Raw genomic sequence first — 72,089 nt, 5'->3', positions numbered from 1 at the left:
CTTCCATTTGGGCTCATCCATCAATAAAAAGATGAAAACAGCCCCATCAGCCCACACAAACTCTAGAACAAGAAAGAACATCTTTCTAATACATTTGTATCAATCAATCAATGAACCTTTATTGGCACAATTACACAGTAGCAGATACAATAAACCCCTTCATGCGCCATTGTTGATGACTAAACATAAAAATTTGGCTACTGGCTCTAGGATCTCCTTACAATCTCCTTTCAAAAGGAATATAAGTATTTGGTTATCAGCTTGCTCTTCAAGACCCATCAATAAAAGTTCTAAATATTTGCTCCTAGGCCTGCCTGCTGTAAATAAAGGTTCTAAATACTTGCTCCTAGACCTGTTGAATACCTTTGTATTCAGGCCAATCAAAATAACACAAAATATTGTAGAAACTTTTCCCAACTGAGATGTAGATTTGTATTTTATTAATTGGGGTGGGCTAAAGCTCTTTGGAGTGCTTTGGAGTTTTCCCAGTTCTTTCTCAGTGATACCTCAACCTGGTTCAGTATCCACGTGTTGTAGACCAGGAGCTAAGGATGAAAGAACAGTGACCTTGTCAAATGCAAGGCTGAGGTAAGAGTCAACTCAGGGACCATCCAAATCATCTGCTTCACTGCCGTGCTTCATTTATAACGGGAATGATGGCATCTACCCTTAAACAAACAAAAACTGTGCTAGACGAGCTATCATACTGTCAGTCATTGCGAGATCTGTCCTCTGTGAATTTGTCTAAGGCCCAAAGTAAAATAAAAGCATCGAAGCCTAGCAGCCATTACCACATCTTGCGGTAATGAATTCCTCCCAATGTTGTGAGATATAGTTGTACTTAAAAAAAATTAAAAGCCCAAATATCTTCTCTGAAGTTGCTCCAAATCCTTAATCATTTTGGTTGCCTATTCTGTGTACGATATTCCTGTTGGGTGTCTGTAGGCATAAATACTCTAATGATGGTTTCCCTAGAAGTCATAAATCCCTCTTCTTTAAACACCAAAGCTAACACACTGCACATTATTTTGCTCATAGGGTTCTTGGCGTCATGGCTCTTTCCACTGGAAGAAATGAGATTTGCTCGTCGGTTATCCAGCGACATTTTCAGCCAGGCATGGAAGAACTCGTGGGCTTTGCTCAGTGTCTGGTAGAAGCCGGGACGGACCTGAGCACGTGTCGCAACATGAAGAGGCACATAGTCAGAGCATCGCAAGAAATGGCTGAGGCTCTGATAGAGCTCCAGGACGGCCTGAGTAGTATTGATGCCAAATCTGTCCAGTTGGTGGCACAGAAGCAATTATTGGAGCGGGAGAGGCAAACTCAGGCTGAGTAGAAACTCCAGTGACCCTAAGACACCAAAATGGATTTAGAGCAACAGCCGTGGAAAGAAGAAGGGCCAAAGGGATGCTAGAAGCGGCTCAGAGGCATCTTGAAGAAATGCACAGCAGAAAGGTCTCCCGAATGGAAGCTGAAGCCCACCATAATATGAGCTGATAAGAAACATTGGCATCGCCCGAAAGCATTCTTCACCCCTGGTTTGGGATTGATAAGCTGGTGAGTGGCTTCTTATGGCTGAGTTTTTTCTTGACAGGTTTGGCGTGGGATTCTTAAGCTCCCACAGCAGAGGATAGGCTAGAAGAAGAAGAAGAAGTTGAAGAAGAAGAAGAAGAAGAAGAAGAAGAAGAAGAAGAAGAAGAAGAAGAAGAAGAAGAAGAAGAAGAAGAAGAAGAAGAAGAAGAAGAAGAAGAAGAAGAAGAAGAAGAGTTTGGATTTATATCCCCCCTTTCTCTCCTGTAGGAGACCCAAAGGGGCTTACAATCTCCTTGCCCTTCCCCCCTCACAACAAACACCCTGTGAGGTAGGTGGGGCTGAGAGAGCTCCGAGAAGCTGTGACTAGCCCAAGGTCACCCAGCTGGCGTGTGTGGGAGTGTACAGGCTAATCTGAATTCCCCAGATAAGCCTCCACAGCTCAGCACGGGGCTTCGTACCAGAACCAATGAAATTCTGGATTATGAAAAGATGATGCAATGCCCACCCTTATTTCCTTAAATAAACACAATAGGTGCGAAATAATGTTTATTTCTTTCTGTATATATATTTTGCTGCTACCAGGAATTTCATTCCAAACCCCTTCATATTTTCTCCTGAAATAGTGTGTCTGAGCTTTAAAGCACTTTAATAGCGTGTCTGAGCTTTAAAGCACTACCTCACAGGGTGTTTGTTGTGAGGGGGGAAGGGCAAGGAGATTGTAAGCCCCTTTGAGTCTCCTGCAGGAGAGAAAGGGGAGATATAAATCCAAACTCCTCCTCCTCCCTCCTCCTCCTCCTCCTCCTCCTCCTCCTCCTCCTCCTCCTCTTCTTCTTCTTCTTCTTCTTCTTCTTCTTCTTCTTCTTCTTCTTCTTCTTCTTCTTCTTCTTCTTCTTCTTCTTCTTCTTCTTTAAGGGATATGTGGTCCTGAGGAGGTTGCTAAGTGTGGGATTCCAGGTTACATTTAACCAATTCAAATTTTATTTATTTTCTTAAGTTTAAAGGTATGTGTGCAGTTCCTAGAAGTGTTGCTTTCTGCAGCACGCAGACCAGTTGTGGGATCCAAAAATTTTAATAACAGGTTCCAATGATGGGGGGTTCAAACAGTGGCGCCGCTGCACACATGCACCTCAGTCCCTATTGGGCAGGGAGGTTGCTTTAGTAACCCCTTCTCGGCACTCAGAAAAAATTAGTAACCGCTTCTAGAGAAGTGGTGAGAACTGGTTGGATCCCATCTCTGATGTAGACTGATGTTCTGTCCAAGTTATTATTATGGTAGATTTCACAGCTGCCAGTTCTTTAGCTGGTTGTTGGCCTTCATTACAATTCAAGCCTCACCCAGAGGCCTAGGAAGTTGTAGCGTATCGGCGTAGTATTCGTGCGGATCCCAGCAGGGCTGCCTTCTGAAATTGACAGATGTTAATTTTGTCAATTCGAAGATGTTTCAAGTGCTGCCCTAGTGTTTTTGGGGTGCCGATTACCACTGGAACAACTTCAGCTGGTTTGTGCCATTAGACACTGAAGCTCAATTTTCAAATCATGGTATCTAGTGACCTTCTCGTGTTCTTTTTCAATGACCCTGCTGTCACCGGGGACTGCTATGTCGATGATGCTCACTTTCTTGTCCTCGATCACGGTGATGTCTGGTGTATTGTGTTTCAACACTTTATCCGTTTGGATTCGAAAGCCCCACAGGATCTTGACCTTTTCATTTTCCATTACTTTCTCTGGACAATGTTCCCACCAGTTCGACCGCTCAACCTCCAAAGGGCTCTGAGCAGTGTACAGGGCAAAACAAGGCCAATAAAACAATAATATAAATATAGACATCAACATTAAAACCCTTAAAATTACAAAGCAGCGTCATCACAAAATTCAATAAAATTACACTATTTATGGCGTCCAATCCCAAGGTTGGGAGGGGGCCAGCACTGCCGGAGATGATACTACAATACCGGCATGCTGGGGGTGACACAAATATGATGCAGGGGCATCAGGAGAGGGCAGGCAATCCACAGCCGACCTCCCCAAAGGCATGGTGGAACAACTCCATTTTAGAGGCCCTATGGAACTCACCAAGGTCCCGCAGGGCCCTGACAGCTGGTGGAAGAGTGTTCCACCAGGCACGGCCCAGGATTGTAAAGGCCCAGGCCCGAGTTGAGGCCAGCCACATCATTGAGGGGCAAGGCCCGAGTTGAGGCCAGCCACATCATTGAGTTGAGGCCAGCCACATCATTGAGGGGCAAGGGACCACCAGCAATTTGGCCTCTGCTGAATGGAGAGGCCTAGTAGGGACATATTATCAAACTCAGAAGGGGAATTAGTTTAAAAAAAATCCACACCCCTCCCCAGTCTGGTATTGCTGTAATGTCTGTGGCTTGAATCTATTCTCAGGTTTCATTTCCCCTGCATGTTAAGGGAAAGCAAAGAGTTATCAAACACGTTGCATGCAGACAAATACCCTACTGATTAATTGGCTGCCTGATGGTCACAGGTCAGCAGGCTAAATAAGTGGGCTTTCAACCATCTCTTACTGAAACTGCCACAAAAGTTGGGTTCACTTTGATACTGAATGATACAAACGGGGCCTATTCCAACCTGGTCAAAAAAGCAACAGTTCTAGACCTCTATCATACATTATGTTTCTTCAGGTAGCGTCATGGTTGGTTGTGGCCAAGTGGCCCTCGATGCTGCCCAGAACGCTAAGAGAGAAGCTGAAGTTGAAGTGAATCGCCATTCCGCAGAGGTTGACCGGCGCTCGGCTGAAATCGACAGGTACCAAGCTCAGATAAGAGAAGATGAAGTCAAATTTTGGACAAATGAAAAGAGACTCTCTTCAATTGAAACGGAAAAACAGCGGCTGACTTCACAGCAAGCAGAAGTGGTGACACTTCAGAACACCCTGAGAAAATGTGTGACCTTCCTAGCCGTTCTGTCAGGGAAAGTAGACACGGCCGAACTCTTCACTCATGATGTTGTGATCTACCGTGAGCTCGAGTGGGTTCTTGAAGATATTGTCAATTATGTGTTCCCCTTGATGGGGCAGGGAAATCCAACAGATGAGACAGCTCTCTCCACTTCTAAAATACGAGACCTTGTTGAGAGGTTAAAATCTGCTAGAGAACATCTCAGTTTAGAAGGGCCAAGGTCAGGATGGGGAAATGTTGACATAGGCTTCTAGCCAGCCAGTCTCGGCCAGCACAAAGTCCTGAGATCTGGCAATTCAGGCAAGCATGCTAAAGTACCATAACCACATAGGCGTGGATGTCACACTACGCTTCTAGCAAAAGCAGATGAAATACAAAACAACCTATAGATAATAGCTGTTAATTTACTTCAACCTTGTACTTTAAGCAATCATTAGAGTTATACTGCCTCTCTTTCCTCTTTGCTTTGGTTTTGAAAAATAGGCAATGAAGAAGAAGAAGAAGAAGAAGAGGAGGAGGAGTTTGGATTTATATCCCCCCTTTCTCTCCTGTAGGAGACTCAAAGGGGCTTACAATCTCCTTGCCCTTCCCCCCTCACAACAAACACCCTGTGAGGTAGGTGGGGCTGAGAGAGCTCCGAGAAGCTGTGACTAGCCCAAGGTCACCCAGCTGGCGTGTGTGGGAGTGTACAGGCTAATCTGAATTCTCCAGATAAGCCTCCACAGCTCAGGCGGCAGAGCGGGGAATCAAACCCGGTTCCTCCAGATTAGATACACGAGCTCTTAACCTCCTACGCCACTGCTGCTCAATGGTGAGAAGAAAGTTTCTACAGTATTTATGTAAAGGCACTATTTGATACTATGCCAGCTCACTGCCCAAGCAGAGGAGGTTGCTCTAGCACTCAAAAGAGTTTTATTCTCCACCATGATATCTGCAAAGGTGAGTTGCCAAGAGGGGCCTGAAAATCTGCTACAGTTACGACTGATCTCCAAACGCCAAAGATCCGTTTTCTTGGAGAAAATGGCTGCCTTGGGGGGTGGAGCCTCTGACATTATCTTCTGACTGGTGTCCCTCTCCTCCCCAGACCTACCCCTCCCCAGGCTCCACCCCTAATTTCCAGGACAAATGGGAGTTCTGGTTATTTTTGCAGTCCAGAAATGGGGGTGCCTCTCTTACTGACTAGGTATAAGAGAAAGAGAAATACTAGGCACACGCAGGGCCCTTCCGCACACACAAGGCGACTCAGGTTTGACTCGTGTCCTCGGAAATCGTTACCTGAGCTCGACTCCTCCGTTTCTCCACACAGCAGCTGACTCGTGTCTCCGGAGCCAAGTTCAGAGGGCGGGATTACCTCCTCGCGTATTCCGCTCCTCATTTCCGATTGGCTGCCGTTCTGTTGAGGGAAACGTGAGTGCACATCCCTATTTTTCATTTACCGATGTAGGAGCTACATAGGAGGATTTTTTAAAAGGCGCGCTTCTCGCTGCCGCCACGAGTCTCCTGTTCTGCGCATGGCCGAAAATACTGCACTGTGATTGGCTGGCTGGCAGAGTCGAGGCGAGGGAGATTCCACGCTCCGCCGGCTTCAGCTTGAGTGCAACCCGAGTTTGCCAGGAAGTTCTCCCAGTCGAGCTCAAAAATTTAACAGTGAGAGGGGGGTGAGTTGAGTCAGACACAAGTCCAATGCTATGGCTGTGCGGAGTACCCGGGTCGGACCTACGTCGAACTAAGGTCGACTCCTACAGTGCGGAGTGTCCCACAGAATTCCCAATCCCCAATGGCCTGCCAAGGGTTGCCAACTCTGCGCTGGGAAATTCCTGGAGATTTTAGGAGTAGGACTTGAGACATGTGGGGTTGGGGAGGAGAGAGACCTTAACAGGGTATAATGCCATAGAGCCTGCCCTCCAAAGCAGCCATTATCTCCAGGGGAATGGATCTCTATAGCCTGGAGACCAGTTATAACTCCAGAAGATCTCCAGGTCTCATCTGGACATTGACAACTCCAGGCCCGGCATACAGCTGAAATTGGGGTGAAGGAGAACAGGGCTCCATGAAAAAAGATTTATCTAAAATAAGGCCAGCCAATGTCTTTGCTTCCACTTTGGCTTCTTCCCCAAATAATCGTTTCCTGCTAGCAAAGAGCCAGTTCTGGCTTGTCTCCACTCTCCACCTCACTGGAACCGGAAGTGTTTTGGAGGTTCTTAGAAGGCATTATAGCAACCATTTTCAAAGGATTGACTGGGAACCTCCTAACATTTAATGACTGATCACAATCCCCATGTCAGCAAGCTTCTGATTGGCTATGCACTCCTTCCCGGCAGCCATTTTGTGGTGAAAGCCATAACCCGTTCTCAAAATGGTGCCCAAAAACTCAGCACGAGTGGGGACCTCCTTTTCTTTACAATAAGCCCTTGAAATGCAGGTGTTGCACCTGGAAGGGATTAGATTGTCCCGTTATCTATTCACCTTCCCTCTTTCCTCGATGCCATTTTGGGGGGCTCAAGCAATGTCAGCCAGGGCTGATCTCCCCTCTCACTCTGTAGTACTATGTGGCTTCTTCCTCCTTTCCTGATCAGGAACTTTGGAGGCAATAGCTTCACAGAATCTAAACAATGTATGAGAGAATACTACAATGGTCTACTCACACATTGAGCTGCAAGGCCATATCACTGAAAATGACTGATAGTTCAGTTAACATTGGCCCCTTCCACACATGCAAAATAATGCATTTTCAAACCACTTTCACAACTGTTTGCAAGTGGATTTTGCTATTCCACACAGCTTCAAAGAGCACTGAAAGCATTTTGAAAGTGCATTATTCTGCATGTGCGGAATGAACCATTATTACAAGGGGCAGGGCTTTAAACCAACGATATCAAATGACTCCTCCATTGCAGTGACTTCTTTTTGATGCTGGTGGAAATTATTTTCAGGCGTTTTATTAGGCTTTTGCTTTATATCCATTTTTTTTAATCTTTGTAGTTCTCTCATAATACATCTGAGTGATGGGCTGGAAAATTGGCATGTATGCATTTTAGTAAACAACCAAACACATGTAGTACACTGGCTGGCAAATACTATACACAAAACTTCAAGTTCCCAAATGCTTCTATTCAAAATTCATACAAATTATAATTGTCATATTATATTTGTCATATTATAATTGTCATATTATAATAATGTCATATTATAATTGTCATACAAATTATAATTGCACTGATTGTAATGATAAATTGTACACATGTGGATATTGTTGTGTACCGCCCAGAGCCCTTCGGGGATGGGGCAGTCTACAAATCCAATCAATCAATCAATCAATCAATCAATCAATCAATCAATCAATCAATCAATCAATCAATCAATCAATCAATCAATCAATCAATATGTTCTTTCTTATTATAATCACAATATATTCATGCATGTAAACTTAATAATTGCCCAATGTCGGGTACATAATGAACCAATGTTTTCAAATATTTTCAAAAAGATGCCCCTCCCAGGGTCTTAACATTTCTACTGGGGACTATGGAGGCGTGAGCACCTTCCGAACTCCCGATAATGCCTCGGAGAACAGGTCAGGATATATGCCCACTGGCTGCAAACAGAATAATGTAATCCAAAAAATACATAAATCCAAAAATATAAAGAGAACAGCTTCTTCTAGTTTTATAAAGCAAATTGATTGTCTAATCGTTGGCTTCACAGTTTCAAGCCGCTGTAAGGAAACATAGCTCCGCGTCTTGTGGTAAGCTCTCCGTTTGTGAAATACTCTCAGTTTATGGAAGAATACTGCTAGCCATAGTGTACAGCACAGGTGTCAAACTCGCGGCCCTCCAGATGTTATGGACTGCAGTTCCCATCATCCCCTGCATCATCCCTTGCTGGCAGGGGATGATGGGAACTGTAGTCCATAACATCTGGAGGGCCGCGAGTTTGACACCTCTGTACAGGCAGCATCTTATAGTAGGCTCATCGTTTATAAATGAATTCATGCAAACGCATTCGCGTATATGCGTTTTCGAACTGTCTGTGGAAGTTGCCTCGCCGCCCATTAGTTGAAGAACGCATAATTATAATGTATCCCATGACTTTGTGGAATGTTTGCACTACAATGAAGGACAAAAGTAAAGGATGCCCAGTGCCCTGGTGAAAGTAACCGGATAACCAACTAATATGCAGAAGACCCAGAACCACTGGGGGACGCATGCCTACAGCAGGGTGCCCAAAGGCTCAGAGTCAAAAGGAGTGCTTTGAGAAAAATGCAGTGTGTAGCTTACCCCAAATGATGTTCATTGGCTCTTTGTCAGAAGGAAGGGGGGGGGAACAAATCTGGACATCCCCAAAGGTTGAAATATACACCAGAAACCCAGCTTATTTTATGGTGTCACCTGTAGGCATATAAAAATGCCAGAAACGACAGCTGTGGAAGCTAGGGGGGGGGGAAAGCTAACCAACTTGGAAGAATAAGGACTGGGTAAAGATGGAGAAAGACCAAACTCAATCTGTAGCATTAAAAGAGTTGACCAGGAAAAGATCAACAACTAACCATCAACAGAGCAGGTTGCGACAGGGGTTGCAACATCTCTGCAGATCTCAGAAGCTTCCTCAGAATGGACACGAGTGTGATAGAAAACAGGAAAGTAGACATCTATTCTCAAAGATTATCTTATATTGTGTAATAAAATTTGTCAAGTCACAGCTGATTTGTGGTGACCCCCCCACCCCAAGGAGGTTTCAAGGCAAGTGGGAAACAGATCTGATTTACCATTGGTTTCCTCTGCAGAGTTCCCCTTGGTGGTCTCCCAAGGCTTTATAGGATGACATACAGAAAAGCATTTCTGATCTGTCTGTGTTCCCTTCTCCATGATGTTGACCATTAATGAACCAGCAATTACGTTGGAGGTTGATCTGCATGGCCAATGAATCCTTTCATTAGACTTTCAAGTTAGGAAAGGAGATGGCATTCAGGGTGATTCTGCAGAGGCCAAGTAAAACGGGTTGAGGTCCTTTTAAAAAGATTTTGGAGGTGGGGGGAGGTTTCCTCAGTTCTCACTCCCAAAACAAGTGGATAAGAACTGTAGTGAAACAGAGCTGTCCTGGAGGGCACCTTTATAATGGAATAGGATTGTAGTCTACAGTGATGATTATGGCTATCATCATACTTCCCCTGCATTACCTTTTATCTTTATGATTCCACTTTATGCATTGTTTATAGTATAGCTTGCATTGGGCACGTGGCTGTTCTCATTTGTTTCTACCACTGCAATCCTAGGCTGTTTCCGCACGGAGGCGGAAGGGGTCGGGTCAGCGTAGTCCATGCCGACCCGACCCCTCTGGGACCGTTCGCATGGACAGTCCCAGAATCGGCCAAGACGATGGTGCAGAGCTGCGCCGTCGTCAGAGCGACTTACCGGTCCTGCAGCCCTCCGGCACATTGCCGAGGCCAGGGGACACCCCCCTGCCTTGCGCGACCGCTCCGGAGTCGCAGGACAAAGGGGGCGTGTCCCCAGGCCTCAGCGACGCACCGGAGGGCCGCAGGACAGGTAAGTCGCCCGGTCGTGGGGGGAGGGAAGGCGCCGTGGAGCTGCTGCCGTTTGCATGGCAGCGGCTCCAAGCCGCCGTTTCCCAAAAACCTCACTTGCCAAGCGAGGTTGGGAAACGGCGGCTTCGTGCCGGTCGGGCGGCGCGAGGGCGGCGCGGCTGCAAAGCAGCTGCGCCCCCTGTTCGAATGGCTCCCTGGGGATGGCGTTTTTGCCATCCCCAGGGCGCCATAATCCGCCCGTGCGGAAAGGGCCCTAGTCTTATGGCATTGGTACTTAGTTGCCTTATACTTCCTTGTTGCGTTGTTCAAGTTCCAAAATCCACCTTGAGTCTTGGTGAGACCGACGGGCTATAAATAGACAGAAAACAGTAGAAAGGAGACACGACTGTGTTCTCCAAATAACTTTAAGGATGTCACATAGAAGGTGGCAAAGAATTGCTATTCCACAAAAGACTAGATCCTGTGGGAAGGTTTTGGTTGAACATTAAAACTTCCTTCGTTTGACAATAGAACCCATTCTCAGGAGGAAAATGGGTCTCCTTTGTTGCAGGTCTTTGGGCACAAACTGGAGTCTCATTTGTCAGGATTTCCATCACTATTGTTCCATTTTGCTCAGCACTGGGCGATCCCCCACTGGCGATTAATCCTGGGATAGTCACCTGAAATATCCAGGTTTCCTCGTGATCTCCCCACTGCCAAACCGCGGAACACAGATCAGCCCCATTTCTGGTGCTCCCCACCCCCCACCCCCCTTATCATGGGATTTTCCTGGACCTGCTTGTATATGCACCTTTTTGAAAAAACGCTCCAATGGGAGCTGGCGGAGATGGGGGCTACACATTTGAGGGTCCATAACTTTGGCCCCCATGAACCAAACTTCACCAAACCTGGGTGGTATCATCAGGAGGGTTTCCTAAAGATACTCTGAAATGTTGGTGCTGCTAGCTTAACAATTGCACCCCTGACAGCAGGCACCCCCCCCCCCCGGAAGCAGGCCTAGAAGTCTTCCCTAGAACCATGCTGCAGTGAGGATGTTGGAACCTGGACGAAAAGGTGCTGATTCTTTTGAAACTTGGTTGTATCTAGATTAAATTTTCAGTGGGGATTCGGCCACTACTGTTTATTTGACTGGCAGCGAGCCTCCAGAGCCTCAGGTAGAGAAGAGCATTCTTATAAAGCGATTAGAATGACAATACAATGGATCAGCTCCAGAGGTTGCTTCTATCAATGACCGCATTAAAATACATGAGACTGCTCCAGTAGGCAGGGATATGGAGTATGTTGCTGTGTTCATTGTATGGATCATCACCAGCCCTACCTCTTTTACTGTAATCCACTTCCATTGTCATCTTCTCTCTCGTGTGGTATGTGTAACTTCAGACAGATCTTTGCTTTTCTTTATCTGGCCCCTCACCAAATTCTTCTCTGTTTGTGGGACAGAGTGCCAAAAGTCTCTTGTTTTGTCCAGCAGCCCATTTATTTCTACCATAGCGCAAGATTTCTCTAAAGTTTGGCAATATTGAGCATGAGCTGGGTGGGAAATCTCCAGCCTCACCTTTCCTACCAAAGTCATCAGCCCACTAACCCTAATCCAAATATGCACCATAATCATGAAAGTAGTGAAGCAGACCTGATGGGACCAAAGAAAGGATGCAACCTGATGGGACCAAAGATGGGACCAAAGAAAGGATGCAACCTGATGGGACCAAAGAAAGGATGCAACCTGATGGGACCAAAGAAAGGATGCAACCTGATGGGACCAAAGATGGGACCAAAGAAAGGATGGAACCAAAGAAAGGATGCAACCTGATGGGACCAAAGAAAGGATGGGTCCAAAGAAAGGATCCAACCTGATGAGACCAAAGATGGGACAAAAGAAAGGATGGGACCAAAGAAGGGACCAAAGAAAGGATGGGACCAAAGAAAGGATGTAACCTGGTGCAACCTGCACAGCAAAAAAAAAAAGGCTAGGGGGAAATTATAAAAACAGATTACTCTGCCGAGGGATTAGAAGGGCAAGAAAAGGACAGGCTCCACCATAATGGTGGATGAAAAGGGTCAGAGATTGAATGCTCCTTCTTGCCATAGTTGACCCAGGCAAGCAGGAAGAATTTGCAGCCTGGGTTAGAGGGAAAAAGTTATTAATTTAGCAATTTTCTTTCAACCCAGGTTCTGGCCCCCAAAACAGGTTAGCAGCATCGTTTGGGGAGGGAGAACTGAGGGAACCTCACCCCACCTCCAAAATCTTTTTAAAAGGACCACAACCCGTTTTACTTGGCCTATGCAGTATCACCCTGAATGCCATCTCCTTTCCTAACTTGAAAGTCTAATGAAAGGATTCACTGGCCATGCAGATCAACCTCCAACTTAATTGCTGGTTCATTAATGGTCAACATCATGGAGAAGGGAACACAGACAGATCAGAAATGCTTTTCTGTAGGTCATCCTATAAAGCCTTCAATTGAAAAGCCATGGCATTTTGTAAATTGGCATTTAATTCAGGAAATGTCCTGTTTATTTCCGGAGAGAAGACAGCATGGTATAGGCCTCTCTTGTCAGGTTTTGGAAACGAAGCAGGGTCTATACTTGGATGGGAAACCACCAAGGGGGACTCTGCAGAGGAAAGCAATGGTAAATCAGATCTGTTTCCCACTTGCCTTGAAACCCCTTGGGGGAGGGGGGGGTCACCACAAATCAGCTGTGACTTGACTTGACAAACTGTTTATTACACAATAATCTTTGAGAACAGACATCTATTTTCCTGTTTTCTATCACACTCATGTCCATTGTGAGGAAGCTTCTGAGATCTGCAGAGATGTTGCAACCCCTGTCGCAACCTGCTCTGTTGATGGTTCATTGTTGACCTTTTCCTGGTCAACTCTTTTAATGCTATAGATTGAGTTTGGCCTTTCTCCATCTTTGCCCAGTCCTTATTCTTCCAAGCTGGTTAGCTTTTCCACAGCTGTAGTTTCTGGCATTTTTATATGCCTACAGGTGACACCATAAAATAAGTTGGGTTTCTGGTGTATATTTCAACCTTTGGGGTTGTCCGGATTTGTTTCCCACCCCCCACCCCCTTTCCTTCTGACAAAGAGCTAATGAACATCCTTCTGACAAAGATCTAATGAACACTCCATTTTTCTCAAGGCACTCCTTTAGACTCTGAACCTTTGGAAGTTAGTGCCCTCTCAGATGCCTCAGTCCTTATAATGCGGGCACCCTGCTGTAGGCATGCGTCTCCCAGTGGTTCTGGGTCTTCTGCATATTAGTTGGTTATCCTGTTACTTTCACCAGGGCACTGGGCATGCCTTACTTTTGTCCTTCATTGTAGTGCAAATGTAACCTCTATCTATGGGTTCTGTGGGGCAGAACTTGGAATGAGTTTGCAACAACAAATTTTAAAAAAACAAAATGGTTTACTTTCTTAACATATAACATCAACATTTAACATCACACTTCAAGGTCCTGTTCAGGTTTCATTTCAAGTCCTTCTAGTTACAGTTTTGTAATGCCAAGTCCATTTCTTCCTGCAAGTGGGTTGACTCCTGAAGACTCCAAGGGCTTGGTGAACAGGATTCAACATGATGAAGGTTTCCAGGAGAACTCTCAGCCATTACAAACATAAAAAACCCTTACCAAGCCTTAAGGGCTTATACAAATCAAGGTCCGAGTCTGGTAGCCTTGTCTCCTCCAAACTACTCTGCAGCCTCCTGCTGCTTTGAGTCTCCACCCCTTTCTGGGTCAACCCATTCTGAGCATGGAGGTTACACAAACATTCCACAAAGTCATGGGATACATTATAATTATGCGTTCTTCAACTAATGGGCAGGGAGGCAACTTCCAGAGACTGTGGCTGATTCCGCACGGGCCAAAAACAGCAGTGTGAAAACGGTGTGAAAACGGTGTAAAAGGGTTTAAAATGGTGTAAAAGGTTATATACTATTTTCAAACCGTTTTCACACCACTGTTTTTGGCCCATGCGGAATCAGCCTGCGATCGGAAGCCCTGGCTGTTTGGCCTTGCCCAACAATGGGACATCCTGTATCCTGTCCTTTTCTTGACTGGGACCCCCATCAGTGGGGAATGTCCTGCTAATCACCCAAGAGTGCCCCTCCTCTTGGTCATGTGATTGTTTTGGCAGGAAAGCGCCAGAAACAGGAGAGGCACTCCAATCTGCTAGAAAGCTTTGGAAATCATTTCTCTGGCTGGCCTGCACACACGTTGTCCCCCAATGTGTGCCTGCACAGGAGACCACTCGATGAATAACAATTACAGGTAAAAGATGAAGGGGAACAAATATGACTGTAAGAGCCAGGATTGCCAGAACTGGCTCAATGTCAGGTCTTGGACCAACCATCAATAAGTGGACTCTAGATACAGGATCAGTACCTTTACTGGGTTGGCATCAAGGACTCGTCTTCAGGAGGCCAGTTCTGGCGATCTTGGTTTTGACAGTCATATCTCCCTTTGTCTCCCCTGAACTCCCACCTCCCAGCTTCCCAGAGAATGTGAGAAAACAAGGTGTGAAAGACGTTGTTTTCAAAGACAAGTATCCTAAGGCCAGGACAGCTATAGTCTCCTGCTGGGCTGTACCCACAACCTCCTATCCAGTGGTGGGATCCAAAAATTTTAGTAACAGGTTCCCATGGTGGTGGGATTCAAACAGTGGCGTAGCGCCAATGGGGCTGGGCAGGGCATTCCAGGGGCGTGGCCGGGCATTCCAGGGGTGGGGCATTAATAATTTCTCTGTTACTGTAAAGAAACTCTTACTGTAAAAAAAAGTTCCTAATTCCCAGCTGCAATCTTTCTGTCTGTAATTCAAACTCATTATAGCAAGTCCTATCGTCTACTGCCAACAGAAACAACTACTTCTCTAATTGACTGCCTGTCAAATACTTAATATTTTCAAATACTTAATTTTGTTTCTAGAAATCAAAAGGAGGGTACTTTCCTTAAACAAGGAACTTTACCATATTACCAAAACATGTTTTTAAAACAGCCCAACAGGGAGAATTATCCCGTTTTCTAGCTTCGCTAACCAGCCACATAGGAAACAACAGGACTTTATGATTTTTGGACCTAATGGAATTTCTAACGGAAAAGCAGACCCAATTAGTAACCCCCTCTCGGCACACACCAATAATTAGTCACCCACTCTCGGGAACTGGTGAGAACCTGCTGGATCCCACCTCTGCTCCTATCCAGAAAACCAAAAAAAACTCCCTTGGAGTTTTTGCTCAACAACCACAAGGTTGAAGTTGGTAAAGGATATCATCAGGAAGCTCTCTGAGGCTGATTCCGCAAAGGCAGCCTGGTTCACGGAACCCATTTCTGCTGCCTCTGCTACCGTTGGCAAGGCATGTGCAGGGGCGAGTCGAGATTGCTGGCGTTCCCGAGGCAGGAATAGCCAAGTTTGCAAGGAACCACGCAACCGAGGAGACCCTCCCAACCCACAAATCCACCCCCGAGAATCCCCCCACCTATACGGCGTGACAGCTGCCTATTAGAGTATCCGCGCATGTCCACAGCAGGGTGCCCACATTATAAGAAATGAGGCATCTGAGGTGGCACTAACTTCCAAAGGCTCAGAGTCAAAAGGAGCGCTTTGGGAACTACCAAAACTTCCTACTGATTAAAACGACGAAAGTCATCAGCAGAGGAGCAAATAAGCTCCAAATAATGCACCATAATCATGAAAGTAGTGAAGCTGACCTGATGGGGCCAAAGAAAGGACACACAGCATAAATGAACCTGGTGCAACCTTAGCAATCTGCCCAGCAAAAAAAAAAAAAGGCTAGGGGGAAAATTGTAAAAACAGATTACTCTGCCGAGGGATCAGAAGGGCATTCCCCAGTGATGGGGGTCTCTCTCAACCAATAGCAATTACAAGAAAGGCGGGAAAAATTGACAGGGAGTCCCATCATTAGCTCTGTGTCAGAAGAAAGAATAAAACAAATCTGGACATTCCCAAAGATCGAAATATACATCAAAAAACACAACTTATTTTATGGGCCTTTGGAGAGACCAGCCGCTGAGTGTGCCCCCCCCCCCCCCAATTGTTCCATATGGGTCTTTGTTCCATGTGAGACCTAATATCATCGGGTGTTATCTCCCCTCTCTCCTCTTTTTCTGGGAGAGATTTAGTTATGGTAAGCACCGACTTTTGTGGGATGCCTAGGTTAGGAAGTAATCGCTGTTTTTAATTGATATTTATGATAATTATGTTTTAATGATTTTATGTACACTGTTTGTGTTGTTCACCGCCCAGAGCCCCTCTGGGGATGGGGCGGTATATCAAGTCGAAAAAATAGACAGACAGACAGACAGACAGGCAGGCAGGCAGGCAGGCAGGTAGGTGTAGGCATATAAAAATGACAAACTACAGCTGTGGAAGCTAGAGGGGGAAAGCTAACCAACTTGGAAGAATAAGGACTGGGATAAGGTGGAGAAAGGCAAAACTCAATCTGTAGCATTGAGTTGACCAGGAAAGGATCAACAACTAACCATCAACAGAGCAGTTGCCACAGGGGTTGCAACATCTCTGCAGATCTCAGAAGCTTCCTCACAATGGACATGAGTGTGATAGAAAACAGGAAAATAGATGTCTGTTCTCAAAGAGTATCTTACATTGTGTAATAAATGGCTTGTGTGTGGGTAATGATGGGAGTCCCTCTCAATTTCCCCCTCCTTTCTTGCAGGTTCTTCCAATGTTCAGACCTGCTTCATTCTGTGTTCTCAGAAAAGGGCTGAGCTCAGCCCTGTAGCCTGGGCTGCAAAACATCACGTTGGTCTGTACTCTGGCCAGCCTTGTTCTTTCAGACAATGTGAAATTTTCCCTATTAAAAATTGTGTCTCATTTTCCCACGCCAGAAATATTCGAGCCCAATGTTTATTAGTGTTGGAAAATGATAACTTTTTTTTATTCTGAGACTTTTAAGGAAACAACAACTGAATGGAAAACTCCTGGTGTCCTTTTACCGCTGTGCTATAGAGAAGTGTCTTAACCTACTGCATCTGTGTATGGTTCTCCAGTTGCACAGTGGCAGATAGGAAGGCGCTCCAAAGGGTGATCACTACTGCACAGAGGATTATCGGCTGCCCTCCTTGGAAGAACTCTATAATTCCCGAAGCCTAAAAAAAGCCCAAAATTGATTCCTTGGAGAGACCCGTTCTCATCCAGCACACTCTCTTTTTGAACTGTTACCATCCGGCAGACGATACAGGTCTATCAAAACGAGGACAAAGAGGCTTAGAGACAGCTTCTACTCTAGAGCTGTGGCTATGCTGAACTCTGCGGCTTCGTGTTGATGTGTTTGGGGCTGTGTAGGAATGGGTGGAGGAAGGGGAAAGTGAGGATGGGGTATGAGTCTGAAATTGTGTGCATCGAGGAATGCTGCTGTAAATTTCGTTGTGCGTGCACAATGACAATAAATGCTTATGCTTTAGCGTCAGTGACAACATGGCTATCCACACAGATTAGTGAATACTGAGTACTTTAAAAAGTCTGAATGAAATTAATTCCAGCGTGTTTTTGTGGATGACAGCCTGCGTCTTTAGATGTGCGAGTGAGGTGGATTCTCCCGAGGAAACACTATGGGAGCAATACTAAGCAGGTCTACTTAGAAGTAAGCTCCGTGTTAATCAGGGAATTCTTTCTGTCTTTCAAAATGTGCCTTTTAAAATGAGGTTGTTAAGTTTTGTGTTTATGCTTGTATTGTTGATTCTCCGACGAAGCATACATGATGAAAGGATTGGGGGGGGTCTTGCTGTTAAATTAAAATTAATTCTTCCACTGCTCCAGTTGTCCTTTGGAGTTTTGGTGGGGTGTTTTTTTGGTTTTGGTTTTGCTTTGTGTTTGGTGCAGTCCTCCTTTTATTACAGCAACCAGCAGCAGCAGCAACAGTGTCCTACAGCCAGGATTGCCAGCTCTGAGTTGGGAGATTCCTGGAGACTTGGCAAGAGGAAGAAGAGAAGAAGAAGAGTTTGGATTTGTATCCCCCCTTTCTCTCCTGTAGGAGACTGTCGGTATTTGGCAAGTGCCAGTCACACAATCCAGTAATGAAGGAGTTAATTTAGTGCATGCTAATTAGTTAGTGAGGTCAGAAGTAATTAGTGAGGCCCAGGTAATTGATCCCTATTGGTCAAGCAAACCTGGCATGGGCTACATGCACATCTGTACCTAGGCCTGTGGTGGCGAACCTTTGGCACTCCAGATGTTATGGACTACAATTCCTATCAGCCCCGGCCAGCTGATGGGAATTGATGGGGCTGATGGGAATTGTAGTCCATAACATCTGGAGTGCCAAAGGTTCGCCACCCCTGACCTAGGCTATAGGTTTATATTCTTTGTTACTCTCTGCACATGCTCTCTAGTAGCTTGTTAGCCATGTAATAGCCAAGTGGAAGCTAGCTGAAGGAACTAGCTATTTAGAAAAATATGTCTTGCTTTCTCCCAAGCTACCCTACCTTTCTTTTATAGTAAGTAAACTTTATTTCAGTAAACAGCTGACTCTGCCTCATTATTGTGCTAACTCAGCTTTACAAACATCCCAACAGAGACTCAAAGGGGCTTACAATCTCCTTGCCCTTCCCCCCTCACAACAAACACCCTGTGAGGTGGGTGCGGCTGAGAGAGTTCCGAAAAGCTGTGACTAGCCCAAGGTCACCCAGCTGGCGTGTGTGGGAGTGCACAGGCTAATCTGAATTCCCTGATAAGCCTCCACAGCTCAAGCGGAAGAGCGGGAAACCAAACCCGGTTCCTCCAGATTAGAATGCACCTGCTCTTAACCACTACGCCACTGCTGCTCCTTGGGTGGGACAGGGTTTGTGGAGAGGAGGGATCTTAGCAGCATAGAAATGCCATCGAATCCATCCTCAAAAGCAGCCGCTTTCTCCAGGGAAACTGATGTGTGTCATCTGGAGTTTAGTTGTGATTCTGGGAGATCTTCAGGGCTCACCTGGAGGTTGGCAACTTCAGCTGCACTTGGTCTACACATATACAAAAGTATGCTTGTGGAATGGACTGTTCCGCTTCAGAGCTAAATGATGGGATCAAATTTTTAAATAATCTTCCTGCAAGTGTAACCCCCATGCCAGAATGGGTTGACCCAGAAAGGGGTGGAGACTCAAAGCAGCAGGAGGCTGCAGAGCTCATGTAATTTGGAGGAGACAAGGCTACCAGACTGGGACCTTGATTTGTATAAGCCCTTAACACCCTGTTAAGGGGTTTTTAAATGTTTGTAATGGAAACCTTCATCATGTTGAATCCTGTTCACCAAGCCCTTGGAGTCATCAGGAGCCAACCCACTTGCAGGAAGAATTGGACTTGGCAATATCAGTAGACTGTAAATATAAGGACTTGAAAATGCAACCTGAACAGGACCTTGAAGTGTGATGTTAAATGTTGATGTTTGATGTTATATGTTAAGAAAGTAAACCATTTTGTTTTTAAAATTTGTTGTTGCAAACTCATTCCAAGTTCTGCCCCACAGAACCCACAGATAGAGGTTACACGATCAGAAACGCAGCCAAGGAAAAAAAAGAAGGAAGTTTGCCATGATGAGTGCCATACTGCAGTCATTGCTACCGTCCACCCAGATGGACACCCTGGCTTCCCTGAACATGCCTTCACAGAGTTTCTGCCTAAAGAAGCTATCCCCCAAACCCCTTATAAGCTTGACAGAAGCCTGTAAGGCAGAGATATTCCAGTGCACCTATGGTTGAGGCGGCAATGGCTCTCCAACTAGCTGAATGTCAGGATGCTCCTGATGGGAGGAGAGAAATGTCTGGGAGTGCTTTCGCTTTTGCAGGTGCATTGCTATCAACGGTTCTGGCCTTGGAGTTCCGCGGCTGGGAAGGGCCCCCAAGCTGGACACTTGTGACTGTTCCCATGTGGGGGTGGGGATTATGCTACCCATATTATTGTTACAACGAAGTAACGAATTAAAATAAAGAAGCTCAAAGAAGCTCAAGCCGATACAGAATAAAATCAGAGAGATCTTCATTCAGCCAACTGCGGGCAAGACAATATCAGGGGAGCCACACCTAAAATGGCGGGGTGTTTTCACTTTTATAGTATTAATGACAAGCTATATCAAAATGGCAGCAAAGAATACACCCCAAAATGCCCACATCATCAATCAATCACACAAAAGGTGGAGATTTCCCCGGTTCCCACAGCCCTTTGGGGTTGTCCAAGATCCTCATTGGAAGATGTCAGTATTTCACGCTTTGACGTTATGTGAATCAAAAGCCCTTGTTTCTCTTATCATGTATGTTTCAAGTTGCTCTCTTCCTTAGACAAAGAGCCTGAGCTTTCTCATAGGCCTTCTTATTGTTCTCAGGAAAAGAGCAGCTTTTGAGGTATCTCTTGGGTACAACAGGATCTTAAAAACAGTTTAGCTTGCACATTTTGTATAATTGTGAACAATGGGACATTTTTGGAGTTATTAGGCTAAGCTAACAATAGAAAAGAATAGGTTTAAGGCCTGCATGATTTCTTTGGTCAGCAGCTTTATGGTTGCCATCTTTCCATTATAGAAAAAATAATGGAAGGAAGGAAGACATAATCTTTCTGGTTGAATCTAAAACTCTCTTTCTCTTTCTCTGACTTTCTGCTACTTGCTCTGACTTTCTACTACTTGCTCTGACTTTCTCTTTCCTCTGCGCCTACATTATCAACTGCTTGGCGCCTTTTCGCCAGAACTGTCTTCGTCTGTCTCTCCTATGTCTTCAATAAAATCCTTGAAAACCTACAAGTGTTTTATTGTCTGAGCAGGGGACTGTCTGACACAGGGTATCCCAATCCACTGGTTTCCTCTCTTTCTCTGATATTATTTAAAATGGTTTAGTGGTGGAATGGAGCGATTTTTAAGGTACCGTATATACTCGCGTATAAGTCGACCCGCATATAAGTCGAGGCACCTAATTTTACCACAAAAAACTGGGAAAACTTACTGACTCGCGTATGAGGGTGGGAAATGCAGCAGCTGCTGGTAAATTTCAAAAATAAAAATAGATGCCAATAAAATTACATCAATTGAGGCATCAGTTGGTTAAATGTTTTTGAATATTTATTTCAAAGAAAAATAGTAAACTGGCTCTGTAAGTGGAAAAGAGGGTCAACAAGAACAATATGGTATCAACAATAACTTTAACAGTACACAAAACCTTTAGCTCAATCCAGCAACCAAGCTAAAACACAAGAGTTAAAATCCTCCAAAACTGGATTCCCTCATCATCATCTGTATGTCCAAATGTGAACTCCAAGTAACTTAGATTTTAAGAGGGATATTTATCAGAAATGGAAAATCTTACTATTAGCTTTCCTTCCATTGGTGTAAAACAATGGGGGGGGATGGGGCATCCCTTTGGGGGTCAATAACTTTGGGATCTCCTGACCCAAAACTTCACCTCAAACCTTGGCTGCTGTATCATAAAGAGACTCTCCTGATGAGACCAGCCAGGCTTGGTGAAGTTTGGGTCAGAGGGTCCAAAGTTATGGACCCTCAAAAGGGTAGCCCCATCTACTAATAGCTCCCATTGAAAACAATGGGGAATGGGGGCACCTCCTTTGGGGGTTCATAACTTTGGACCCCCTGAAGCAAACTTTACCAAACTTGGCTGGCGTCATCAGGAGTGTCTTCTGAGGGTACCCTGAAATTTTGGTGCCGCTAGCATAAAAACTGCGCCCCCTGCTGGCCGGCAAAGTAAAAACACACAAAAAATTTTAATGACCCGCATATAAGTCGAGGGGAGCTTTTTCAGCATTAAAAATGTGCTGAAAAATTCGACTTATACATGAGTATATACGGTAAGTAAAATTTAAACTTTTTAATTGGGAATGACATTTTAGTGGAACATATATTGGTGCCATAGAAATTTATAGAAATTTTAGATGATCATCACTGAATTTTTATTATTAAGCATTTTGAAATGTCGCTTGGTAGATGTTTTACAGATATTTTCATTATATATTTCAGTTTATGTTGTTTTTTGAATACTGTTATTTGCCCAAAGCCTCGTGTTTGGGCCAGGAAAGGGCAGAATTCTTTTTTTAAAATAACATTAAGTGAACATTAACAGCATCCTTAGGTGGGAAAGAAAAGCGTTGGAATGTATCATCCAGATATTGGTGACACCACAGCTGAAACCTTCTGATCTCCTACACACACACAAGCCTTTATTGGCATACAACCTTCTGATTTCCATTCCCAGGAGCTTCATGATTAAGTCATATAGGCAGGTTCTCACAGGTTCCCGAGAGTAGGTTACTAATGATTTGTGTGTGCCGAGAGGGGGTTACTAATTGGTGATTTTGCCACGTGATTTTGGCCTTAGTTACGCCTCCTCCTCTCAGCAAAGTAGCGGCGCAAAACTTGAAGCGAGTCTAGCAGGAGAGTGCGCAACCGGTGATGGCGTGGCAGCCTCGCGCCTTGGCGTGTATTTTGGTGAGCCTCTTCAGCCCAAAGGACCGGCCTTGGCGCGTGTCCTTGCCACAGCCCCGCCCAGGAATGCCCTGCCCCCAGAATGACCGGCCATGCCCCCGTCATGCCCCGCCCAGCCCCATTGGCGCTACGCCACAGTTTGAATCCCACCACCATGGGAACCTGTTACTAAAATTTTTGAACGCCACCAGTGCATATAGGGTATCGTTAGATCCCCGGGGAACTCCACAAGCCAGCTGCCATGGGGCAGATCTGCAATCCCCCCACTTTTGACCCGAGTTTCCCTTTTGGTTTTTTTTTTTTTTTGGGTGTAAATTAGATCACTTTTTGAATCCATCCTGTCTTTCTGCCACAAACATTTCCTGGCAGGAAGTACATAGACTGTGTCACTTAATCTTGCACAAGACAATCTCACCTTATGAACTATTTAAGCAGATAAAGGCAGACTGACCTTCAATTAACAGACGGCTTGAGCAAGAGGGTGAGTGTTGTGTATTCTTTAACTTGACACAGACAGGATTCTAATTGTTGCTGTGCACCAACGCTGGCTTTCTTAGGTGGCTTGACCGGATTCCTTATTTTTCTGGCACTCTACAAGTGTTGTTACTTTGGGACCAGTTTTTTGGATCCCTCCTGGGATCCAAAGCTTTCTAGAACGTGCTTATAAGATGTAAAATGTTTTGTCTGTTTTGTGACTATGAGATAAAATGATAATTTGACATAACTGCATACATTACAGTGAATCTTCCTAGCAAGCCTGGTACTGTCATTTTGTGTGAGGGATCTAATTCCTTTAGTCTGGAGAGGAATTGTAGTTTTGGGAGAGCTCCAGGCTCCACCTGGAGGATGGCAACCCTACTGAAATGCTTGCGTTCCGGGGGAGTGCCGTTAAGCTCTGATACCCAAGTAAGTAATAGTCAGACCATGAGGCCATTCCCAAATGCCCTACCAGTTATAATCTTGATGGCATAGACCCATGGTGGTGAACCTTTGGCACTCCAGATGTTATGGACTACAATTCCCATCAGCCCCTGCCAGCATGGCCAATTGGGAGTGACTTGGCCATGCTGGTAGGGACTGATGGGAATTGTAGTCCATAACTTTATCTTCGAGTATAGAAGGTTCGCTTACCACTGGGCCTATAGACGAATCCAGATGCATGGAGAAGAGTAACCATAAGATGGACGCCAATCTTAATTCAAGGGCTTTGATATCAAGAGAGTTTGGCTGTGACATATCACATGGGTCTTTCTCCTGGCAAATTAAGTACGCACAGCTTCAGACAAGACCCTTGGACTTCTCTCCTTGTGCTCAATTTCATTTCCCATGAGCAGCGCTGGTTGCTGTCTCCCACTGTCCTTGGACCTCTTCTGGATCAGTAAAGGAGCAGCAGTGGCGTAGGAGGTTAAGAGCTCGTGTATCTAATCTGGAGGAACCGGGTTTGATTCCCAGCTCTGCCGCTTGAGCTGTGGAGGCTTATCTGGGGAATTCAGATTAGCCTGTACACTCCCACACTCCAGCTGGGTGACCTTGGGCTAGTCACAGCTTCTCAGAGCTCTCTCAGCCCCACCTACCTCACAGGGTGTTTGTTGTGAGGGGGGAAAGGGCAAGGAGATTGTAAGCCCCTTTGAGTCTCCTGCAGGAGAGAAAGGGGGGAATATAAATCCAAACTCCTCCTCCTACTCTTCTTCTTCTTCTTCTTCTTCTTCTTCTTCTTCTTCTTCTTCTTCTATAAAGCCTTCCCCTCAAGACCATCTTCTATTGATCATCCCTCTGTATATCCTAATATTCTCAATACTCTGGCCCTTTCTGCACATGCAGAATGATGCACTTTCAATCCACTTTCACAATGGTTTGCAAATGGAATTTTGCTATTCCGCACAATAAAATCCAGCTGCCAAGTGCATTGAAGATAGATTGAAAGTGTATTATTCTGTATGTGCGCAAGGTTTGAGTGTGTTTGCAACTTGCCCGTGAGTTTTTGTTTTTAATCCCTCAATAAAATTGTAACCCTTCTCCTTTAATTCTGGTTTTTGAGATTATTTTTTCCCAGCCTTTGTATAAATTGGGGGAGGTTCCCTACACGCTTTTGACATAGCCGATCTGTCTCAGAAAATCCCCCCAACCTAAAAGGGAACAGACCGGGCCAGTTTGGGTAACATCTCCTTAGGTATCCGCACGCTGGAGCTGCACATTCATCCACAACTGTGGGGATTTGGAGGGGTCTTAAATATTATTAAATGCTTTATTGAACGGATAAGTACATAAACGTTCACATTGGTAATGTATAAAGAAGTGAAACTTCAAAGAAAGGAGAGCTCTCCTTTGTTACATAGATTTCTAGGTAACCAGATTTAGTCAAGAGTGGGTGCTTTCTTTTTCCACCAGAAAAGATAGTTGAATTGCTTCAATTTCAGAATATAAGAGGATTGTCAGTTCCCTGCCTTAATCAATTACAACATGTGCACATACTATGAATATATCTACTCGTGAAAAAGGAAAGAAAGAGGAGAGGCAGCATAATAGAATTCATATATTATTCCATGTTTCTTACGTTACTAATATTGTCTTATTAGTTGGATCAATGTTGTACAAATACTTTATCAGAGGTTCCCAGACAGATCTGTAAGAATCCAAGTTTTCCTTGTTAGAGCAGAGTTGCTAATCTGTCTTCTGCTCTATATTCTTGGATTTTTTGTAACCATCCATTATAGATAGTAAATCTTGGGCCCCTTCCGCACGGAGGCGGAAGGGGTTGGGTCGGCGTAATTCACGCCGACCCGGCGACGCTGGGACCGTCCGCATGGACAGTCCTAGAACCAGCTGGGACGACGGCGCCACGGAGCGGCATCGCCCGGCCGACCTGGCTTGTCCCCGGTCCTCCGGTACGTTGCCGAGGCCTGGAGACACGCCCCCCGGCCCTGCGCACCAGCTTGAGCGTCACAGGGCAGGGGGGCATGTCCCCAGGCCTCGGCGACGCGCTGAAGGGCCGGGGACCAGGTAAGTGATGGGAGGGAGTGGGGGGGGGAGGGCGCCTTGGAGCCACTGCTACTGGTGTTTTAGGGCATGGTGCAGCGGAAAGCTCTCAAGCCGACTCCCAACAACCTCGCTCCCCGAGCTTGGTAGTTGAAATGCCAGCTTCAGCGCCCGGTTAGCAGGCGGCGCCAGAGGCGTAGCGGTTTTAAGCAGCTTCATGCCTAATGCCGAATGGCTCCCTGCGTTTTTGCCGTCCCCAGGGCGCCATAAAATACCAGTGCAGAAAGGGCCTTGGTTTTTCCACTGCCGGGCAATGACAATTCTCACGACCATTAACAAATAGCATAGCAATGTTCTATGTATTTGCAGATTTTTATCATTGTAGTCCCAGATCCCCAAGTAGTAAGTTTCTGGTAATTTTTTGAATTTATAATTTATTATATTTTCAATGGTTTTGTGTACTTTTCCCCAAAAAAATTCTAATCTCTTACAGGTCAACTAACAGTGAAAGAAGGATCTCTCTTTCTCTTTGCATTTCCAACAGAAAGGTGAGCTTGTTTTATAAATTTTAGACAGTAATGGTGTTAAATACCACCCATAAAACATTTTATTCTCCTTAATCTCTGTAGATAACATTAATTCCATGTTATTTTTCCAAAATGATTCCCATGTTTTTAAATAGATATTTTTGTTCAGGGTTCTGTGCCCATTGGATCATGTTTTTCTTCACTAGTTCTGTTTTGGTTTTTTTTAATTCTAAAATTATTTTGTAGATTTACATGATAGCCATTTTGTTAGATGAATTGTAAATTTGATGTAGGAAAGTGGTTGTTTCCATAAAGCTCCTTAGTTTCTTGTCTTCTAGTAGGTTTTCTGATGATCATATCTATATAGGAGTGAGCGAGACAGGTGCCTTGCTGAGAAAACCGTATACTCTCTAGATTTCCCTTCCTTATTTCTCCATATAGCTTTAATATTTAATAAGTTGGTCAGATTGTTAAATGAATATTTCAATATGCCAGAATCTTTATTTTCCCTTTTTCAGTTTAGTTAATGTTTTTCTATCCAGTTCTGGGTTTGTGACTCCTTTGAAGACTCCTAGAATGATAGTTGAATGATCTACAACTTCATCCAACATTTTTTGAAAGAAAAGGCTTCTATTGGTGCTTGGGGCATACTGTATATTCCTAAACTAATATTTCCCCCCCATTGTTTTGAATTTCAACCATCAATTGTCGAGCTTTGGTGTTTTTAAAAATCAATTTTAGTTTCAGAGATTCTTTAATGTACATAGCTATGGTTCTTTTTTTCTTTTTATGTGATGTTGTGAATAACTGCCCAAGGGGGTTACATAGCAATAAGTTTTCCTCCCCAAATCTAATGTGAATCTCCTGTAAAAGACAATATCCATCTTTTCCTTCTTTAAACTGCTAAAGACTTTTCTTCTTTTACAAAGATTGTTTAAACCGTTAATGTTACATGACAATACTTTCTGAAAGGCAATGTCACTCATTACTGTTGTTATTGACAGAAATAAATTTAAATCCAGGAGAGAAGGAAGAGAGAAGGAAAGAGAAGAATAGAAGTGTAAAAAGGAAGTGTCAGTAGAGTAGGAGAAAAAGCAGAAAAAGGGAGAAGAGAGAGAGGGGGGGAACTCTTCATCACTTAAGTAGATTTATTAGTGGTCTGGGATCTGCAGATATTTTATGTTTCTCTTCAAGAAGTCTTGAAGCAGTGGGGAGCAGTAGTGGCGTGAGGTTAAGAACAGGTGCATTCTAATCTGGAGGAACCAGGTTTGATGTCCCGCTCTCCCGCTTTTGCTGAGGCGGCTTATTTGGGAAATTCAGATTAGCCTGTGCGCTCCAATGAATGCCAGTTGGGTGACCTTGGGCTAGTCACAGCTTTCTGGAGCTCTCTCAGCCCCACCTACCTCACAGGGTGTTTGTTGTGAGGGGGGAAGGGCAAGGAGATTGTAAGCCCCTTTGAGTCTCCTGCAGGAGAGAAAGGGGGGATATAAATCCAAACTCCTCCTCCTCCTCCTCCCCCTCCTCCTCCTCCTCCTCCTCCTCCTCCCTCCTCCTCCTCCTCCTCCCTCCTCCTCCTCCTCCTCCTCCTCCTCCTCCTCCTCCTCCTCCTCTTTCCTCCTCCTCTTTCTCTTCTTCTTTTTCTTCTTCTTCTTCTTCTTCTTCTTCTTCTTCTTCTTCTTCTTCTTCCTTTTCTCTCTTCTCTCTTCTTCTTCTTCTTCTTCTTCTTCTTCTTCTTCTTCTTCTTCTCTCCTCCTCTTTCTCTTCTTCTTCTCTTCTTCTTCTTCTAATCTTCTTCTATCTTCTTCTGGATAAGCTTCTCCCTTTCCACCCTTTAGCATTGCACTTGACAAACAAAAAAACATCAATCTGTTCCAGTGGCTATGCATGTAGAACAAAGGTTAACGCACCCAGTTAAGGCACTGGGTTGTTATTATTACTAAGAACATAAGAACATAAGAACAAGCCAGCTGGATCAGACCAGAGTCCATCTAGTCCGGCTCTCTGCTACTCGCACTGGCCCACCAGGTGCCTTTGGGAGCTCACATGCAGGATGTGAAAGCAACGGCCTTCTGCGGCTGTTGCTCCCAAGCACCTGGACTGTTGAGGCATTTGCAATCTCAGATCAAAGAGGATCAGGATTGGTAGCCATAAATCGACTTCTCCTCCATAAATCTGTCCAAGCCCCTTTTAAAGCTATCTAGGTTAGTGGCCATCACCACCTCCTGTGGCAGCATATTCCAAACACCAATCACACGTTGTGTGAAGAAGTGTTTCCTTTTATTAGTCCTAATTCTTCCCCCCAGCATTTTCAATGTATGCCCCCTGGTTCTAGTATTGTGAGAAAGAGAGAAACATTTCTCTCTGTCAACATTTTCTACCCCATGCATAATTTTATAGACTTCAATCATATCCCCCCTCAGACGTCTCCTCTCCAAACTAAAGAGTCCCAAACGCTGCAGCCTTTCCTCATAAGGAAGGTGCTCCAGTCCCTCAATCATCCTCATTGCCCTTCTCTGCACTTTTTCTATCTCTTCAATATCCTTTTTGAGATGTGGCGACCAGAACTGAACACAGTACTCCAAGTGCCGTCGCACCACTGCTTTATATTACTGTGTTGGTGGAAGCTCTAATAGCCTTCTAGGAATTATCAGGAAGTCTGTGGTCAGAACTTCTGGTAAGTAGGTGAGGCCTTTCAGTTTCTCATCAGGACGATCACTCCAACTTGGCCCAGATTGGCCCCATTCATTTGAGCATCAATGCGCAAGGATAGCTGGAAGTCTCCCGCCTAAGTGAGCAAATGGGAACCTCTACTGCAGGCCTATTGTAACATGGGGCAGCCCCATCCAAACCTGGAGGTGACAGGCAGGGCCGGTGCTATCCTGCTCTGCTGCCTGCATAAACTCTTTCTGGTAGTGCGAGGAACAGGGGAAAGCTATGAAACCTTCCCGTCACCAAAAAGCCAAATAGGGTAAAATGGCATATGGCACAGAAAGGGTAGCGTACATCGAAGGGTTGGTGTGCTGCACTACAGGCCTTCAATCTTGGAGGGAGCTGACTAAAGTCCCACCCACCCACCCCGGAAAGCCCTGGCCCACCCAGTGGTGGGATTCAGCCTATTCACACCAATTCGGTAGAACAGGTAGCTAAATTTTTTGTCTAGTTTGGACAACCAGTTGTAATCCCACCACTGAGCCCCAACACCAGAAGTTCAGAACCAGTTGTTAACCTATTTGAACTGCCAGAATATGTAATAACATACTTTTTGGAATGAATACCAGCTGAACTTTCATAATTTTTTGTGTTTCATCATGAATCTTAATCCATTTTTTTTGCTTTTTTACATGTCCACCACATGTGAAAAAAGTTGCATTTCGACATTCCCAACATTTACCAATACAATCCTTCTTAACTGGCCATTCTGAGTTTTCCGGGGTGCGAGGGCGTGCTCTGCTAGTTTTTGCTCCTAATGTTTCATCAGCATCTGTGGTTGGCATCTTCAGAGGCATGTCTTGCCACTGTGACATGCCTCTGAAGTTGTCAGCTCAGTCATAAACGTGGGCAAAATGTTAGGAGCCAAAATTACAAGACCACAACCACACAGCCCGGAAATCCCAACACAGCCAGTTGATTCCTGCCAGGAAAGCTGTTGATAATCCTTATTTAGCAATAACTTTAGGTGTAATGTATCATCTAAAAAAATTTATTCCAATTTTCACTTAAGATTTGAAATTAACTGAATTAAATTTCTATAGTCCAAAGACACTCCCATTTAATTTCTTTTCTCCAAAAACTGCTCAAAGAACAATGAGCTTTTTACCAATTCATTCATCCATCCATCCATCATCCATCCGCCCCCATCCATCCATCCATCATCCATCCATCCATCCATCCAGAGGGGCCGCATCACACCTTTCTATTTTCTGACCATATAAATGTCGTTTCCCTGAATGTAAGACATTCGGAAAATAAGGCATCAGTAGAGGTTTAGCACGAAGTGCAAAATATATAAGGCATCCCCAAAAGTAAGAGGTAGCAAAGGTTTTTTGTTTGGAGCATGTCAATGAACAGAACACAGAAAAAATAAGAAATCCCCTAAAGAAAATAAGACATAAGCATCTTTGGGAGCAAAATTTATATAAGACACTGTCTTATATTGACTCTAGTAGCACCTGCTCTATGGTTGTCGAGCAGGTAAGCAAGGTGCGATATTATCATTATTTAGAAAATTTAAAATAGTCCAATGTCAACCTTTCAAGGCATTTGTGTTTTTTATTGCAAACATATTTCAATCAACGTTGGGTTTCTTGTTTTTCTACGCTATTAAGAATGATGTCAATGTGTTCTTCATTTGAATGTCCATTTTAGCATAGATCAGGGGTCTGCCTCGGCTCTCAGATGTTCATCAGCTTCTAATTCCCCAAAAAAACTACAATTCCATCAGCCCCTGCCAGCATGGCAAATTGGCCCATGCTGACAGGGCTAATAAGAGCCAGATCATGAAACATCTAGAGAGTCTGAGTTGCAGAGCCCTGGCATAGATGCTCCTGGGTTCTTACAGTAGCCCTGGAAGGGTGCTTTGAAATATATCGTGTTCTTCCAAGTAATCAATTTGAAATATATTTGGGCCTACAGGTCAGCAGCATAGCAGGTAGAGATGAGAAATACCAAGCTGTAGTCCAAGGCTGAGATGAGTCTACAAAGCTTCAAGATATGAGAGAGACAGAGTTAATCATGAAGCCCTCAGCCAGCTGGGAAGAGTACCTGATGCCAGCCCCCTTTCCATTGCTTATCTTGGGAGAACTCATCTTCATTTCTGCAGGCCAAGGAGACTTCTCCATCAACAAGAACCCACCTCCCAAAGGCTTCAAGATACATCAGGTGCCCAGAGTCCTTCAGGGCCTGCCTAGGTCAAGTGAGCAATGGAGGCTGGCATGCAGCCTAAGCCCATGTCAACATGGACCAGATCCGACTGCTCATAGCAGCCATTACAGAAGAATGAAGCTCCATAGTCCACTTGCTCCTGGAGATGGCAGCCATGAACCTGGACAACTAGACAGCATGAAATTGATAGGCAAACTACTCAACACTTGCACTACGGTGTGAAGGAGGTGAGATGTGTCTTCCTGACCAAGAAACTTTTGGAGAGCCTGTACAAATGCCAAGACAGGTTATGAAAAGAGCTGGAAAGAAGTGAAGGTTGCCCAACCTAAAACAGGCACAAATTCGAGGAAGCAGCAAAGATATGGCAGCTGGTGAAGGAATACCGACACAATGAAGAAGCAAGTGAGGAGTCATTTAATGCGATATAAGAAAGCCATGGACGGAATCCCTTCAGGATGGGAAGCTATAGGGATGATGGTTGTGGAGGGTTTAGGAATTCAGTTGTCAGCACAGTCAATTTGATTCCTACAACCTACTGCGAAATAAAGTTGGGGAATCAGAAAAGGTCCTGATCAAAATGGATCTGACATACCAAAGGGATGACATACCAAACTCACAACGGTTTTCTGCCATAGCAATCTGTAACTTTTCATCACAATATTGACCTATGCCTCCAGGAATCAAAAGAGGAGAAAGTGGTTAAGGAGAATGGAATCAACTTTGAAGAAGTTTCACGACAAAGACGAGCAGGTCAAAATCAACTGGAGTGAAGAAAGGATTCTTAGATGTAAAGAATGACATAAACAAGGAAGAAAACTGCCAACCCCAAAGAAGCTCTAAAATTGTTCAGGATGGTGTAAAATCTGCGAGCAGCTGGAGCACATGGCAAAATCAGCCAAAACAGAAGAAGAGAAGAAAGAAAGAGCTATTGTTGAAAATTAATGATCTTTACCAGCAAAATAGAAACACATTAGGATTCCTACAGCAAAGAGACCACTTGGAACCTCTGGTTTTACACCAAAAGGCACCCAATATGACTCAATGTCAACAAGAATTAACAGGAGGATCACTAGAATGAAATGATGCATCGAAGGTGGAGCAGAGCAGGGGAAATGTACAAGGAGACCCAAAGAGGAGTACCAGAAGGCTTTTGAAATTCCAGGAGCAAAACAAAGAACTAGCAGACATCTTGAGTCAGATGGAGAACAGCAAGATTGAAGGAAATTGATTTTTGAAGCTGCTCTCAAGATGCTAACAGGCGAAGGCCATGGGAAGGGATCAAGAGCAATGGGAGAAGATGATCCAGTTCTTGAAATGATAAGTAGATGGTGATGCCAGCAGATCAAAGTATCAGTGACCCTCCTGCAATTTGTGTCCGGATGTCCAGCAAATCAAAGGAGTATTCATCAAATCCTTTGTAATAGACACCATCTACAATCAGGTCTTCGTGCTTCAGCCGTAGCTGACCTGGTATACATGATTACTGACACCTATATAGGTGTCTACCAAATATAATGGATGAGGGTCAGCAGACTGGGAGGCTCCTCACCCTGAAGTACAGATCGAATTTAATTCTGAGCGGGGAGGCATTGAGCCAAAGTTGCGGTAGAGGCCATAAGGCCATTTTACAATCTAGTGGTAAGAAGAAAAAAAGAATTTGACGAGTTTATTGGCTAGAATGCGGGCCGTCGAGAGAGAAGGGAAGTTGAAGGCTGTTCTCCCCAATTGAAGATGCGGAGGAGAAAAAAAGATTGAACAAGCAGTGTGATGGGAAAACAATTGACAGCATCGGAGGAGGAGCAGTTTGTCTAAAATAGCCCAGCCCAGCAAACAGTGCACAGTTTGAATATTCAATATCCTGTAAGAATACCACAGAAGCAAAGGCCTAGGAGGACTTGCAAGTGAAGGACTTCCATCTTCCATTGACCATCTCCTCTTGCCGCGATTTTCCTTGCCATTTTTTCTTTTGCATCCCACTTCCTGCTGGCTGCATTTCCTTTCCTTTGCCTTGACTTCTGTCTCACCCGTGGCCTACTCTGAGGTCTGCGTCTCTCTTGTTGGAAGCCCCTACAATGTCAGGCACTAGTTTGAGTTCTTAGAGCAACCCCAAAGCGCCACTGCACAATATCCCTCCCCAAGGCTTGTGCAAACATCTGCACTATCTCTGGAATTTGGCCTCCACTGTGGAAAAAAGGTTTTTTTTGTTAATTAAGATATTGTTATTCCTCGTTTGCTTCTTAATTCTCAGTCAATTCTGCCCAGACTAAAATTGATTAACAAAACAGGAAATCCACATGGACTAAGAAGAAGAGAGAAATGTTTCGAACTATGGAAATTGACAGACAGGAGTAGCTTAGCAATGAAGTAGATCCTTTTTTCACCGGCGATGTGCGAAGACAACAGAGGACACACTCCCAAAAAACACGACATCCTTTGAAACCTTCCATTATAGCCAGGGCACAGCTATAATTTATCTGAGCACAATTTATCTGAGCCTGATACTGATTTTCTAACCTGCCGCCCAAAGTGGTTGTTGTTTTTTTGTTTCTGTAGTCAGACAAGTTGACCATATCTGTAGTCAGACAAGTTGGACCCCAGAGCAGTCGCCCAACCACCACTGCCGTCATGTTGTGAAAGTGCATCTGTAACAACTCTATCTTGAAAAGGCAAGCTGTATTGTGAGGAGTTGTGTTCTTTTTGAAAGGCTCATTTCTTCAGGTCTGGGAACTGCTTTCAGATAAATCCTCCAAAAAAGCTTCTCTGCTGCCCAGGTTTTTTCCTTGTATGCACACATTCTTGATCTCCCACCATCATTAAACTCCTTCAGTCAAATTGAACGTGTCATTTAGAACGTATATTCTGTTGTTGTGCTGTCCAGGAATACTACAAGTGTTTATTAAAGATGAGGAATGGGGAGACGTGGCTTCAAATCCATACACAGTCATGATACTCATGGGCAGCGGTGGGATTCAAATAATTTAACAACCAGTTCTGGTGGTGGGATTCAACTAATTTTAACAACTGGTTGTTTGCAAGCACCATTTTAACAACCAGTTCTGCCGAAGTGGTGCGAACCTGCTGAATCCCACCACTGCTCATGGGACAACCATCTTTGCCTCACTTAACCGGTCTCTCTTAAACACGTGTGCTTCCCTGAAGGATATGCTCCCCCCCTTCCACCTAGCCAGGTAGGGAGACTTCCTCCAAAGTGCAAAGAGCTTTCCACTTGAAGGGCCTCTTCCATCAGATGGAAGTCTCCTGAGGTTGTGGAAAGCTCTGCTCTTTGCATGCTGCAGCAAGCCATCGCCTTTAATCTGCCTGCGCCATTAAAGCAATCCAGCCTGCGATCAGGACCGAGGTTCAGGTGTGGCTTCCTCTGAAACAGAATGTCATAACCTACTGAAGAAGAGCCTGCTTCGGCAACCTTAGCTCAGATACCTGCTGCCTGAAATTTACCGAGATACCTGCTGCCTGAAATTTACCGAGTCACCTCTGCTGCTCCTGAGAAATGAGCCAAAGCTGGGATCCTTCTGGGTTTTTAGCATTCTCCTCTTCAAAATGATTACTTGACCCTAGGAGAGGGTCAATCAGTATTGCATTCTAACCACTGTTTGCTCGACTTCAATTGGGGATGTGCTTGGCAAGAAAATCACAGCTCTGTGTAGAAAAGCTAGCATATGATCTACAAACTAGACTCCATGTTCCTGGGCAGGAATTGCGTACTTTTCTGTTATTGCACTATTAATTGCTAGCTAACAATGCAACCTTTGAAGTGTTGTCAGTAATTAAATTCAGTTGTTAGATTTCACTGTAATGTAGCTTTGCTTAATTTGTGTGTGCCTCAATTGCATCAGTCATTAGGCCTGTGATATATACAACTATTCTTATAGACAACCATACTACTGTGTATTCTCATTTGTCAAATGTAACTTTCGTGCTTTGAATATTCAGTAAAAATTGTTGAACTTCTAAACTGGCATGGCTCTATGACTTCTGTAGATTAATATAGTGTGGGTCTTGAAAATTCCATATCAATAGTTAAAAGACATGGTGAGAGATATGGGAAGTTGTATTTCTGCTCAGTTTGTAGTTATCACAGACACATTTGGCCCAACAGATGTAAATTGGGATGCATGATTTTTGTGTGGGTGTGCAAATTTTGTCTCAATCAACCTCTTTGCCCTTCTCTGCACTTCTTCTATCTCTTCGATATTCTTTTTGAGACGTGGCGACCAGAACTGAACACAGTACTCCAAGTCGCGATTAAGCACCCGCGTGTCTTCATATAAGAGAGCATGACAATCTTTGCAGTTTTATTATCAATTCCTTTCCTAATTATCCCCAGCACAGAGTTTGCCTTTTTCACAGCTGCCATGCATTGAGTTGACATTCCCGTGGAACTATCAACTAAGAGCGTAAATCCCTTTCCCTGGTCTGTGACTGATAGCACTGACCCTTGTGATCTTGTATATGAAGTTGGATTTTTTTGCCCTATGTGCATGCTTGCTTTTTTGATACACTGAACTGCGTTGCCATTTTCTTAGCCCACTCACCTAATTTATCAAGGTCGCTTGGAGCTCTTCCATAAATCCTTTCGCGGTTTTCACCACCCTACATGAGTTGGTATCATCACCAAACTTGGCCACCATGCTACCCACCCTACTTCCAGGTCATTTATGAATAGGTTAAGAGCACCGGTCAAAATGGATCCTTAAGGGAACACCACTCCCTTCTATCTCTCTCCATTAAATTTCCCATTTACCTCTCTGCTTCCTGTTCCTCAACCAGTTTTTTTAATCCATAGGAGGACTTCCCCTCTTATTCCTTCATTGCTGAGTTTTCTCCAATTAGTCTCTGGTGAAGGAACTTTGTCAAAGAAGTCTTTGGAAATCTGGTAGACAATGTCACTGGTTCCACATATCACATGCCTGTTTATTCCTAAAAAGAACTCCTAGTAAGTTTGTAAGACCAAGGACTTGCCTCTGCAAAGCCATGCTGACTCTTCCTCAGCAGGTCTTGCTTTTCAACATGTTTTATAATTCTATCTTTAATGATAGATTCTAATTTACCAGGAACAGATGTCAAACTGACTGGCCTGTAATTTCCTGGGTCTCCCTAGACCCTTTCTTAAAGATTGGTGTGACATTGGCCATCTTCAGTCTTCAGGGATGGAGGCAGATTTCAGGGATAAGTTGCATATTAATGTGAGAACATCAGCAATTTCATGCTTGAGCTCTTTAAGAACTCTTGGATGAATGCAATCTGGGCCAGGGGATTTGGTAGCATTTGTTTTATCAATGGCTGCCAGAACTGTCTTCCTTGTCTATCACTATCTTCGCTAGTTCCTCGGATTCACCTCCTAAGAAGCTTGGTTCAGGTGCAGGAATTTTCCTCACCTCCTCTTGGGTGAAGACAGATGCAAATAATTCATTCAGCTTCTCTGCAATCTCCCAAAATTTGGTTTGAATGACCCAGAAATTGAGTAATGGCTCATGAACAGGTAGTGTCTGCAAGCAAGAGGCTAAAAGCCAGAGTTTGGCTCACAACCAGGGAAGACTCACACAAGATTTGGGGTAGATGTAAGAAGAGGAGGGCAAACCTAGACCAAAGGGAACTCGGCTGAAGTTGAATTTTGAATGCAGCCTAGCAGCACTTTGGGAGCGCAGCACAATCTATCCCCCACCCCCAACATCTTTCTCATTAGTAACCTTTTCCCCATAACTATGCTCACTTGCACAACAGGCAAATAAAGGGGACCAAGATGCTACAGCTAATAAATTCAATGAGCAACTCACACACCACCAGTGAAGACAGACCACAGCCAAAAAGTATTGGATCACCTGTCAAAAATATGAAAAATTGATAAAACTGGCCTCCAGAAAGGCTGGAAGATAGCAAATGCAGCTTTGATATTCCTAGGAAATTACAGAAATTTAGCTTAATCACTTTTCCTCATAAATCTGAAAAAATATATTGTGAGAGCGTAATCAAACACATAGAGGAACAGATCTTCCTAAGGAACAACCGGTATGGTGTCTTTTATGAGATGTCTTGCTAAACTTTAGATCAGGGGTAGGGAACCTGCGGCTCTCCAGATGTTCAGGAACTACAATTCCCTTCAGCCCCTACTAGCATGGCCAATTGGCCATGCTGACGAAGCGACTTCTGATGGGAATTCCTGAGCCAGGCTTACAAATTCTATGAAATGGAGATGGTTAACAAGCTTGATGGCAGCAGATGTAAGAAACCTCCAAAAATGGTTTGACAAAGTTTGCTAAATCTAAGGCTGACTTTGGGAGTGTTCTACCCCACATTTACAACAGTTTGGTATCAAAAATAATTGGTTTCCAAATATTGCTGGGGTGTGTATGAAAGTATTTCTATTGATGAAAGACAGGGTGGAATATTCAGAGAAGGGTGTTCAAATCCTCAGTCATGAAGTAAGTCACCTTCATCCAGACAGTCCCTCTCCAGTTACATTGCAGGATTTTTCTGAAGATAGAACTGGGATGTGTTGATGCCTGCATGTAGTTAAAACTGGGATGTTGGAGCAGTGAGGACCAATCACGGGAAGACAATTCTGTGAATAGGATTTGTGTGCATAGCTAACAACAAAAACAGAACAAAGAAGGGCCATCTCTGAACATGAAGATCTGAATGCATTGGCAGAGGAAAAGCAGCACAAATATGGTTGGTACTGTATATGCTGCGTGTATAAGTCAAGCAGCATATAGAATTGGGGGCACCCTAATTTTACCACAAAAAACTGGGAAAACTTATTGACTCGTATATAAGTCGAGGGTGGGAAATGCAGCAGCTACTGGTAAATTTCAAAAATAAAAATAGATACCAATAAAATTATATTGAGGCATGAGTAGGTTAAATATTTTTGAATATTTATTTCAAAGAAAAACAGTAAACTAGCTCTATAAGTGGAAAAGGGAGTCAAAAAAAACCAATATGGTCTTAACAATAACTTTAAAGTACAAAAACCTTAGTTCAACCAGCAGCAAGCTAAAAAAACACCAAAGTTAAAATCCTTCAAAGAGCTGGATTTTTTGGTCAGGGGAGAACGTTTATGGTAGCAGTACCAACGACTTTCAAGAGTATCTTTAGGAGACCCTCCTGATGTTACCACCCAGGTTTGAGTGAAGTTTTGGTTCAAGGGGTCCAAAGTTATGGACCCTCGAGAATATAAGCCCATCTACTATTAGCTTCCATTGGAAACAATGGGGGGATGGGGGAGTCCATAACCTGGACCCCTTGAGCCAAACTTTACCAAACTTGGCTGGTATCATCAGGAGTGTCACCTGATGATATCCTGCAATTCTGGTGCCGCTAGCCTAAAAACTGCATCCCCTGGTGGCCAACAAAATAAAAACCCTTTGGGTCCTTTCTTGGACCACTTCAGCTTACTCGACCCAACGAATGTGGACAGGACCCTGGATGCTGTGCGATCTACCACTTGTCCTTTTGACCGTGCGTGCCCTTCCTGGTGGGTGAAAGCCAGCAGGGGAGAACCGAACCACCTGTTGGATATAGTGGCAGCTCCCTTGAGCAAGGAGTTTTCCTGATGCGGCTTAAAGAAGGCGGTAGTCCGCCCGGCTCTAAAAGACCGTCTTTGGATCAAGGGATCTGGCCAATTACCGCCCAGTTTTCAAATTTACCATTCTTGGAGTAAAGGTAATTGAAGGCGGCGTTGGATCAGGCCGAGGAGTTTGCCCTGGATGATAATGCACAAGCATTACTGGATCCCTTTCCAGTCCGGCTTCAGCTGGTCATGGAGACGAGATAGTGTTGGTTGCCCGTTGTGGGCGATCTCGGCGACTACTTGGATAGAATTCGGCTGCGCGTGTTGTTAGATCTCACCGCTTGGCGGCGTTGGCGTAATGAATCATGACCTTCTGGTCCACTGCCGCTGGTATTGCCAGGCTGGTGGTTCAGCCTTGAATTGGCTGACCTCATTTCTCTCAAAGACCCGGGGGACAGCAGGTAGAGTCGGTGGGTCCTTATACGGACGGCGCTACATCATGTGTGGGGTGTCACAAGGAGCGATACTCTCTCCAATGCTCTTTAACATCTATATGCACCCCTGGCAGGGTTTTAGTCAGGAGTTTTGGGCTGCGGTGTCACCAATATGCTGATGACACGCAGCTCTTGCATTCCACAATGGAGGGCCACCCGACCTCGGCTCCTGATGCTCTCCAAGCTGTTTAAAGTCTGCCGTGGCGATGGTTTACAGTTCCCAGTGCGAGTGTCGACTGAAGTTGAGCCCTACAAAGGCGGAGATCATCGTGACTGGTCGAGAGGGAGTGCCAGTGACCTTTAGTCTGCCCTACGCTGCGAAGGCGGTAACATTAACCTAGATCGCCAAAAAACCGCCGAGTGCACTGGACCCACATCACCATCCTGCGGCAGGCTAGCAACTGGCCCCTACACTCTCCACGCTTCCCGGATCTATACAGTGATTATGCTGCAGTCACCTCTAGGGAGTTGGACTACCTGTAACTTCTAAGCTCCTACTGGCGGGCTTACGCTTTAGCCATGATTCAAGAAATTGAAGCTTTCGTACAAAAGACCGGCAGCCAGGTTGCTGGCGGGAACATCTATTAGGGACCAGATTACTCTGGTCCTGTATCAACTACACTGGCTGCCCGGTGCCGTGCGGGTCATGTTTAAAGTTCTGGTTTTGACCTTCAAAGCTATTTCGCGGCCTTGGACCAGCAGCACCTCTGCGGGACCGTCTCTCCCTATGCTCGCCCTGCTAGGCCCTCCATCCTCGGAGGCGGAGGACCTCCTAGTGATCCCTGGCCCCAAAGTGATCCGGCTGGCAGCTTCTCTAAAGGGCCAGGGCTTTTACAGCCCTGGCCTCTACCTGGTGGAACAGGCTCCCAAGTGAGATCAGGCCCCTCGCGAGTGGCTACCAGAGTTTCCGTGAGGGCCTGCAAAACAGACCCTGTTCCACCAGGCATTTGGCTTCCAACCCGAGGGAGAAGTAACACTTCTGTGGAAAAAATCCTGGCCTCGGGGGGGGGGGGGGCAGGAAGGGGAAGGGGAAATGAATTTTAATCACCATTTGGAACTTTTGAATTTTATAATTTGTATATGGTTTTAGCTGGGATTGTTAAGGGGTGAAATGGATTTTAACTGTTATTTGAATGATGGACACCGCCCTGAGCCCCTTGAGGGGAAAGGGTGTGGTATAGAGTTAATCAAAAATAAATAAATAAATAAGTAAAAAATAAAATATTTTTTTAAAATACAGCTGGCTTCGTGTATAAAGTCGAGGGGGCTTTTCAACACAAAATGTGCTGGAAAACTCAACATACTACTCAAGTATACTCTGACTCTATTAGCAGGGAAGAGATGGGGATATGAAGCTGATCTCACATGTGGCTGCATGGAAGGGGATTGGTTGATCATTTATTATTCTCACATTTTACCAAAGAAAGGGGGAAAAAAAAGACATGTGGAAGGAACCTGCCCCGTCGCAGGGGCAGACTCTTCTTGCTTGCTTCCAAGACTGCAAGTTTTGGCGATCATTTTTCTGTTCATCTTGCATTTCTTGACTCACATCAAGCCAGTTCTTTGGTGCGCTCATGCCAACTCCTGAAGACAAAAATAGGAGAAAGTGGAAATAAATTCTAGGAAACAAGGAGGTACATCTGAAATATTTTATCCCATATCTAGACTATGCAGGAAGCAAGAGGAGATGGAAGAATTTTGAAGAGGCTGTCTACACAGCTCCACCGTAGACTCTGGGTCAGAGATGACAGTTTTAATGGTCCCTTGTACGACAAAAGAGCCTCCCTGCACTTAAAAACAATCTAGCCCCTCAAGAAGAAAGGGTCTGTTCCTTGCAGGGCTAGTTTTCTGCTTACACAGAAGGGAATATTTTAAAAAGCCATCTTCCACGTCCAACCAAATCTACCACCCCTTTCTGCTGCATGTGTGAACCAGGTCCAATTTCTTGCTGCCTAACCAACAGTCACAACCACTACAGTCACAACCACCACAATGGTATATGGGATTACTTTTAAGCAAGCATCCTGTACAGGGGAAAGGTCTCATAGTTGACCATCCACAGCTAACTTCAGCAATCAAATAGAACTGCTTTAAGCCTACTGTCTTGCTGCCCAAAATATGTAGAGTTGGAGATCCAGAAAGAGCACAAAATGGCAGCCAGTCTGGTCCAAAACAGCCTCCAGCCCATTTAATTTGCCTCCAGTTCTTACGTGCCCACACACAGAGCAATACAGGCACGCCTTTGTAGGAGGTGGCTACTGCAACGTTTCTGAATTATCTGTAAACTCAAAGCATTGTTTCTCTTTTATTTAAAACATGTATACCCCAAACTCATACCCACAATCAGTGTCATGGCAATATGAAGACAGAATAATAAACCAAATCCCAGCAATAGCAAAGCCCACAAAACAGCGAAAAGCAACAAAAGCAGACAGCAACAGTAGCGAGGGTCAAGGAACACAAGCAAAACATCCAATCAAACTCTGCCATCTGTCTGAAGGAACCTCACCTCAGCACAAGATGAACTGCTGTGATGTCATAGAATGTTCATCCACGCGCTGACTACAAAGGGTCATTCATAACATTCTGAATCTTGGTGCAGCTAGGGAGCGGGCTGTCTTGGGACAGGGAAAAGCTTCACACATGGCTATAACAACATCCCATAAGGTTGTATCTAGCGACTGCATCTGATCTTCCAGCCACGATCCAAAGAAAATGATTTGATCCAAAGAAGCTCTAATCCTTCTGTACCTGCAGTGTCATTTGATCCCTCTGTGCCGTTTCTGTCTCCATGTCCACTGACTAGGCAGAGTTTGCACATTCAGTTCAAGTATCAACACGGCATTGATGGTACATATGGATGGATGTTCTCTGATCCACAATCCTCTTGAAGTTCAAGTTTCAACACCTTTAAGAAGTGAGGCAATGTTTAAAAAAAATCATGCAAAACATCTTCTAACAGTGGACAAAAAATGTCTTGGTTTAAGATTTTGCATATTAAAAGCTCCAGATTTGGCAAAAGGCAGGGCCAGTTGAAGAAGAAGAAGAAGAAGAGTTGGATTTATATTCCCCTTTCTCTCCTATAGGAGACTCAAAGGGGCTTACAAACTCCTTGCCCTTCCTGCCCCAACAACAAACACCCTGTAAGTGGGGCTGAGAGAGCTCAGAAGGACTGTGACTAGCCCAAGGTCACCCAGCTGGCGTGTGTTGGAGTGCACAGGCTAATCTGAATCCCCAGATAAGCCTCCACAGCTCAGGTGGCAGAGCGGGGAATCAAACCCAGTTCCTCCAGATTAGAGTACACCTGCTCTTAACCACTACACCACTGCTGCTCCTTGAGGTTGAGGGTACTTTGTCATCATACCCAAGCTGTACTTCTGGCCTTTTCTCATACTACCACCAGATGAATTGAAGCCAGTGTTAGTGCTGTGCATCAGATATACACCCGATATCTGAGAACAAATTAAGCTCCTATGATGTGCCTGCAGAGGTGTAGCTAGGGAAAATGGAGCCTGGTGCAAAATCTGAGTTTTGATCCCCCCATGTTTATTTTTTTTTGTATTTTTAGTGTTTTTTCAGTTTTCAGTCTGCAGGGGGTGCAGTTTTTAGGCTAGTAGCATTGAAATTTCAGGGTATCTTTAGGAGACTATCCTGATGATACCAGCCAGGTTTGGTGAAGTTTGGTTCATGGGGTCCAAAGTTATGGACCCTCAAACGTGTAGCCCCCATCGCCTATTAGCTCCCATTGGAAACAATGGGGGATGGGGGAACCCCCTTTGGGAGTCCATAACTTTGGACCTCCTGAATCAAACCTCACCTAACTTGGGTGTTATTATCAGGAGAGTCCCCCGAAAACTCCCTGAAATTTTGGTGCTGCTAGCCTAAAAACTGCTCCCCCGCAGGCCAAAAACTGGAAAACACTAAAAAATACAAAAAACAAACCTAACATTTTTGCTATCCCCCAGGCGCATGCCTGGTGCAACATGCAACCCCCATTTCCCCTTGCAGCTACGCCTTTGTATGCCTGCACCCTCCCCATCATACCATCCCAGTCATTTGGATGTTTGACTCAAAAACCAGTCCTCAGGAAGGATATTGAGGGTTTCTACTCAGTAAGTCCCAATACGAACGTGCTCAAAACATCCATAGGTATCCACTCATGGACAGAATCCACCATATTCCAAGGCCCAGTCTGTACACACCACAGATGAGTTGGTAACAAACTTCTGGGCCGGTATTAACGTTGTATTCTCTCGAGAAAAGAAACCTTACACACAGAAATCCAGTATGACAGGAACAAATCTATGCTACTGACAAGAATGATAGATTATCCCCCATTTGTAAGGAAGTGTAGGATTGAAGACCTTGAGACAGCCTCCACAAAGCAGATGCGGTCTCATTGCAGGACCTCGTTCCTTTGGCTCTACCTCCAGTTCTTACGTGCCTAGTCATGGGAAGTCAAGACACGCCTTTGTGGGAGGGACCTATTCTCAAGCCAGTTGTACCTCCTTGACAAGCCTTCAGTTGAAATTACACATGTGATGCGGACAAATGTCAACAAAACCACTTTGGCCTGCAACCGAGGAAAAAGAACTGAGGAAGTGGGTTCCAACCTTTTTTCCACTTGCGTACTCCTTGACAATCCATTTCCCTAAAATTGTTCCCCATATTAGCAAACCTATTACATAATTTGTTTCACGTACCCCCAAACGTTCGGGTGCGTACCCCTAGAGCCGTGGTGGTGAGCCTTTGGCACTCCAGATGTTATGGACTACAACTGGCCATGCTGGCAGGGGCTGATGGGAATTGTAGTCCATAACATCTGGAGTGCCAAAGGTTCGCCACCACTGCCCTAGAGGGTTGGGAACCACTGAACTAAGGGAAGACAGCTAGTGAATCCATTGGGGAAAGGCCATTTATTTCAAGAACCACATTCGCTTTCGTGGAGCGACTCATGGTTAGAATTGAGCACTCATTATTTTACATTTGAGGATGAAGACCACACAATCAGCCAGATCGACAAGAGAGGGAGAGGGAGGCGGATGTGCGGATGGATTGGCAAGCCCTGCCTTTTAGAAGGGGTTGACCAAGTTGTCCTTTGATTCTCCAAAATCAGAATTTGGGACAGCTGCTGTCCTCCCTATCTCCTTAATCTCCTCAAACCAGTGTGGATCACACAGACCCTCCCTCAAGCGTTATGATTCACTGGACCCCACACCACCCCCTTAGGAGAATAAGATTATTACCTTTTCAGAACATGCCGTAGACTGAAGCAACTGAGGTATGTTTTGATCCAATTCTGAAGGCCGTATCTCAAAAGGACAAAGGTGATGTCTCACGGTTCTTCAGAGAGGGAAAGCCGGAAGGTAAACAGTTGTAACCTTGAAGAGGCAGGTGTCCCATCTGAACAGAGCAGAGAGAGAGAAAAACAGGAGAACAAGGGATTCCATTCTGTTTCCAAAATTAAATTTGGGCTCTTATCATACTCATTCAACCGTACGCTCCTCAGGGCCTTGTGCTTATATACCTCTGTCACACGCTACATATAACAAATGCACATATGATCTGAAACGTCGCCACCCTTCCCAATTCTGTACTGACCCCAAATTCTACACACCCAAAAATTACACGCAAAAGATAAAAACTGGCTTATTTTTGTGGACATGTGCACGTTTTATCTCGACCGGGCTTCTGCAAGAGGAAATTGTCCTGCCGGGGGTGGCGCATTAGAAGCGGCTGTCAATTTAGGATGGTGGAATACATGAAGTGGAAAACATGAAAAAAAAAGGCACACCAAGCAAGACACATGGATTCCGTCACAGGAAACAAAGGCGCCGTTCGGACGTTTTGAAACATAAGACGACAAGCACGAGAACAAAGAACTCGGTTTGTAAAACATTAATGAAGCTGGAGTAATGGAAGCAAAAGAGGGAAAAAAAAGAATCGTTAGACTAGGGCAGGATGCATAACCTTTGGAGACCATCGCCCAACCGCAAACCCAAAACCCACTTATTTATCGCAAAGTGCCAATACGGCACTTTAACCTGAATACTGAGGTTTTAGTTTAGAAAATGGTTGGCTCTGAGGCGTGAGTTACTTGGGAGTAAGATGGTGGTGGGGTCGGTGGTTTTCAGTTTCTTTGAAGCAAATCAGGCAACTCTTCCAACAGGTGAATCACTAATTCTAGGGAGGGTTTACTCAGAAGCAAGCCCCATTGCCAGCGCAACCGAGCTAATTTAGAAAAAGAATTGTGCTTTTGTTCTTTCATGAAAATCAGTGGGGATTACCAGCTTTAACAATAAGGTGACCTACACTGCTTCCCCAAAACGAGGTCTTAGGTTTAATGCTAATAATCGAGCCCAGCGGCTCAGGCCAGCCTTGGTGTGTGTGTGGGGTGATTTCATTACGATGAACTCTCTGTGTGTGCATGCCCACAGAGAGGGCTCTGAGTGCCACCTCTGGCACCTGTGCCATAGGTTCGCCATCATTGGACTAGGGAGATGAAAGGAACTGGGTTTTCCACAGAATTTGAGAGAAGGTGAGGAATATTACAGGTAGGGTGGGTGCCGGCTCATACACTGCAGCAGCAGCCATGTTGGGGTTAGTGTATACCGAGGTCACTGTCGTACAGGTAACCCCGGCCGTAGGTTCCCCATCTCTCTGACCCCCCAACCCTTGGCCAGCTCATGGGAAGCACAGACCAGTTTGGGTTAAGAGGGATTTAAGCCAGACACCCCCATCCTACTATATCTGGTGCTATACAATATACTCTTGCCACAAGATCACAGATATGATAATGTTACCTGAAAGCATCATTTATTTATTTATTTATTTATTTATTTATTTATTTATTTATTTATTTATTTATTTATTTCGATTTATTATACCGCCCCATCCCCGTAGGGCTCTGGGCGGTGTACAATACAATGCACATATACAGATAAAAATGCAAGTATACAAGTAAAATAACTAAAACCATTAAAAGCAGCAGTAAAATAAAAACTAGTAGAAAGATTAAAACTAACACGCAATGGCGTCCGACAGATCCATTTCCAAACCCTCTTTCAGGGGGAAGATCAGCAAACCCCAGATGGCAAAGGCACTGATGTAAAGGCCATGGGGGGCAAATGTAATGCAATTAAGAATGCTGTTCTCCAGTGACAGTCATACACCCAAACTTGTGTGGCCAGTATTCAACATGAAAATGGATTAGACTTCACCTGCTCTTAACAAAACCTGTAGCGTTGCTCACCTTGGAAAACGTTCACCATGGAAACCCCAATGTGTTTTAAATATGCGAAGAAAAACTACCAGCGCTGAATCTCTTATATGAATTACTGAGCACACAGTTTTCCTTTAAACATTTAAGACATGGTTTGTTAGACAAGGCCTACAAACAGCCTTTATACAAAAGGCCTTCACACACCCACCAGATATTGGCCAAAGGTCTACTTAAGGACCATCACTTGTTTTCAACCCCCCCCCCTTTTTTTTAGACCACAAACGACTGGTGTAAATATTGGGGGTAAATGTGGGCCAGGAAACATTTTTAAAATGTTGGTTGGGGTGGGTTTTCCGGGCTGTGTGGCTGTGGTCTGGTAGATCTTGTTCCTAACATTTCGCCTGCATCTGTGGCTGGCATCTTCAGAGCTGTATCACAGGGGGAAGTCTGTTACACACTGTGTCCAGTGAGAAGGGAATGTTTTAGTGGGGTATAAATTTTTCATGTCCCCAGGTAGGGAACCAATCTGTAGGTGTTTGGGTGGGACTTGCTATGCTAAGTTGTGGTTGATAGAATAGTATTGCAGGTGGGGTTTTTCAGTCCAGGGAGTGATTCACATTAGCATTCCCTGCAGCAGCAATATTGGTGAATGCAGATCCTATGTTTGGGTGGAGTCCATTGTCCATGAACTTAGCATGCCCTTGGCCTTTGCTTCTGGTGTTTTTAAGTACTGATAGCCAAGCTTTGTTAATTCTCAGAGTCTCTTCTTTCTTGTTGAAGTTGTCTTGGTGTTTGTGAATCTCAATGGCCTCCCTGTGCAGTCTGACATAGTAACCTTCTGAACCTTCCAACCAGTTGAATCCAGCCGTGAAAGCCTTCGACAATACATTTTTTTAATGGGCTGGTAACCTTTGGCAAACAATTCCTTCAATAGATACCCAAAACACACACACACACACTCCCGTTCCCTTCTACTATACACAACTGTTTTTGACAGGGCAAGGGATAAATTCAGGGTTGGTCTGGCCTGTCAAGCTATCTTGAGGGCCCATTTGTTTCAACGTGTGTTAAATTCTGACTGCTTAACTTTTAAAAAGTTAACAGAGAGCAACAATAACATTCACAAAATTAAATTTCAGTGGGGTGTTTTGTTTGCTTTAATCAAAGGATTCTTGTTTTGTGCTTGTGACAGACAGTAGTAATCTTGATCCTGGAAGGTTGAGAACAGTGGCTTCGTATCTGAGTGGGATATATGCTGTTGAGTTAGAAGAAGCATTTGGATTTTTCTCACTTTTCTGAACTGTAAGGAATCTTAAAGTGGCTTGCACTTGCCTTCTCTTCCCCTCCCCACAGCAAGCATCTTGTGATGTAGGTGGGGCTGAGGCCCCTTCCGCACATGCAGAATAATGCACATTCAATCCGCTTTCACAATTGTTTGAAAGTGAATTTTGCTATTCCGTACAGTAAAATCCAGCTTCAAAGTGCATTGAAAGTGGATTGAAAGTGCATCATTCTGCATGTGTGGAAGGGGCCTGAGAGAGTCTGGGGAGAACTGTGACTGGCCCAAGGTCACCCAACAGGCTGCATGTGGAAGAGCGGGGGAATACACCCCTTGTTCACCAAATAAGAGTTCACCACATATGTGGAGGAGTGGGGAATCAAACCTGGTTCTCCACATTAGAGTTTACCTGCTCTTAACCACTACACCAGTGGTGGCGAACCTTTGGCACTCCAAATGTTATGGACTACAATTGGCCATGCTGGCAGGGGCTGATGGGAATTGTAGTCCACCATGCTGGTTCTCATGCACTTGTAAACAGAATGCTGATACTTAGGAAACAACTTTTTTTTCCAGTTCAAGGAACCCATGCCTAAAAATTCAACACCACCTTCTAAAAAGGTACAGGCAGGCTCCTAGGAGTTTTCAATCATTTCCAGGCTTGGATATGATCCCCTGAGATATCTTGGCAGGCAGAGGATGTAATTAAGTAGAATTTGGGGAGTGCTTAGAAAGCTTGAGTTCGAATTCCCACTCACTAATGAATCTCACTGGGCAATCCGAGGTCAATCACTCTGCCTGCCTACTTTACCTCACAAGGTTGTTGTGAGGATAAAACAGAATATAATTAGGGTCATCTAGGAGCCGTGGTGAAGAATTTGGCATTCTCCAGATGGGTAAGGGGATTGGTTTCTACACGTCCCATCAGCCCCTGCCAATTGGCTATGGTGGCAGGGGCTGATGGGAATTGTAGTCCATACCATCTGGAGTGCCAAAGGTTCGCCACCACGGCTCTAGGACAAGAAAGGGATATCCTCAATGGGACCAGTCAGAGAAGAAAAGGTGGCTCAACCGACATCCTGCAGAGACTCTTCTCTTTTTGCCCGATAGGCGTTGCTTCCTAAGATGGACCTGAGGCTTATTCTGGGGGCCTCCCCCCCCCCACAAACTCCCTGTGGAGTTCGGGGCAAGGATGCAGTTAAATGCTGTTGAGGGGGGCTCACCCTGCCCCCAATCTCCATGTGGAGATAAGGAGCGGGGCCAGCCAGGCTTGCCTGGTCCCCCATCTCCACGTGGTGATTGGGAGCAGTAAGGACCCATGTGATTCGGGCCTCAGCGAGTCTGGGGTCCAGCAAGGGTCCATCCAGCTCTACCTTTATACCATTGGCTCCACCCAGAGGTGGGATTCAGCAGGTTCACACCATTTCGGCAGAACCGGTTGTTACAATAGTGCTTGTAAACAACCAGTTGTTAAATTATTTGAATCCCTCCACTGGCTCCACCCCCAATCCTCCCGCCCCTCCCATGCCCCCCCCAGCTACACCACTGGTTTGCCCTCATGTTCTGGGGTAAGGTACGTGGCATTTTGAGAGGCTTCTTGCTCCTAATGCCAGGGGTCTGGTCAGAGGTGGGATCCAGCAGGTTCTCACAGGTTCCCGAGAGTAGGTGACTAATTATTTGTGTGTGCCGAGAGGGGGTTACTAATTGGTGATTTTGCCACGTGATTTCTGCCTTAGTTACGCCCCTCCTCTCAGCAGTAGCACGCAGAACTTGAAGCAGTCTAGCAGGAGGTGCACCGCGCGGCGTGAAGCGGCTCTGCGCCTCGTGCGCTGCATTCGTTCCCTTGGGCCCAAGGGGGGGCGAAGCCCTGAGCGTGTGTCCTTGCCCAGGAATGCCACGCCCCCGGAATGCCCAGCCACACCCCCGCCATGCCCTGCCCAGCCCCATTGGTGCTACGCCACAGTTTGAATCCCACCACCATGGGAACCTGTTACTAAAATTTTTGGATCCCACCATTGGGTCTGGTACTCCCTCCCTACATGCATATGCTCGCAGCTTTTTAAGCTTTCAGTACCAGCTAAAACAGTTTATTTTTACCTGAAGTAACTTAACCTAACCTGGATTTAACTGCCTTGCCTTTATAATTGAACACTTTAATATTTAGACATCTTACCTGGATATTACCTGGTTCCTGGATTATTGCTATTGTCCATGGCTGGTTTTACATGTAGCCATATCTTAATTACTTGGTTTCTCTTCCACTAAGTTCTTAAGCGTTCCTGGGTTTGTTGGGGGGAGTTTGGTAACATTTTTTCTGTAATTAAGATTTCTGAGTCCCTTCAGGAAATACCAGTCCCAGAGTAGTTGGTTTTACCAGTTTACCAAAAGGAAGAAAAGGCAACTTGCCTATCACAACTGTCTGCCTTACAATACACACCCTCTAGGGCCGTGGTGACGAACCTTTGGCACTCCAGATGCTATGGACTACAATTCCCATCAGCCCCTGCCATGCTGGCAAAGGCTGATGGGAATTGTAGTCCATAACATCTGGAGCGCCAAAGGTTCGCCACTCCAAGATGCATCCTTTGGACAGCAAAGATGCTCAATAGACCTCAACCACATTTTACACAAACATTTTATAATTCCTGGCCTAGACCATACACAGGAATCTTTTACAGTACAATGGAACTCTACAATAAAGTGACTAATGTGAAAAGATTTCCCTTGTACAAAATCATGAATAAAATCATGCTTGAAGTGGGGTCCATTAAGATGCTTTGGCTGAGTTATGGACCATCTGCTTGGAATGCAATAGTCCCAAACTCACTCACCAGTATCTCCGGTTAAAATAAGTGATGAAAGGTGGAGACACGCTGCCGGTCACCGTCAACAGTACTGACTCTGACACGTCAATGATCCAACTTAGTAGTACTAGTCAACAGTTATAATAAACTCACACATAACTCCATGCACAGTGTATTCTTCTTTTTTCTTTGCACCGAGAGACTCATGTTTGTCTAATCATGCATCTACCACTTAACATCTGATTTAAACCCTGCTTTTATCCAGGTATTGCTTCCCTGTTTTATTTATAAAGTGAATGCATGCTGGCTCTTTCTTATACAGCAGTCATTATGAACATACATGCAGAAGATTCGTGCATTCACTGAAACCTGTGAACAATGCGAGCATGCTATGCCGATGACACAACGGTGGTGGGGCTCATCTCTGGAGGGGATGAGTCTGCCTATCGGAGTGAGGTGGACCGATTGCTCTCATGGTGCAGGGAAAATAACCTGGTTCTTAATACTAACAAGACAAAGGAGCTTAGAAGAAGAAGAAGAGTTTGGATTTATATCCCCCCCTTTCTCTCCTGCAGGAGACTCAAAGGGGCTTACAATCTCCTTGCCCTTCCCCCCTCACAACAAACACCTTGTGAGGTAGGTGAGGCTGAGAGAGCTCCAAGAAGCTGTGACTAGCCCAAGGTCACCCAGCTGGCGTGTGTGGGAGTGTACAGGCTAATCTGAATTCCCCAGATAAGCCTCCACAGCTCAGACGGCAGAGCTGGGAATCAAACCCGGTTCCTCCAGATTAGATACATGAGCTCTTAACCTCCTATGCCACTGCTGCTCCTATAGTGGACAATAGAAGGAATAGCTCAGAAATTCAGCCCTTGACTATAAATGGAAATCAAGTAGAGCGGGTGGCTAGTTTTAAATTTCTGGGCGTTATGATTAAAGAGGACTTGACCTGGGGCATACAGACTGCCACGGTGGTTAAGAAGGCCCAGCAAAGACTGTACTATCTGAGACTTTTAAGGAAACAACAACTGAATGGAAAAACTCCTGGTGTCCTTTTACCGCTGTGCTATAGAGAGTGTCTTAACCTACTGCATCTGTGTATGGTTCTCCAGTTGCACACCAGCAGATAGGAAGGCGCTCCAAAGGGTGATCACTACTGCACAGAGGATTATCGGCTGCCCTCTCCCCTCCTTGGAAGAACTCTATAATTCCCGAAGCCTAAAGAAAGCCCAAAATATTCTGAGAGACCCGTCTCATCCAGCACACTCTCTTTTTGAACTGTTACCATCCGGCAGAACTCCATACAGGTCTATCAAAAACTAGGACAAAGAGGCTTAGAGACAGCTTCTACTCTAGAGCTGTGTGGCGATGCTAAACCTCAGCCGCTTCATGTGGATGTGCTTTGGGGCTGTGTAGGGATGGGTGGAGGAAGAAGAGGAAAGTGAGGATGGGGTATGAGTCTGAAATTGTGTGCATCGAGGAATGCTGCTGTAAGAATTTCGCTTGTCGCAAGTGCACAATGACAATAAAATAGCTTATGCTTATATTTCTTTTATGGATTTCAAAGAGACAGGCGTGAAAATATGGTGGGAAAGATCAGAATGCAAAAAAACCCCACAGAGAAATATGGAACTGCAAGGGACGGTCCTCCAGAGGACATAGAATTTCATTTATTCTACAAGGCTTTTGAAGATGTTTAAGTTTGTTTCTTCAATTGTAGCTCTCAAATGGGGCTTCGTATTGCTTGATTTTGCTGTCTATTCTGATTGATAGAAAACAGTTGCTGCTTTGGTATGCTCTACATGAAAGCCGTTTTAGACATTCACCTGAATTGAAAAATGGGCAATAGTCTAGAAAAGGGGTGTGTGTGTGTGTGTGTTTTAAAAACCCTCACAAAGACACAGCTACTTACATCCATAAACTCAGACTTGCAGAAAACTGCTAGGTTGCAACTTAAGAGATCTGTACTGGGTAGGTGATAAAGCAGGTACTGCTTTCGTCTATCATATGCTCTTCATTCTTCCATCCCACCTGCCATCCACTTCAGAGCAGCACACTCACTGTTGTGGTCAGTACAGCAGACACAGAGGATACAGGAAGAAGAACCAAAGGGAAGGCTAGGAGGAAACTAAGGAGAACTTCTACTTCACTTAGGCAGTGGCCGGGCCGAGCGAGGATGGGGGGGTGCATTGCGCTCCGAGCACATGCATGGGGGGGTGTAAAATTGCCCCGGGCCCTCCCTCCCTTTTCCTTGCACCCCCCTCATGGCGCCCTCCCCTGCGCCTTCCCACATTTACCTTAGTTCCTTTTCTTTTCTAGTACTTTTCAGGGTGAAAAAAGGGGTCTATGTACAGCTCAGGCTCAAAAGCGGCCTGAGGAACTACAGTTCCCAGGAGACCTTGGGGCTCACAAGGTCTCCTGGGCTTGGAGTATGGATTCCTCAGGCAGTTTTAGCAGCCTGAGAACAATGAAAAGGCTACTTTCACGCCTGAAAAAAGTACTAAGAACAAAACCTCAGACTGAGAGAAGGGTGCGGGGGGGTTGCCGCAGGACGTCGCCATGGGGCCGAGGGGGGGCTGCGGGGGATGGAAAAACACACTGCGCACCAGACAGCTACGCTTCTGTTCATAGGTAAAAATATAGTGCCAATTGGCCATGCTGGCAGGGGCTGATGGGAATTGTAGTCCATAACATCTGGAGTGCCAAAGGAACTAAGGTCAGTTTGGGAAGGGGGCCAGGGGTACCATGAAGTCGCCCGGCGGTGAGGGAGCTGCGAGGGATGGAAACACACTAGCACCAGGCCTTCAGCTTCCGTTCATAGGTAAAAGTATAGTGCCAATTGGCCATGCTGGCAGGGGCTGATGGGAACTGTAGTCCATAACATCTGGAGTGCCAAAGGAACTAAGGTCAGTTTGGGAAGGGGGCCAGGGGGGGGGGTGCTGCAGAAGTCGCCAGAGGCGGGGGGCTGCGGGGGGCCGGGCACACTCTTGCGGGCCCAGCTACGCTTCTGTTCATAGGTAAAAGTATAGTGCCAATTGGCCATGCTGGCAGGGGATGATAGAGGTGTAGTCCATAACATCTGGAGTGCCAAAGGTTCGCCACCACTGGTATAGTGCAACCTGATACCCCTAGATGGGCACAGTTGTCAAAAGAAAGCCGAGCCACGTGCATCAGGGGAGTCAACTTAAAACTGCTTTTTTCTGAGAAGAAGCCCACTGTTCTCTGAGCAGTTATCTTGGAGTCAACAATGTATTCCCCCTTACTCACCTACAGGCGATCCCAATGGCTGGCTAGCTGTAATAAAGTCAGAATCTGCTGGCAATAGTGATGTGGGTTTTTTTCTGGAAAATTAAATTTCTAATTCAAATCCACATAAATGCTGTTTGGAAAATCTAAATATTTGCAAAAGAAGGGAAATGTGCCATGTAGAAGCCTGGACCAGTTCTGATGCTGGGGTTTGTCTAGCATCACATCCCAATATTTAGTCCATCTAGGTGTCAAACTCGTGGCCCTCCAGATGTTATGGACTACAGTTCTCATCAACTCCTGCCAGCATGATGATGGCAGGGGATGATGGGAACTGTAGTCCACTGCTTTATCTGGAGAACATGAATTGACACCTGTGAAACTTTTACAATAGCCCGCAACCCAACCACTGTTTACATACCGCGGGGAGGGAAAACTGTGCATGGAAAAATATGGAAATGTTACCAACCAGCCACCACTTAATAGTTTAAGGACTCCACATTTATGGGGCACACGTGACAGCATGGCTGGAACATTACCTAGATGTCTCACATTGGGTTTTGCAGAATTAACTCATGGGATCTGGAAGGAAAGCACTGAGGAACCTGGAGGGCTTCAGAGTGTGGTGTCACAAAATCACATCATTCACACACGCCAAGCGGAAAGGCATATTGGGCTTTGCTGCAAAAAAAAATCAATTCAAGAGTTTGGCAGCGCCTTGCGTTTGCCATGGGGATCAATGTCCTTGCTGCTGTTTCGTTGAAGGTGGGTAGAAGATAGAGCCGTGGTGGCGAACCTTTGGCACTTCAGATGTTATGGACTACAATTCCCATCAGCCCCTGCCAGCATGGCCCTTCCTTCCTCACAACAAACACCCTGTGAGGTGGGTGGGGCTGAGAGAGCTCCGAGAAGCTGTGACTAGCCCAAGGTCACCCAGCTGGCGTGTGTGGGAGTGCACAGGCTAATCTGAATTCCCTAGATAAGCCTCCACAGCTCAAGCGGCAGAGCTGGGAATCCAACCCGGTTCCTCCAGATCAGAGTACATCTGCTCTTAGCCACTGCTCTTAGCCACTACTGCTCCTTGCATGTTCACTCCTCCTTCCAGTTTGGTGTCACCTGCAAATTTAATAGCACAGTGGACACTTGGTTTTCGTACCATCGGTTTTGTAGGACTTCAGTTTTGGTAGATTCTCTCAGCTGAAATTTTGATTAGGTTTTGGAAGTGATTGCTCCGGTTTTGTAGCCGGCTTTTGTTGGTAGCACTAATTTTGCGGCGAGCGGCGTTATAATACTCCATTACTGCCATTACTGCCAACAAGGATAAAATGAGTGTAAAAATAAAAAGTGATATTCTGGATGCCTCTCTCCAAGCACAAAATGGTAGCCTCCTTCAGAGGCAATTGTAAAGCAATCTCCCATTTCTAGAGGAGGCAGATAAATATAGCCACCCTGGCTGGTGTGTAGCTATCTCAGCATTATGCCTCATGATGCCAGCGTCACTGGTAGCCTGAACAGGGAATGGAGAATAAAAGCTCACCACCTTCTCAGGACCAGATGGTGAAGCCAGAATGATTTATTCTAACAGGCCTGCCAGATAACCTCGTTCCCTCTTTGATGGATCGTGGGAATGAATTGTCAATGTTGTTTACCTTGATTTCATTAAAGCTTTTTACAGGGACCCCCATGAATTTCTGATAGGTAAGCTGGAGAACTGGACTAGACTCCAAATAGTTAGGTGGATGAGGGTTGGAGAACCATACTCAAGAACTGATGCGTCAGTGGCATTTAATCTGACTGGAAGTCAGTGGTGGGATTCAAAATTTTAGTAACAGGTTCGATTGTGGTGGGATTCAAACCTTGAGAGGTGTAAGCCAATGGGGCTGGAAGCGAGGACGCGGCAGGCGTGGCCAGCAGGCATTCCTGGGGCAGGGCATTCCCTGGCGGGGGCTGTGGCAGGATGCAGGGGAAGCCGCGCCCAGGTACGTTCCCTTACGCCTCTAGATTCAAATAATGACTGTTTAAAGTATTTAAAAAGCAATATACCGAAAGGTATTATTTCTTTTTTATTATTATTTATTATTATTTCTTTTTCATATAATTATATTGATTGATTTTATATAATAACATAAGTAAGGAGAGAAACCAAAAACTATTTACAATTGTTAACGTATTACAAACATATCTAATTTATTGTCGAAGGCTTTCACGGCCGGAATCACTGGGGTGCTGTGTGGTTTCCAGGCTGTATGGCCGTGTTCTAGCAGCATTCTCTCCTGACGTTTAGCCTGCATCTGTGGCTGGCATCTTCAGAAGAGGATCTGATAGAAGATGCCAGCCACAATCTGAGAATGTCTCTTTTAATGCAACCATGGCAATACAACCTCTAATTGTCTATCTCTCTCAGTCAGCCCCAAGCTAAAACATCCTATGCTGCCTCCTCCTTCCCATATTTCCCTCCCTACTTTCTACTTCCCCTTCAGATTCCTATAACTACTTTATCTATTCCACTTGAAAGAAAACTAACAGAGGGAGAGATCCAAAATCCTTAATCTAAAAGAGTAGTTTAAACTCCTCTCTTTCCAATATAAATTTCAAGGGGAAAAAAAATAAAATGGAAAGTCTTTATCTATAATACTTTCCCAACCTTTATACCAATTAACAAAAAAAGAGAATTATTTAAAAGAGAATTATTATTAAAAGAGAATTATTATCTGAACACACTGGAAAAGTGGGCAGATGTGAACAAGATGCAATTCAACAAGAATGAATGCAAAAAAGGCTAATGCAGTATTGGGGTGTGTTCTTAACAGGGCCACAACATACAAATGGGACTATGTGCAGTTCTAGAGGCCTCACTTCAAAAAGGATGTGAACAGGCTGGAGTGGGTGCAGAGAAGAGAAACAAGGAAGATCAGGGGTCTGGAGATGAAGCCCTACAAGGAAAGGCTGAGGCACTTGGGAATACTGAGTCTGGAGAAGAGGAGGCTGAGGGGGGATTGCTCTCTTTAAATATTTGAAAGCCTGTTACTTAAAGGGAGGGCAAGAGGCATTTGCTTGTTAGCAGCAGAGGGTAGGGCTAAATGGCTTAATGGATATAAAACATCAGGCAGAAAGGAATTACTGGTGGGATATTAGGATTTTTTTTTTAAATGGTGTGAATAGTTCAGCTGTAGAATTGGCTGCCGAGGGAGTTAAGAGAACTCCCCTTTTCTGGTTGTCTGGATGAACAATTGTCAGGGATGGTTTAGGACTGATTCTACATTAAGCAGGGATTTGGACTAGATAGCCCAGTGGTTCTCAACCTGGGGGTTGCGACCCCTTTGGGGTTCGAATGACCCTTTCATAGGGGTCGCCTAAGACCATAGGAAAATGGTCTTCTTATATTTTATAGATACCAATTTTATGGTTGGGGTTCACCTCAACATGAGAAACTGTATTAAAGAGCAGCAGTGGCGTAGGAGGTTGAGAGCTCGTGTATCTAATCTGGAGGAACTGGGTTTGATTCTCCGCTCTGCCGCCTGAGTTGGAGGCTTATCTGGGGTATTCAGATTAGCCTGTACACTCCCACACACGCCAGCTGGGTGACCTTGGGCTAGTCACAGCTTCTCGGAGCTCTCTCAGCCTCACCTACCTCACAGGGTGTTTGTTGTGAGGGGGGAAGGGCAAGGAGATTGTCAGCACCTTTGAGTCTCCTGCAGGAGAGAAAGGGGGGATATAAATCCAAACTCTTCTTCTTCTTCTACTAAAGGGTCGCGGCATTAGGAAGGTTGAGAACCACTGATAGCCTGTATGGCTCCTCCCAACTCCAGGTTTCTATGAGGTAAGGAATTCACAAAGGGAGTGCCTGTCTGCATGTTTACTACAAAGCTTAGCCTCAGCTTTATATTAATGATCCCCAGTTAGGGGCCATCTTTATTTCTGGCCACCTGTCTGTTGCTGTCCAATCTCAGCATGCCACAAAGGGGGGGGGGGGGGGGACATTTTTAACTATCTAAACTTAAAGTACTCATTTCATGCAAGGAAAATCAATACCTGTACCAGTTAATATTAGTGCATTCTTAGTAATAAGATTATAAATGCAAATCCACTTCATGTTTCATTTCGATATAGATTATATCAGATTTAGAGAAGATTATGTGTTCATTGTAATTATTCTTTTCAATTGTGAAAATTGATATGACTGTTATGTTTACTTAGTTTCAATTCTTAATTCTTTTTCTAGTACTTTTAAGAGTTGGTTTTAGTTGGAAGAGACACAAAAAAAGGGAAAAAAAAACCATTACTACGAGCATTCAGGATCCATAAGAGCCACCAGTCATGGAAATCCCTCTCCGGCAATTACACGCTTAGGGATTACCTTTTTAAAACATTTGATAATTGTCGGTTGACATTTCATATCATTTTTATAACTTAGGGAGTGTGTGCCTGTTTTTGGCTATTATCAAAACAATACAAGTGGTTGTTTACTTGAATAAGTTGCCAAAATTACTCATGACATAGAAGAGTTGAATAAAAGATGTCTGTAGATGTAGGCTGGCTGTATTTACACCTGAGAGAAATTAAACTGGTGCAATAATCATTCCCTCTCACTATGGACGCCTCGAAATCTTAGCTCTATGAAGGGACTCCTATTTCTCTCAAACTACATTTAGTAACATTCTCTAGGGCAGTGATCTCCAACATAGTGCATGATGCACCTGTTTGTTCTCTCCCCAAACCAAACTGCTGGTCCTGTTTTTCCTCCATCTCAATGGAATAGGAAAGCATGAAGCCCTGAGCCCTTCGGGGGAGGGCGGTTTATAAATACAACAAATAAATAAATAAATAAATAAATAAGAAAGAAAGAAAGAAAGAAAGAAAGAAAGAAAGAAAGAAAGAAAGAAAGAAAGAAAGAAAGAAAGAAAGAAAGAAAGAAAGAAAGAAAGAAAGAAGAAAGAAAGAAAGAAGAAGAGAACTTGAACCCAGGAGGCATCACAGCAGTACATTCAGGGAATCAGAGTTCAAAGGAGCTGCTCCTTCTGCCTGGGAAAGGTCCATAGGGACCTCAAGAAGAAGCTCCTGGGGGGCTTTCCCCACTGACAAAGTTGAACTGGTTTCTACCTATAGGTTATCAGTGAATCCCCACTGCCACCGAGCTCAACATTGTTTTGTCTCAACCTCCCCGCCCTCAGAACTTCACGACATCCTTATGCAGTTATGAGCTTACTTTCTGCGGTACAAGGTCGATGCAGCTTGAAGCTTAGTGGGGAAGCATCGAAATGACACCTCATCCGTTCAACCAATCATGAGCAGCTTTTGTGGCATGCAAACGGAGAGTAGTCTCAGCAGCGCCAAGAAAGCATGTAACTAATAAGCTGTAGGCAGCTACCACGTTTCCGCCCGTAACACAAAGCGCCAATAAGCGATCAAAGCGAAACAGGCACAAGATGATCCGCCCACTTAGCTCGGTTCCAGAGGCCAACTCGAGATTGCTGTGGGGTTAGCCTGGAATCGCCCTCCACTGCAGGGAACTGAGGCCGACGCCCGGCTCTCTTCTGCTTAGTGGGGAAAAGCCATGATGATGTAAAAGTTAAAGGCGGCTCTGCTTGGCGGCTCTTTTAGCGACAGTGCCTTTAAAAGAGACATGAAAGGAAGCACTTCCACAAGAGCAACATCACCTATCACTGTTTGGGGAAACTGTTCTGAACAATGGGTTAGATCCAGGAGAATTTTTCACTTAATTCAACCAAATTCCCTTCCTTACTACAGGCCTCATCCCCATGACTTTTGTCTGTGCTTGTCCCTTGGTTCTGATATTCTGCCGTCTCTTTGGGGGGGTCAAGGGCAGTTCTTATTTCTTTTCCCCAGCTGAAAAGATGGCTGGATCATCAACACTGAGCCTCATTCGCACATGCAGAACAATGCACTTTCAAAGCTGCTTTCAGTGCTCTTTGAAGCTGTGGAATAGCAAAACCCACTTGCAAAATAATAGTTGTGAAAGTGGTTTGAAAATGCATTATTTTGCGTGTGCGGAAGGGGCCTTTCTTTCCAGGCAAGTGATAAAAGCAAAAGAGTCTCTTCAGGGTCTTGCCCCCCAGCAAACCGCCCCATGGATTCCTGTACGAAACTGACTTCAATTATTATTATTATTATTATTATTATTATTTATTAAACTTGCTATACCGCCCTATCGAGATCAGGAAGTGATGAACAACATCAAGAATCATACAAAACATAAACTGTAAACTGTAAAGAAGCGGCTCCCGTTTCCGCCCATTAACCTGGCGGGCCGTTTCCGCTTAAATAACACAACAAATTACAACACAGACCTTTACAAAACAAGACTCCTTAAAAATGTAAGAAGAGTCTGGCTGAATCAGACCAAAGGCCATTTAATGTTTCTCACTGCACTCAACCAGATGCCCCTGGGCAGCACGAAGGCAAGGGATGGAGCTAAGAACCGTGGCCCCCGGCAACCAATATTCAAAGGTATCATGCTTCCCCTGTAGCTGTCCTGGTTGATAGCCACGGGTGGGTTCCCTGGACGTGGTTAACCCACGTCAAAAGCCACCAAAGTTAGAGACTACGCATTGTACCAGTGAAGCTGATTACAGCCCCATCTTCTTTAACGCTACGGTTATGCTCCTGAAAACAGAACATTTGAAGTGAAACAGCTCAATAAGAGATATTGGCAACACTCGTTCCAATGAGGACATGCTCACAGGATCGGCATTTCTTCGATGACATATAAGGTGGCAACTACTGGTGTTGGTGCCTTTTGTAACCAAGCAAACGGAATGAGGCCATAGAGAATAAACGGACTAGAGTGGCCAACAAAAAAAGGGGGGAGGGAAGAGACTTTAAAGAAAGAGAGAGGAAGATTGTGAGATAAGAGGAAACGAACGGAACGGAACAGCATAAGAAGAATGGCGACTAGAGCAAAGAATGGTAATAATGGAAATAATGGAAAGACTCCAGAAAGAAATAATACAGATCTTTAGTTTATTTAGAGGTGCTTGTACCACCTGCAGCAGTGACACGCCACTTTCAGCGCAGCCATATTTACTTCCAGCTGGGCTGATTGTATCATTAAACCACCATTGAGCCCTCCTCCCCATCTTAAAACACACACATACACACACGATAGAAGGTAAAGTTTCCCATTCAGTCGTGTCCGACCCTGGGGTACCACTGCAAGCGAGTTTCATAGAGCAAGCCGTTTTTTTGTAGGAGTAGTTCCACTTGCCCGCTGGCTTTCCCGGCTATTCTTTACCCTAGCTGTGTGCTGGTACTATTTACGACCAAGGAATGGATGGATGGCTGAGTTGACCATGAGGCCAGCTGCCAGGATATCCCCTGACCCACAAGGGCTCGAACTCTTGACCGTGTGAGTGGCAGTGCAAGCATTTAACCACTACGCCACGCGGCTCCCTACACACAAGATAAAGAGTGCTATAATGAAGAATCTTTTCAGGAGAGATTAGCAACTTTTTGAGCGAAGAAGCCCTTATGTCCCTCCGTCCTGAATGTGCTGCCAATCAACTATGTTGGGTTCCTGTGAATCCTTGCACTAAGAAAAGGGGAAGACAGCATTCACTTCCTGTGCGTTATGATTAAAGAGGACCTGACCTGGGGCGTACTGACTGCCGTGGTGGTTAAGAAGGCCCAGCAAAGGCTGTACTATCTGAGACTTTTAAGGAAACAACAACTGAATGGAAACTCCTGGTGTCCTTTTACGCTGTGCTATGAGAGTGTCTTAACTTACTGCATCTGTATGGTTCTCAGTTTTTTACACCAGCAGATAGGAAAACAAGGGTGTCACTACTGCACAGCAGAAGGGATTATCGTACTGCCCTCTCCTCCTTGGGAAGGAACTCTATAATTCGAAATAAAGAAAGCCCCTGAAAATATTCACAGAGAACCGTCTCATCAGCACACTCTCATTTTGAACTGTTACCATCCGACCAGGCGATACAGGTCTATCAAAGAGAAACTAGGACAAAAGAGGCTTAGGGCAAGCTTCTACTCTAGAGCTGTGGCGATGCTAACTTTCATGGCGGCTTCAGCGTAATGGATGTGCTTGGGGCTGCAATGTAGGGATGGGTGGAGGAAAGGAAAGTGAGGATGGGGTATGAGTCTGAAATTGTGTCCATCGAGGAATGCTGCTGTAAATTTCACTGTGCGTGCACAATGACAATAAAATGCTTATGCTTATATCTCTGTCATGGATGGGAGAGGTGGGGTTGTGGATCAGAACTGAAGCATTTGCTTTGCAGAAAGACCCAGGTCCAGTCCCCAGTGTTCCCACTTGAAAAGATCAACTGGGCTTGGAGATGATTTGGCAGATCTCAGCCTGAGAACCTGGAGAGCCACTGCCTGTCAAGAGCATACTGAACCTGATTAACCGATAACCTGATGCATCGTAAGGCAGGTCCACATGTCTCTCTCACTCAAAACTGCTTTTCTCTAAGCTAAAAAAAAACCCCAAAAGTTTTCCAATGCAGCACTTTTTACCCTAATGTGGACTTTGCACTGCTCCTCAGCTCTCCTCCACTTGCACCATGAAGTCTTCGGCAATGTCTTCTACGCATTTGCGGGCAACCTCCATTTCCAGCATTCTGATTGGCTGAATCCCCCCCCTCCACTCACTTTCACCAATTTAGTTTTAAATGACTCTGCACAAAATAGGTGCTGGGAATGGGCATCCTCACCCCCCCCCCCTTATCTAAAAATCCCTGCATGTGCGAGGGAACCGCAGTACTCCAACCCCCTCCCCGGTCTAAACTCCTTGCATGTGCGAGGGAATCGCCGCCCTCCCGGGCAAGGGAATCGCCTTCACACGCCGCTTCTCTGCAATGTTTCTCAAGTTTTTTTGCAAAGTTTAGAAAGGTTTCTCCTTCTGTGTTTTTTATTCCACTGCAAGGGGGGGGGAGGGCGGCCATTCACTGGAGGGGCGGGCCAGAGCAGCGAGGAAGGAAAACTGCCAAGGAGTTTTCACAGCAGTGGAAGCCGCCAGAGCAACAGAGGGGAATCCCAAAAGGTCCTCAACCTTTGCGGTTCTGGCAAGTCCCATTAGCAAAGCCACTGCTGTGACAAGGCAACAGTGTGGAAGACACGTTGCAGCACCGAGAGCTGTGGGGAACTCCCCATTGGGCTGGGGCATTTTTAACGGGCAAAATCGCTCATTGTCAGGCAAATAACTTGGAATTTTGATGGTTTTGTTCTGAACCCTTCCATCTCCACAATGCCCATTTTGGGAGACCTCTGGTCTTTGATCTGTTGATTTATAATCTCTGGAATTTAAATCCCCCCCCTCCCTACACAACTGAACCTCTTCATTGTGATGCCAAGATCTCTTTCCCAGACCAAACACAAAATGATCCTTTGGGTTTTCCCCCCTAAGATATCTTTTCCAGTCGGTCACTGCCAGCTCAGAAGCCCATCGGCATCTTCGTAGGCCCCAGAGTACATTACTTAAGCATAAGCATTTTATTGTCATTGTGCACGCACAACGAAATGTACAGCAGCATTCCTCGATGCACACAATTTCAGACTCATACCCCATCCTCACTTTCCCCTTCCTCCACCCATCCCTACACAGCTCCAAACACATCAACACGAAGCCATGGAGTTTATTAGCATAGCCACAGCTCTAGAGTAGAAGCTGTCTCTAAGCCTCTTTGCCCTAGTTTTGATAGACCTGTATCATCTGCCGGATGGTAACAGTAACTTACCCGGATGGTAACTTGACCCTAAACTTCACATTCTCTAATGTTGCCCACATATCCAGTCTGGATCTTTACTCAGCTGTCTTCGTGATCAGCTTTGGTTTCCGCCCAGTCATTCGGGGTCATCTCCAAACTGGCCACTCACTCATCCTCAGTTTAAGACAATTTATGGAAAAGTGAATCAGCATTACTCCCCAAAAGAGATGGGGGGGGGGGGGTGTGTGACCTTCTCACTCGGCAAGAACCAACGCTGACCAAATCAGCCAAGAGGAAATTGTGCATCTTACACCAATAGATGGGAATCCTGAAAACGGAGACCTGCCTTTACCGTAGGGGAAAAAAACACCTTTATGCACACAGAGAGATGGCTGGCAGGACACAAAGGACAGACAACCTTCCCTGTTACCTGCAGACGTGAGACGGAAAGAGGGATCTGCAGTGAAACCCGACTCCTTCCGCATTAAGACAGGGTAGGGACTTCTTCAGAGGAGGCTGGATCAAATTCTGCACACACACCCCGGAAATGAGCAGCCTAGGCACATTCACATGCAAAGATGCCAACAGTCCGAAATGGAAAAAATCCTGCCACTCTCGTGGAGATCTGATACGTGCGGAAATGGGCAGCTGCAGCTTGTCATGGCGTGGAGGTAAATAGTTCGATTCGCCTTGCAGCTTGCTTCTTTTGATACTGGGAAAGATACACCCAACTTGTGCAACCAGATTTTTTTAAATTTAAGCTAGTTCCTTCAAAGAACTGGAGGCATCATTGCAGAGATGCATGCAGCAAACGTTCCCAGGCTGTTGCTAGCAAGGTGTGGGGGATCCGCACGTTGCCAGACAACCCGCACCACTTATGCAAGCCCCGTCCACGCTGCTGCCGCTCCTACCTTCGGGGTCCAGCCTGCGGCTGCCGAAAAACGCCTCCGCCTGTTGAGGGTCGCGCCCAGCCATCTCTCAAAGTTTCACCCACAGCAGCAGGAGCACGCGCGACTATCTGAGCGGGGCCACGCTGGTGCAACGGGCAGCGAGGCCTGCCTGCAACCTGCAAAAAATGTCGACGGTGCCTCGCCCCAATTTTCACGGGCTTTCCTATTGGCCGGCGCGAGATCGGTGGGTGGAGCTACTTGGCGACACTTTGCTGGTGCAGAGAGCAAGGAGCGGGCGGAGTAGCGCGGTTGGTCGCGAGGAGGCGCCGCTGTGCTGCATTCGGGCCGGGCCGGGCCGGGCCGGGCCGGGGCGGGGGAGTTGCTTGCAGGGATTAGAAGGAAATGTTCAATTTAGTGCTTCTGGCCCTTCGGGAGCCCCGACGGAGGAGAGCGTAGGTTGCAATAAGCGCCCGTCTCCAAGAGGGTCATTGGGCCCCTCGGTTCCTTTACTTCTTGTTGGCTGCAGCCCTCCCTGACTTTGCCAGAGTTGCAGGCTGGGCAGGATGTGCTCCATGTGGGCCTGGCTGGGTTGTCAACTTCCAGGTGAGGCCTGGAGGTCTCCTGGAATAACACTTGCTCTCCAGATGCCAGGGATTCGTGTCTGGCTGCTTTGGAGAGTGGACGCCATGGAACCAGCGTGGTGTAGTGGGTACGAGCAGGTGGATTCTAATATGGAGGGCCGGGTTTAATTCCTCAACCTGAGTGGCGGAGGCTTATCTGGTGAACCAGATGTATTTCCACATTCCTACATTCTTGCTGGGTGACCTTAGGCTAGTCACCGTTCTTCGGAACTCTCTCTGTCCCACCTGCCTCACAAGGTGTCTACTGTGGGGAGAGGAAGGGGAAAGGAGGAGGAGGAGTTTGGATTTATATCCCCCCTTTCTCTGCTGCAGGAGACTCAAAGGGGTTTACAATCTCCTTGCCCTTCCCGCCCTCACAACAAACACCCTGTGAGGTAGGTGGGGCTGAGAGAGCTCCGAGAAGCTGTGACTAGCCCAAGGTCACCCAGCTGGCATGTGTGGGAGTGCACAGGCTAATCTGGTTCCCCAGATAAGCCTCCCACAGCTCAGGCGGTGAGGCTGGGAATCCAAACCTGGTTCCTCCAGATTAGATACACGGGCTCTTAACCTCTTACGCCACTGCTGCTTATAAGCTACCTTAAGTCTCCTTAGAGAAGAGAAAGGTGAGGTATAAATCCAAACTCTTCTTCTTTTTCTCTCTCCTCCTTTCTCTCCCCTACTTAGGGGTCTCCCCTTCTCTCTCTCTTTGTTTCTCTTTCTCCCTCTCTGACTTTCCCTCTTTTTCTGTCTCTGTTTCTCTACTACTCTCTCTGTGTTTCTTTCTGTCTCTGGACAGGCTCCTTACAGGAGAGAAGGGTGGGGTATAAATCCAAACTCTTCTTCAGTGGTGGTGAACCTTTGGCACTCCAGATGTTATGGACTACAATTCCCATCAGCCCCTATAATTGGCACAATTATACCCTGCTGAGGTCCCTTCTCTTCCTAAAGCCTCCCCCCCTCCCCAGCCCCCCCCCTCCAGGCATTTATTTATTGGATCTGCACCCTGCTGTCTTTGCCAAAGCAGACTCAAAGCAACCTCCAACAAGTATGTCGATAAAAACATACACAGTGCAATATGACGCCTTAAAGCTCTAACCAGGGTGGAAACATTAAAAATAAAACATCTCTCCTGACTCCACCCACCCCTGTTCCCCCCCCCCCATGCACAATTACACCAATACTTAAAGGGAGGCCAGCCAAGATGGATCCAACCCCGTTGCTGCCCTTAACTATATAGACCTGGCGGAATGGTTCCATTTTACAGGTTCTGCAAAACTGAGATAGATCCAGCAGGTTCTTGGTCTCATTGGACGGAGTGCAGCACCTAGTCAAGGACCGCTGAACACTTTGCAGGCCAGGGGATCACCACTCTTGCCTGGAGTTGGTGTAACCCCCATGCTCAGAATGGGTTGACCCAGTAAGGGGTCGAGACTCAAAGCAGCAAGAGGCTGCAGAGCTCATGTAGTTTGGAGGCGACAAGGCTACCAGACTCGGGCCTTGATTTGCATAAGCCCTTAACACCTGGTTAAGGTAACTGCAATGTTGTTGGGGAGACTGCGGGGAGGGAGTTGTTAACATTTTTTCGCGATGTTGTAAATGTGTTGGGAGTTTACATTGTTTCCGGGGTTTCTTTTGTGTGGTTGGAAATGGGGTGGGACCTCCTGGAAACCTTCATCATGTTGAATCCTGTTCACAAGCCCTTGGAAGGTGGAGTCTTCAAGAATAACCCACTTTGCAAAGAAAGAGGTGGACCTAGCAGAATCAGGGGAGACTGTAAATATAAGGACTTGAAAATGCAAACTGGAATAGGGACCTTGAAGTGTGATGGTAAATATTGATGTTATATGTTAAGAGAGTAAACCGTTTTGTTTTTTTAAAATTTGTTTATTTGCAAACTCGAATTTCAAGGGATTCTTGCCCACACAGAACCAACCCACAAGCTGAGGTTACATTGGCAACCCAATCTGAATGACTTTCCCCCTTTAGCCCAGTTGTGCTGCACCAGAGGACACTTTTGGGCATCTACTCAAAAAGAAGTCTAGGTTTGTATTATAAGGCACACCACACCCACCATCTTCCTTTGCAGCTGGTTTCTGTGTTAGCCTTGCTTAGCGGTGTGTTCAGACTGTGGGCTGTTTCCCTGGTGTGACTTCTACATCCTGCTCTACCCTGCTCTCAAAACAATGGCCTCCACTTTACATGCCTTTATATCTAACCCCCTCCTGCTACCACTGCTGAATGTGCAATGATAGATCAGCCAACCCATGGGAGACATGCACACACAAAACCTTTGTATGCTTAGGGCTGCAACATATGGCATCATTTTAGTAGCCGGGGTCCCAGCCTGGTACTCCCTCTTTTGTGTGCAGAGTTGCTATTCCCCCCCTGAGGCCTATTATTCTTTCATTTCATCTAGGATTGATTCCTCTTCATCCCTCATTTCCTTTGTTACAAGAGCCGGGCAGCTATTCGCTGCCACCCCAACTCGCAGTTTTACGATGTCGGCGTCACACATTGCCTTACAGGGGGGGGATATATGTTTTGACGAGCCAGGGAGCCTGCATTAGCAGGAGATATTGAAGCTTGGCTAAAACTCCTTAATCCTCCCCTGCAAGGAATGGTGCGCTGTCCTCACATCTGTGGGCTTAATGTCTCTCCTTGCTTGTCTCCAAACCGGCTCTGATGATACAGTGTGCAAAGTAGGATCAGGCTCCCCTGAGCAGAACTGTTGCGAAAATTAGATCCCTTAACTTGTAAATTAGCAGAGTGCGTAATAAAAAGAGACCTTGAGACAGTTGCTGTGATTCTATAAAAAGAGTTTACTTACTAACAAGGGAAAAGCAAGGTTACATGGAATAAAAACAAAGAATAACTTTCTAATCTAGTTCTAACTTGGTTACGTTGCATGGGATCCACGGTGCACCACATGTTTCCTATGGACAAGGCAGAATTGCAGGCCTCTTGGGGTGAATCTTCATGAAGAAGATGCAATGTGTGTGTGTGAGGCCTAGGTATTGTGTGTAAGGTGACTTCATGTGTGTGTGTGAGACAAAGAAACACGAAGGTAATACCTGGCTGAGCCTCCACTAAGGGCCAGGGCTTTGCACTAGCCCTACCTGGTGGCTGGCTCTTTCCTCCAACTGTCACGGGCCCCTCACGAGGATCTTGGCGAGTTCATGGAGACCTGTCAAGATTCAAACTTCATTCCTTTGGAGATGCCGGCCAGCTGGTGAAGCCCCTTCCTCCCTTTTCATCATCTGTACATTGCCCTTACCCATCCTGGGCCTTCAGATCTCCCTCTTAAAGAGGGGTTTTGCGATGACCCGGACAGTTGTATTTTTTACATTTATATTTACACTTCATTTTGCATGCTGTATCTTAAATGGTTTTAATTCGATGCTAGAGCCCTTATTTTATCTTATATTGTATTTAATTTATTGAGAGGGCTCCTTTTGCTTATTTTTGTTATTGCCATAGTGCCATAGTGAAATGTATTTTACCACTGCCAGAACCCTCTCGAGTGATTGGGTGAGTATAAAAAAGTCAGATAGATAGAGATGGATAGGGTGGGTGAGATGGAGAGAGAGAGATAGATAGATAGATAGATAGATAGATAGATAGATAGATAGATAGATACCGTGTTTCCCCGAAAATAAGACAATGTCTTATAGTAATTTTTGCTCCCGAATCTGTCTATGGCTTGTTTGGGGATGTGTATTTTTCTATGTTCTGTTAGTCGTGAACACTTCCAGTGCTTTGCTACTGCATTCACTTGCTTCGGAGGATGCCTTATATTTAGCACTTGGCGAAACCCGAGCTAAGCATTTTCAGAGTTATGTCTTATATTTGGGGAGACAGGGTAGATAGATAGATAGATAGATAGATAGATAGATAGATAGATAGATAGATAGATAGATAGATAGATAGATAGATAGATAGATAGATAGATAGATAGATAGATAGTCCCACATAAGCAATGTCGGGTTAACTAGCCAATGGCTTAATCAATGAACTGGTCCTAAAACGATGACCTCAGTAACTAATTAGCATGCACATGGTTAACCCCTTACTTGTCAAGTTGGTGACTGAACCTTTACAAGTTCAAGGCAGATATGCAGTGCTCTGTTTTGGAGCCTCTTCTGGCCAGGGTACTGTTTACAAAAAAAAAGAGGCAGAAAGTTGACTGCATCAACTTGGAAAAGGAAGTTTCAGCGAGGTGTTGGGTTGGTCCTACAGTAGAACAGTTTGATTTGAGTCCAGCAGCACTTTAGAGACAGGCAAGATCTGGACCGGGGGGGGGGGGGGGGCGAGTCAAAACTCCCTTGCATCTGATTTGACTCTCAAAAGCTAATTCCCTGAAAATCTTGCTTGTCTCCAAGGTGCAATTGGACTCAACTCCAGTTGAAAAGGAAAGAGATTCTTGGCGTAGAAGATATACCACCCAGCCCTGCATCACGACAATGTGACCTTTGCCCTTGGTGGCATGGTTTGGCAAGTACACAATGATTGCCAGGCAAGTGTCTGAACCTTCCAAGTTTAAAAGAAGTGGGCAAGAAAGAGAGAAAGAAACAGGGATGGCTGTGTAGGAAAATGCAGAATTGTGTGGGGAATACCCTCATTTGGAGTTCTAACTCACATCAGCCAGTAGGTGTCAGTCTAGATTTATTTCAAGTATCTCTCTGCGCATTCATTTGAAATGTCCTTTGATACATAGGCTATTATGCTGCACGGTATCACACGGTTTCCCTCGGATCTGACCTAAAGTTCTCATCCGGATGTTGTGCCTTAATTTACTGTGACTTTCAAAAGTAACAGGCAGAAAGGACTGGGGAAAAATACACTTAAATCTTGTGGCTCTCGTTTATTCCTTAATTCTGTTTATACCCCACCTTTCTCCCCAGTGGGGGTCCCAATTGGCTTCTGTCATTCTCCTTACCTCCATTTTATCCATGCAACAACTCTGCGAGGTAAGTCTGGCTGAGTGGGTGTGCCTGATCCAAGCGGATCCAGCAGCTTCCATGGCAGAGTGGGGAATCGAACCCAAGTCCCCCAGATCCTGCTGTGACATTTAACTACTACACTATGCTGGACAGCAAGATTTTATTACAGCGTACTTTCAAAAGACTCCGGTTTACTTTTTGCTATGTCGTGTCCATGTAACCCCTGTGTTCCGAATGGGTTGACCCAGAAAGGCGTGGAGACTCAAAGCAGCAGAAGGCTGCAAAAACTCATGAAGTTGGATGAAGCAAGGCTACCAGGCTGGGACCTTGATTTATTTCTTTATAAGCTCTTAACATAAGGTGACCCAATGGTCACCTTTGTGATCCAGGACGGGGAGGGAGGCAGCTGCACACGCGCAGCCGCAGGAGCGCACTGCCTTCTGGGGCTTGCCGTTTCCCGCCTTGTTACAGGGCGGCAAACAGCAAGCCCCAGAAGGCCGTGCTCCTGCGGCTGCGCGCGCGGGAGGCTGCCGCACTGCCTTGCGCCCCAGAAGGCAGTGCAGCAGCCTCCCAAAAATCGGGACAATTTGAAGAACCCGCGGGACGTGGGACAAATTGTTTGACGGTGGGACTGTCCCGCCAAAAGCGGGACGTCTGGTCAGCCTATCTTAACACCTTGTTTAAGGTAACTGCAAAGTTGTTGGGAACTAGTGGGAAGGGAGTTGTTTATTGTTGCTGTATTGTAAATGTTAGAATTTATTGTTTCAAGGCTTTCTATGTATGTAGTTGATGGGAGTTCTTTTGGGGACCTTCATCATCTTGAATCCAGTTCACCAAGCCTCTGGAGCAGAGGTCTTCAAACTATGGCCCTCCAGATGTTCAGGAACTACAGTTCCCATCAGCCTCTGCCAGCAGGGCCAAGTAGCAGGGCTGATGGGAATTGTAGTTCCTGAACATCTGGAAGAAACCCTATGAACCGAAAGACCTAACTCTGAAGTCTTCATAAGCCAACTACCAGCAGGAAGAATTGGACTTGGCATTATCAGTAGACTGTAAATATAAGGACTTGGAATTGAAACTTGAACAGGACCTTGAAGTGTTATATTAACTGTTAATGTTTAATAAGTGTCATATGGTAAGGAAAAGTAAACCATTTTCTTTTAAAATTAGTTGTTGCAAACTCCTTCCAAGTTCTGCCCCACAGCACCCACAAGCAGAGGTTACATCTACCCATCCGGAAAGCCTTGAAACACTGTTTGGCGATATTTGTGGTCCTAGATTCCTCCCTGGTTCTTCGTCCCACAATGCCCTCCGACCTGCATCTTCTGACCAACCGCTGGAACCAATTTGGATTTCATTCCACCAGCTGCTTCCCACAAGCCCCTTGGTGAAGCATCTTTTTTGTATGGGTGACTCATTCATGCTGACCCTGCCAAGGAGAGGGCACCACCCAAGATGCTTCTTGGTCATGGGCTCCTAGTGGGAATGGGCAGGATCAGAAAAGAGTGGGAGAAGGTCTCTACTCCCAAACAGGTGTACATTTCTGGTCCCGACACGAACAGTGAGCTGCTTTCTTCTCAGAGAAAGAAGGTATTTGTGTGAAAATGAAGCCTTTCCTACTTGACCTAATCGTCTTGTTTCTTTTAAAATGGACACAGGGCTGCTTGCGTAGGGCAAATAAAAAGGTATAGGATGACAGAAGTGTGGGGATAGGACATTCTTGTCCCTGTTTCATCATAAGCCAATTTGATAAGAGTGTGTCTTCAGTTGACTTGAGTTCAAATCCTTCTTTAGCCATGAAGCTCATGGCATAAACCTTTCAGCCAGCTCCTGTGTTCCAAGTTAACCGAGGGGCTTTCCCCACTACAGAAGGGAGCTAAGGTCGACTCGGTTCCCTTCAGTGGAGGACGATTCCAGGCTGTCTCCACAGCAACTGAGTTGGCCCCCTGGAACCTTAATTCTAAGTGGAGCGGGATCATCTTGGTGCCAGATTGCGCAACATCTCGATCATGATTGAATTGGCACTTGTGTTATGGCCCGAGAAAGCAGGAGCGTCATTCTTTTTTTACAGTTTTTACAGTTTGCAGTTACATGCGCTTTCTGCCCATACGACTCTCTCCCCGTTCTAGCATGCCACAAAAGCAGCTTCGTGATTAGTTGAGCGGATGAGGTGTTGTTTTGAAATGCTTCCCCAGCTTCGAAGCCGGAATGGAATCGGCCTTGTTTCGACAGAAAAGTGTAGTTCCTTAACTTCACGACAAGGATGTTGCAGTTCGGGGGGGGGGGGGGACCTGAGACAAAACAATCCTGAGCTCGGTGGCAGTGGGGATTCACTGAGGCGAACCTAGGTAGAAACCAGTTCAACTCTGTCAGTGGGGAAAGCCCCCTACCAACAACAGGGCCATTGTGAGTGTAAACTGTTGGGGATGCCCTAAAGAATATGGCTAAATGTGCAGTCAAATTTGAGTTCACTCGAACTGGACTAGTTGTAGGCCTATTATGCGCTTTGTGCCTGCCCCACAGTGAATTTACATTCCTCTTGGGGCAAACTTTT

At 45.4% G+C, this 72,089-nt stretch overlaps 1 long non-coding RNA gene and 1 other non-coding gene across 3 annotated transcripts; both read right to left on the bottom strand.

Annotated features, from left to right (window-relative positions):
• Positions 1–40,077: 40,077 nt before the first annotated feature.
• LOC125425278 lies at positions 40,078–64,182 on the bottom strand. Of its 2 annotated transcripts, none has more exons than XR_007243342.1 (4): positions 63,997–64,182; positions 44,101–44,257; positions 41,606–41,762; positions 40,078–40,438 (listed from the first exon to the last, which is right to left on the bottom strand). It is a non-coding gene; the product is annotated as an uncharacterized LOC125425278 (long non-coding RNA). The 2 variants fall into 2 exon arrangements; XR_007243341.1 differs by having other exon boundaries at positions 40,097–40,438; positions 41,364–41,762.
• Positions 40,971–41,107, bottom strand: LOC125425292. Its single transcript, XR_007243347.1, has one exon. It is a non-coding gene; the product is annotated as a small nucleolar RNA SNORA38 (small nucleolar RNA).
• Positions 64,183–72,089: the final 7,907 nt, after the last annotated feature.

Source organism: Sphaerodactylus townsendi, unplaced genomic scaffold (genome assembly GCF_021028975.2).
Source record: "Sphaerodactylus townsendi isolate TG3544 unplaced genomic scaffold, MPM_Stown_v2.3 scaffold_25, whole genome shotgun sequence".
In the NCBI taxonomy this organism is placed as follows: domain Eukaryota; kingdom Metazoa; phylum Chordata; class Lepidosauria; order Squamata; family Sphaerodactylidae; genus Sphaerodactylus; species Sphaerodactylus townsendi.
The sequence above is the reverse complement of the archived record's forward strand: the minus strand, read 5'-3'. Positions and strand labels throughout refer to the sequence as shown.